This window comes from Centropristis striata, chromosome 8, assembly GCF_030273125.1.
Source record: "Centropristis striata isolate RG_2023a ecotype Rhode Island chromosome 8, C.striata_1.0, whole genome shotgun sequence".
NCBI lineage: Eukaryota > Metazoa > Chordata > Actinopteri > Perciformes > Serranidae > Centropristis > Centropristis striata.
The window spans coordinates 14,057,327-14,120,926 of NC_081524.1; the positions used below are offsets into that span (position 1 = coordinate 14,057,327).

The 63,600-nt window shown below is 37.4% G+C and overlaps 2 protein-coding genes and 1 long non-coding RNA gene across 4 annotated transcripts; 2 read left to right on the forward strand and 1 right to left on the reverse strand.

The window, feature by feature from the left end:
• Positions 1-4,813: 4,813 nt before the first annotated feature.
• On the forward strand, positions 4,814-10,877 carry LOC131975814 (DOMON domain-containing protein FRRS1L). The gene is made up of 5 exons (XM_059338589.1): positions 4,814-5,550; positions 6,263-6,347; positions 6,648-6,786; positions 9,004-9,250; positions 9,685-10,877. Exons 1-5 carry the CDS (start codon positions 5,346-5,348, stop codon positions 9,855-9,857), a joined length of 849 nt encoding a protein of 282 aa, XP_059194572.1. The 5' UTR covers positions 4,814-5,345; the 3' UTR covers positions 9,858-10,877.
• Positions 10,878-12,192: 1,315 nt separating this feature from the next.
• On the forward strand, positions 12,193-43,424 carry tmem245 (transmembrane protein 245). 2 transcript variants are annotated; one of them, XM_059338580.1, is made up of 18 exons: positions 12,193-12,894; positions 18,713-18,830; positions 19,342-19,437; positions 21,734-21,844; positions 22,136-22,339; positions 22,448-22,617; positions 25,493-25,516; positions 30,691-30,795; positions 33,512-33,594; positions 33,690-33,780; positions 33,857-33,955; positions 34,969-35,100; positions 35,838-35,960; positions 37,179-37,324; positions 38,633-38,733; positions 38,832-39,006; positions 39,315-39,509; positions 40,889-43,424. In XM_059338580.1, the coding sequence occupies exons 1-18, from the start codon at positions 12,295-12,297 to the stop codon at positions 40,935-40,937; spliced, it is 2,622 nt and encodes an 873-aa protein (XP_059194563.1). In that variant the 5' UTR covers positions 12,193-12,294; the 3' UTR covers positions 40,938-43,424. The 2 variants fall into 2 exon arrangements, with proteins under 2 accessions (XP_059194563.1, XP_059194564.1); XM_059338581.1 differs by lacking the exon at positions 25,493-25,516 and having other exon boundaries at positions 12,194-12,894.
• Positions 43,425-43,941: 517 nt separating this feature from the next.
• Positions 43,942-48,960, reverse strand: LOC131975820 (uncharacterized). Its single transcript, XR_009394758.1, has 3 exons — positions 47,770-48,960; positions 47,611-47,669; positions 43,942-44,484 (listed from the first exon to the last, which is right to left on the reverse strand). It is a non-coding gene; the product is annotated as an uncharacterized LOC131975820 (long non-coding RNA).
• Positions 48,961-63,600: the final 14,640 nt, after the last annotated feature.

Here is a 63,600-nt window from a genome sequence, read left to right on the forward strand (position 1 = left end):
CTCTCTTTCTCTCTCTCTCCTCCTGCTTCCATCGTGTCCCTCGCTCACTCTCTCTTTCCGTCACTTCATCTCTCTTTATGGCCTGATGTGCGGGGACAGATGTGTGTGGATAGGTGTGTGTGTGTGTGTGAGACATAGTGAGTGTTTGTGTTAATGAGTGGCCCTTTAAGGCTATTAAGATAAGATTGGTATGCCCAGAGTCCCTCATTACCCAGCAAGCATTGCCCCCTATACGGAATGGTAATTGGGAAGCGAGAGAGAGAGAGAGGGAGAGAGAGCGGGTCAGGTGGTGGAAGTGGAAATAATAGGAGGATAAACGAGGGATAATTAGGCGGATCGAGAACAAGAGGAGCGATTGATCAGGTTGATTTGTGTCTGCAGAGAGACGCTTTGAAGACAGGAAGGGTTAAAGGTCAACACGCTTGTATGTACACACACGTATGATACAAAAACCACCCATTTTACAAGCATGAGTGGATGCTCTTTAGACCTGCAAACTACACCCCTTAACCCATTGAAGCCTGGAAAGCGGATACGTCGTTTTGTAGTATTTGTATAAGCTCTCAAATACTTTTTGAATTTCATTTCTATCTGCTACAGAGGCTGAAAAATCTATTATTTAGTAGAAGCGTTGACACTTCTGTTGAATTTCCAGAAAAACTTCAGGTTTTAGGGGCTGATTTTAAAATCGCCCAGAGGTTTTACAGGCGTTTCAGGCGTCAATGGATTAAACACAGACATGCTACAACATACATGGAAACTATGGGTGTTGTGGATTTCAGTCAGCCTTTAAACTTTCTAACCGTCATTGTTGCCTGTTTACACTTTTGGTTGGTTTCAGATTGTGTAACAGCAGCATCACCTATAGGACTCAGACATGAACAGCAAAGTTTTGACCAAACACCGAAGAAAAGTGAACAATTAAAGTAAGATGTTTTAATATATAATGAATCAATTTTAGTAATTTAAGCAAAACCAGCAGTCCAAACGGGCTTTATATGTGAGTGAAGATACATTAAATATGACTATCTACTGCAGTTTGTAACAAGACAAAAATAAGTATTTTTCATTTATTTCCATGGATCTGCTTGTCACTGACTTCATTAGGATTTCTTTACATTTTTACAGGATTTTGATGCTGCTTTGAATTCCGTCGAGTTGTTGCTGTTAAATGTTCACTGTTCATTTCACAGAGTGTCAACTAACTAACCAACTAAATGGTCTGACTCATGAACCATTACGTATTGAGGAAATTTGAACATCATGATGACTGGGCTGAAGAAAGTGTAAAAATATTAATTTCACTGTCACCCTTGAGTCAGAAGCATTTGCAGTTCCTTGACGTTTAGTTCTACAAGCGATGATGTATCATTCTTCTCTAGATTACTTCTGTATTTCTCAACTATGGATTTAAGCACTACGCACATAATTAACCAGACTATCATCAGCTGTTATTCCTCTGCAAGTGCACTGAAGTGACTCAAGGTCTTAAAAATATGTAGGTAAAACTTTTATCATTTAAATTTCACCTTCACTGAAGGTAAAATTGAAAAGTTGATGAGACATCCATTTCTAACCCACGGCAGTTCAAGATATTACATTTGGCATCAGTTGGAAAATGGTTTTCTGGTGTGAAGTAAAAAAAAAAAGAAGAAGAAAAAAGATAGTAGTCTAAGAAATGACTCCTCAAGGCGACCTGAACATGAAGTTCCAACGGTGGCTTTATATCACCATCAAGTGGCCGGACGGTGAACAACCACTGAAAAAGACCGAGGATAGGGTAACAGTTCAGGGGTGTGAATTAAGATGGTTGGTTGGTTATTTTAATGTTTTATTAATGCATCTGTAGACATATAAAATGCTACAAATATAAAGACAAAGAGTGATTGTATTGTATTATCTGTACCATCAACAGTGGCGGTTCTAGACCAGTTTTACTGTGGGGGTCAAGGAGGGGCCAGTGTTTAATCAGAGGGGCACATTAGCACATTAACAAATGGCAAAGATGATATTTAGGCATTCAAAATCTTTGAATGTCTTGAAAAAGACACAAAATGACCAAAAAAGACACAAAATGAGAAGACAGAATAACCAAAAAATAAAACCCACAGAAGACATAAAAATGACAAAAAAGACACAAAATGACCAAAAAAGACACAAAATAACTAGAACAGACACAAAAAAGATACATAAATGACACCAATGATGAAAAAGACACAAAATGACAAAAAAAAGACACAAAATAACTAAAAAAGACACAACAACAGACACAAAATGATCAAAAAAAGACACAAATGACCAAAAAAGACACAAGATGACTTACAAAGACACGTAAAGACATGAAAAGGGATCAAAAATGGACAAAATAACCCTTTAAGACTCCATAGAGTTAAACTATTATACAATGTAACATTCTGGGTTCCTTTTGTGTACAATGAGATGTTGTTTGAACAAAAAAAGGTTAGAATTGTTCCATTGTTCTTCGCTATAAATTGATCATTTTATTATTAATTTGACACAGGGGCCACAGCAGGGGCCAAAGGCTTCTTCACAGGGGCAGTGGCCCCTGGAGGCCCCTGTGTAGAACCAACACTGACCATCAATAAATTAAAGAAGAAATAAAGCTGGATAGGTGAGCAGATATAAACAGAAGGAGAAAGAAAAGACAGAGCGAACTGAGACATTTTTTGCTTCCTCTGGTAAAATACTTGTTTTGTTCAGTTGAAACAATGCATGTTCACCCTATTTTCACAATCATGTCTGTCTACAAATTGTGATTAAAAAAAAAAAAGAAATTCACCATTACTGCAGGTACACCTACTGGGTCACATGTACTGTAAAGCAGTCGGATTGGGAAATTGTGGCAAAATACACAACACATTAAATAAATAATGCATTCAGAAAATGCATACAAGACTGCACAATCTTCATACATTTTTAAATTGCCTGTAGATTCGGACATGCATAAAAATTAACATAATATTAGACAGGCATGAATGTGCAAGATTGTTTTTTTTGCATTAAAAAAATGCAGCAGGCTATTTGGCTAATAATAACAAAGCAGTTGGTATTTAAAAACATAAGTATTTTCAGACAAAACACATTTAAAGGGCCAGTTCACCTGAAAACCAAATATATATATATTTTTCTCTTATCTGTAGTGCTTTTTATCAGTCCAGATTTTTTTAGTGTGAGATGCAGAGTGTTGCAGATGTCGCCTGTAAAGAGGTCTGCCTTCTGTCAGATATAATGAAACTATATGGCATAAAAAAACACATTTGAAAAACTCAACAACATCCAGAAATGATGACCTGGTTTACTTAAGATAATCGACAGACTTTGTGAGCAGTTTCATATAAGAACTTTACTAGTTTCTACTACTAGATGTGCACATTTATGAAAAAAGATCTACTTGTGAGTAATTTGACTGATATTGCAATTGCAATATGATTCATGATACCGGAGGGAATGATACTTACATTATTATTCTAATTTTTATTGAAAAATATTGAAATGATCATGATGTGATTTTGTGAGGATCTGTACCAAACAACGTCTGAATTTGTAGGCTGGGACGTCTCTGCAGCACCACACTACTTCATTCATAATGATATTCTGACACGTGTGCCTTTCACAATTATTGCACCTCCTGCCTCCTAAATATTGCACTGGGCCATTTTGCAATTTTGATAAAATTTTGATTCATTTTATTTAAACACAGCTCTGCTTCTTATATGAAACTGTTCACAACAAGGTCTGTGGATTAGCTTGAGTCACTAGGTCATAATATCTGCAAAGATATATGTTGAGTTTTTCAAATGTATTTTGGAGCTTAGAACACAACAAGCAAGGTACCATCTAGTTGTATTATATTGAAGACAAGACACACATCTCTATGGCCGTTTATTCCAACACTCTTCAGCTCATACCAAAACAATCCACACTGATAATTAGCAGTACAGGTCAGAGGAAAAAATTAAATTCTTCATTTTCAGGTGAACTATCCCTATTTAGCTACTGTTTTATTATAATATATATATATATATATATATATATATATATATATATATATATATATATACAGCTTGAAAGGGTACAAAGGTAAGTGGTGAACTGCCAGAGGTAAATAAAAAAGGTAAGCTTAACCAAAACTGAAAAATAATGTACATTTCAGAATTATATAAGTAGGCCTTTTTCAGGGAACAAGAAATGGGTTAACAACTTAACTCTATGGAGTCTTGGGCTATTTTGTCCATTTTTGAATTCTTTTCATGTCTTTGTAAGTCATTTTGTGTTTTTGGTCATTTTGTGTCTTTTTTTGGTCATTTTGTGTCTTTTTTTAGTCCTTTAGTCCAACATAAAATGTGATTTTGAATCTTTTTTTTAACTTTCAAAACACTATCATGCTCAATAAAATGTTGCAAATGTTGCAAATGTGCATTCATTTCAGAGTACACTGAGACATTAAACTGCATAATTTTCAATTAAATTCTGGAAAAGTTGGTGTGTTCTAAAACTTTTGACCAGTAGTGTGTATATATATACATATATATATATATATATATATATATATATATATATATATATATATATATATATATATATAAAGGATTTTTCCAGAATATTTTATTCCTAGCAATGTGGCAGCCTTGAAACATAATTTAAACTTTCATATTAGGAGGTAAAATTCACAGAAAATGTAATTGCATAAATAACTGGATAAGAATATAAAACATCTTTATTCAGAGAATGTTTTGTAGTGCCTCATAAGTCTAATCATTTAGGGATTAAAAACGTTTTAGAGCATTACATGTGAGTCGATCCAAATCCAAATCCTCTGAAAGACTGTGTGTGAACTGTTTTGAATACCCTTTCCATCTCTTTGGAGCATTATCCCCAATTGATTGATCCTGATAACAGCACGTAGCGGCTCCTCATTGGATGCTACTGTGATTGACTGAGGAGGAGCAGAGAGGGAGGCCGGGCGAAACCATTCATCCGTCCAATACTCCGACTGAAAAAATGTGAAGATTAATGAGCACTACGAGGCATCTAGGTTCGGATTTCGAAGAGGATTATGGGCGTGTAGCTGAATTAGATGGTGCGATTACAAATCCTGGTAATTTAGGGTTGGATTAGCCTATTAATCACTCGGTCATCGGCGCTGAATCCCCCCACATCCCTGCGCATAAACAGCCAAACAGGCAGCAGGGATGCGGGGATGATTGTGTGACGCTGCGATGGGTACCTGCGGAGATACCGAGATTCAAACAATAATGAGGATCGGGTCTGATTTCAAGTCGCTTTAGTCGATCTAATCGCTTCCTTGTCGACGTTATTTGGCCATGATGTTCCTGCGGAGGCTCATGCAGCTGCTGGTGCTGCTGATCCAGAGCGGATGGTGGGGGGTCGCGCCGAGTCCCACCGATGAGGGAGCACTCCGGGCCGGCCACGGGGAGCACGGAGAGCCGGGACACCAGGAGCCTCACAAGGACTCCTACAGCACCTTCGCCTCCGAGTTCCTAGAGTCCAGATACCTGTCCGATGACGGTAAGGATCTCATGCATGGTGCTAAGGGTCCACAGCTAGCTAGTGGATTTTGTTTACATGTCATGCGCAATAGACAAACTTCTAACATGCAAGACTGAAGCATAAACCAGAGGACATTAAACAGCAATTGTGCGCAGAAACTGAGCATGTGCTGTTTGTTTTGTCCAGTGTCCAACCTGTCTGCACTGTGCAAGGCCTTTCAGCACCCAGGCCAGCTCCCTGGTGGTAGCTGCCCACCCCCTCCCTCCATCTCTCTCTCTCTCTCTCTCTCTCTCTCTCTCTCTCTCTCTCTCTCAATTCAATTCAATTCAATTGGCTTTATTGGCATGACGTAACAATGTATATATTGCCAAAGCAACCATCAGAAAAAAAAGATAACAAGATAAGGAAAGCAATATTTACAATAGATTATTATAATTCTGTTATTCATTTTAAAAGAAAAGAAAAACTAATAACAATAAAAGAAAGCAATATTTACAATCATTGAATTACAATCAACATATAATTTATATAATCTAACTGTCCCAGCAAAAGTGTCTCTCTCTCTCTCCATCTCTCTCTCACACACACACACACACACACACACACACACACACACATGCACGCACACACTGCAGATGGCCTCCCCCTAGTTGGCCCTTTGACTGTCTTGAAAACAAGCATCAGTTGTTTTTGTGTGGAGCCAACAGAGTGCTGATTTTGCATTTTGCAGGTTATCCATTCCCCACCGCCCCACCAGTGGATCCCTTTGCCAAGATCAAAGTCAGCGACTGTGGAGTGACCAAAGGCTGCATAAGGTTAGAGAAGGATTCATCTTTTGGCCAGCTCCCACTTTCTAAACAGAGCTCAGCTGCAGCTCTATTCCCCAAGGCTGCTGTATCCTAGATGCTGTGGCCTGACATCAGAGAGCTGGAGCTAAACATGGACTTCTCCACTGTGGAGTCTCTGTTCTCTGAAACCTAGATTAAATTCATTTAAAAAGTGACCTAGTTTGATCCTTATTATGATATTCTGAATATTGTGAAGCTCACCTTCCCGGCAGAGAGTTGCTTGTCAGTAGTGTCTCTTCAAAGTTAAAGTTTTTTCTCTGTGTACAGATATGGAAAGCCAGGCTGCGATGCAGAAACATGTGACTACTTCCTGAGTTATCGTCGCATCGGGACAGACGTGGAGTACGAGATGAGTGCAGACACAGACGGCTGGGTGGCCGTAGGTTTCTCCTCTGACAAGAAAATGGTGAGTAGCTGCACTGCAACAACACTTACTGTTGACACGACATTTGGGGCAGCATAACACACATTTGTGTTATTTATATCTTGCATCAGACCAAGTCATTGCAAATGTATAATGCATGATCTATAATATATATAACACAAGGACATGTTGCAAATGAAGCATCTTTATAAAGGCCTACGGGCAAAAGTCTATAAAAAAAATCATTAACTGCACAAAAATTCACATTAAAGGCTTTTATTCCAAATGCAATTGTCAATTGATAAGATAGTTTTCTTCTAAATTTTTGGCATGAATATAAATGTATCTCTGTGCTCTGTATAGACAGTGTTTTATTGATAAATACAAAATAAATGCATCAGATTAAGTCAAAGGCAGTTAAGGCAGTGGGTGACTGAAGATGAATATTATGTTAACTTTCTTTGACTCCTTTTCCCTCTGAAATATCAGATACTTTTAGGAACTCTGTGGGATCACTAACAATTACCCAAAATGTAGTAATCTGTGGAGCAAGCCCTGTGATGAAGGCTGGGAACTATACCAATATTTATCCTTTATTGTCTAATATAATAATATGGTGAGCTGGGTTCTTGTGTTCGGAACCGCCTTCTGTGTGGAGTTTGCATGTTCTTCCTGTGTCAGCGTGGGTTTTCTCTTCTTTCTCGTTTTTTTTTTTTACATTATTTGACATGAAACCACAATTGGAAGAACTCAAAACCACTTCTGTGTTATTCATGCTAAAATTGGTGTCTCCAGGACCCTATTTTGACATCACACACACACGTGTGTGTGTGTGTGTGTGTGATGTCAAAACACACACACACACACACACACACACACACACACACACACACACACACACACACACACACACAGACTGAAAAAAACACCAGCAACATGCTGCTGTAGCTGCTAAATAACCCTCCAGTCCCATTGTTATGGTTATTTGGCAGGAAACACTGAGGTGCACTGCACTTGCATGAACAATAATAGTACAGATGCATCTCATTGAATAATATCTTAGAAAAGTTTATTTATGTCAGTAATTAAATTCAAAAAGTTGAAATAACACATTATATAGATCCATTACACACAGGAGGAAACATTTAATGTCTTAATTTCTTCTAATTATAATGATTATGGCTTACATTTAATGAAGACCTAAAATTCAGTGTCTCAAAAAATGTTAATATTACAAAAGAACAATTTTAAAAAGTATGTTAAATATGGAAATGTTGGCCTTTGAAAAGCATGCCCATCTATATGCACTCAATACTTGGTTGGGACTATTTTACTCGAACTACTGGGAATGGACTTTTCCATGATATTCTAATTTATTGAGATGCTTCATCCGTCTGTCTCAACTTAGGCAGTCCGTGGGCTAGAGCAGCTATTCTCAACCTTGGGGTCGGGACCCCAATTGGGGTCGCGAGATGATTTCTGGGGGTCGCCAAATCATTTTGGAAGTCAGCTCTGTCTCCACTGTGTTAAAGTGTTCATGTGTTTTAGTCTTTTTGGTCATTTAATGTCTTTTTTTGGTAAATTTGTGTGTTTTTTAATCATTTTGTGTCTTTTTTTTTTTTTTTGGTAATTTTGTGGTCAATTTGTCCTTTTGGTAGTTTTGTTTCCTTTTTTTGGTAATTTGTGTCTTTTTTGGTAATTTTGTGTCTTTTTTGGTCATTTTGTGTCTTTTCTGGTCATTTTGTGTCTTTTTAGGTAATTTTTTGTCTTTTTTAAAATCATTTTGTGGTCAATTTGTGTCTTTATTTGGTCATTTAGTTTCTTTTTCTGGTCATTTTGTGTCTTTTATTGGTCATTTTGTCTTTTTTTAGGCCAATTTGTGTCTTTTTTTGTTCATTTTGTGTGATCTGAACTGTGCGTGTGAGATTGTGTTCAGTGAGCGGGGGTCGCAGACAACATGCATGTTAAATTGGGGGTCGCGACTCAAAAAGGTTGAGAACTACTGGGCTAGAGGTTAGGAATTGGGCTTGTAATTAGAGGGTTGCTGTTTCAAATCCCAAGACTGACAGGTCAAGGACCTAAATGCCCCTGAGCAAGGCACCTAACCCCCCCATACACACACCCAGTTATGTGCTACACTGGTGTGTAAAAAGGATCGGTTAAATGTAGAGGTTTAATTTTCCCGTTGTGGGACTGATATGGGAATGTTCATCTTAATTTCTCTATTTATATTTTTACTACTTATTTATATTTCCTCAGGGAGGAGACGATGTCATGGGCTGTGTCCATGACGATAACGGACGTGTACGGATTCATCACTTCTACAATGTCGGACAGTGGGCGAAGGAAATAAAGAGGAACCCTGCCAGAGATGAAGAGGGCATTTTTGAGAACAACCGGGTGACCTGCCGCTTCAAAAGGCCGTTATACGTCCCGAGAGAGGAGACACTGGTGGACTTACACCTGTCATGGTATTACCTGTTTGCATGGGGACCTGCCATACAAGGTGACTGATCAAGCTTTCTCATTTTGTGATCAATTTGTGTCTTTTTTGGTCATTTTGTGTCTATTTTGATCATTTTGTGGTCAATTTGTGTCTTTTTTTGGTCATTTTGTTTCCTTTTCTTGGTCATTTTGTGTCTTTTTTTAGTCATTTTGTGTCTTTGGTAATTTTGTGTCTTTTCTGGTCATTTTGTGTCTCTTTTGGTCATTTTGTGTCTTTTTTGATCATTTTGTGGTCAATTTGTGTCTTTTTTGGTCATTTTGTTTCCTTTTTTTGGTCATTTTGTTTCTTTTTTGGGTGATCTGAAAAGTGCGTGTGAGATTCTGTTCAGTGAGTGGGGGTCGCGGACAACATGCATGTTAAATTGGGGGTCGTGACTCAAAAAGGTTGAGAACTACTGTTCTATGACACCTTACATTGCTTATCTTATCCAACAGGTTCCATCACGAGGCATGACATCGACAGTCCGCCTGTCAGCGACCGCATGATCAGCATCTACAAGTACGAGGACCTCTTCATGCCTTCTACAGCCTACCAGACCTTCAACTCTCCCCTCTGCTTACTGCTCATAGTAGCTCTCACCTTCTACTTACTGATGGGAACGCCATAATGAAGTGAGCACAAAAAAAAGAAGGAACAGAAGATGAAGCAGCAATAAAAAAAAATGTCTGATGCCACATTCAAGTGTGCACTTTGCACAAATAGACACTGTATTAGATATATTAACCACAATATAGATAATATATTCATTACTCTGAGCTCATACAGAGAATCTTGACTAATTATTAAACCTATGTTATAGAGTTGTCATGTACTGGTGTCAGTACAAAACAAGAGGTCTGATAAAAAAGTAGTGTTATAGTAGACATAGGCCATTTATTTTCAGTATTTATGATAGCTTCCAAGTATTTAAAGAATATGAGGACTACACTTGATCATAAATAAATCTCACAAGTCTTCGAAATTCTGCATGCACTGGGAAATCTGGACATGATTTCAGAAACTTGCTGTTCACTGGTGATGAGAAGACAGCGCCTCATGTTGAATTTGGCTAAAACACAAAAGGTTTTCTGAGGACGAAAGAAAGAAAACAAGCAGCTCACAGCCGTTTGCACACACTCTTCCTGTCCCTTTATCCTCCTGTGTTCAAATGGAGATCATGCAAAAGCAAGAAAAAGTTGTTTTATGTTGTTCATACTATCAAAAATACAGTTTGCAAGTTTTTAGGGAGTGCCTACAGTGTGCATTTGACATGCAAAACATTTTACTTTTTCTTACGTTTGGCACACAGAAACACTCGGCTCATCTCACTTTTCCTCAGTTTCCTTTTAAGATCTTTTCCTCTTTCTCAACCACAGTGGCTGTTGGGTTTGTTTATCAGCACTGTGCCACTGTGACTGTCTTTAACACAGAGACAGAGAAATTGCTTCATGAGTAACTGTTGCAAGCAATAACACACTGAACAAGAGCAAACTGTGGACTGAAGAACAGTTTGCTCTTAGATGGACTATTTTTCCCCAGGCTGTTATTGTAGCCGTTTGATCTGTATTAAAAATGGACAAATATGTTAAAATGAACTGAACCGTGGTTGTGTTTATTACGAATAAACCTATGAAAAACAACAACACAATGCACAGTAAAGACCTTGCTGTGCATGAACAAACAACTCTGTCACTCACAGATTAAGGCCATTGGAGATCATTTTTAATTATATGTAGGGCCTTAGTTTCCATTGTTTACTTTAGTAAGATCAGGTGTAAAATAATTCTTCCAGGATAAAGATCAGTGACCAACCCAACTTATATCTGACAAAACTGTATTTAAAAGAAGACGAAAAAGAAAATCTAAAACCTAAAAAACTAAATTTATATTTTGGCCTTGCCTCTTAATGGAAATGTTGTTGGTGTAGTTGAAAAAAAAGTCACATATAATTAAACAACCTTTTTATAATATGATTTGTTCTTATTTTATAATGGCAAACAGTACAGTAGGTGATTTAGTATTACTGTATTCAATTGTGTCCTTCTTTAATATGACCACTGTGGGGCACCAAAGGCCAAATTGAAAAATGCCACATATAGCTAATAGACTTAACAACAAAAAAAAAACAACAAAAAAACATTATTTGCTTATTTAGATCAGTCTTTCTCAAAGTGGGGTCTGTGGCACTCTCCTGGGGGCATCAGTGAAAAGCTTTTGGATTTATTCACATAATTATTATGATATTACTGGGTTTTTTTTAAAATCTCTCTTTAAAAAAGGGTTTATAGTTCAATGAGTAATGTTTATTTGATAGTAAATTAAATTTATAATAGTATAGGATAACATTCCTATGTTTACAAATCCGGTCTTCGAATCTGCAAATATGTTTAATACATGTCTACTACATTTCTAACACATTTATCTTGTTCTATCACATAATTAGGAATCGAAATGTGACTAGTCCTTGGCTGAAAAAAGTGAACATCTAATTAGGATAATAATAATAATAATAATAATAATAATAATAATAATAATAATAATAATAATAAAAATACTACTACTACTACTACTACTACTACTAATAGCCTAATAATAATAATAATAATAATAATAAAAAATAATAAAAATACTACTACTACTACTACTACTAATAGCCTAATAATAATAATAATAATAATAATAATAAAAATAATAATAAAAATACTACTACTACTACTACTACTACTACTACTACTAATAGCCTAATAATAATAATAATAATGATAATATTAATAATAATAATAATAATAATAATAATAATAATAATAATAATAAAAATACTACTACTACTACTAATAGCGTAATAATAACAATAATAATAATAATAATAATAATAATAATAATAAATAAATAAATAAAAACAAAACATTTTATGAAAGGATAATGTAAAAATAAAATAAACGTTTTCTACCCTCTATTACTACACTTCCCATGGTGCCCGCTGGCATTTCCTCAGTGCTGCGTCACATGTTTTCCTCCCTCACGCGGTGGATCCCTCGGGTGTGCTTCCGCGGCCAATCGGGAACATGGCAGACGAGGAGGACTCGGCACCGGAGCCTGCCGCTGCCTCTGCCCAGGAGAGCCCTCTCACTGGGCGGCCTCATTCCGTCTTCTTCTCCGAGAGCGTCCAGCCGGCTGTCGGGATGGTGAGCCAGCTGCTAACGCAGCCTTCGTCCCTGAAGTTTGATAAAAACATCAAACAGGCCTTCTACAACACGGGGGCGATGATCTTTGTGGCTATCTGCTGCGGAGCCGCTGTCCTGGTCTACTTCATCCTGGAGGCCTTCCTCCGCCCGCTGCTCTGGGCAGTGCTCTGCGGGACCTTCCTACACCCCTTCAAGCACTCTCTGGCCCGGCTCGGTCGCTCCTGGCTCAGCGGCCTGCAGGAGACCGGGACGCCCATCGTGGTGGGGACCCTGCTGATCCCGGTGTGGTGTGTGAACTACGGGGTGGAGGCGATGGGCAAGCTGGTCCTGGAGAAGCTCACGGTGCTGCTGGTGATCGGGGCCGGGGCGCCCATGGTCTACTTCCTCTACCTGTCCTGGAGCGTCATCGGCATGCAGGTGATCCTCGGGCACGTCTGTGGGATCATCGGGGCCGTGCTGGACTGTTTCCACACTGTGTGGGTGAGTGAATGGACAGTGACATCCCCTCTGACAAAGGCCCTCTGTCTGTGTCACTGGGTACTTTCAGGTGGGCGAGGTCAGCTCTGACCCCCCTCAGCAGGCTGCAGACAGCTCAGTGCAGCTGGACCATATATGGTTCATGTACATTACTGGTCAAAAGTTTTAGAACACACCAACTTTTCCAGAATTTAATTGAAAATGATGCAGTTTAATGTCTCAGTGTACTCTGAAATTAATGCACATTTGCAACATTTAAAATTCTTTTATTGAGCATGATAGTGTTTTGAAAGTAAAAAAAAAGATTCAAAATCACATTTTATGTTGGACTAAAGGACTAAAAAAAGACACAAAAAGACACTAAAAGACACAAAATGACTAAAAAAAGACACAACATGACCAAAAAAGACACAAAATGACTTACAAAGACATGAAAAATAATTAAAAAATGGACAAAATAGCCCAAGACTCCATAGAGTTAAGTTGTTAACCCATTTCTTGTTCCCTGAAAAAGGCCTACTTGTATAATTCTGAAATGTACATTATTTTTCAGTTTTGGTTAAGCTTACCTTTTTTTATTTACCTCTGGCAGTTCACCACTTACCTTTGTACCCTTTCAAGCTGTTCATTTGACTTGAACTGCTTGAATTTCAAGAAAAAACTGGAAAAATTGGGGTGTTCTAAAACTTTTGACCGGTAGTGTATATCTATACCACAACAATAACAAGAAAATGTTTTCCAGCATTTATATATTACTGTCTGGTACGCTTATGTAAAATCACATACAATTCTCAAATTGATGTTGTGCGAAAAACTTGTTCCACTGTCTGTAAAATTCAGACAAATAAACAAAAAGTTAAATTAAAGCTCAAACAGCTAATTGATAAGATAATAGAAAAAGTAGATTCATCATTCATTCAGGTCTGTTTTTAGGGTACAACATGTACTTTTTTCAGCCAATACTCATAGCTGCTTCTTCTCATGGGTGCTACTGATAAGAGGTAACTTCACATTTTTGTATTTTAAACAGAAGTTTGTAATGTGTAGTTGCACACCTTTAGAAGATTTAGTAAGCATGGGTGGATGATTTAATATTCCATAACTCTGACCTAGCCAAATCTCACTGGCATCACTGTTGTCAGTGCAACACGAACAGTTCTGACTCCTCAAATGTTGATTTATATTATGAGTAAAATGCATATAAACTTCACAAACATACGTTGGCTTTTGTAAAGCATTTTGCAGAAAAAAATCAAATTAAATGATTTGACATAATCTGCCAAATCCTGACATGTCAATATATCAAATGCTCAATAAAAAAAAAGAAAAACTTTTATCAACCTTAGAGTGTATTGTGGCCTAGTTTGTGGATAAAATCACGAGAAAAGGCATAAAGCAGACTGTTAGGCTTAATAAATCAAATTGAATGGAGATGGGGGACAATTATGCTCAGTAAGTGAAAGCCATCCGCCTCTATCTTTCTCTCTCTATTTCTTTAATTCCATTATGAGAATAATACATTGTTATATCATTTTCATCATCAGCTAATAATTTATTGGCTATGACTTATTTCTTCCAGAAAAATACACAATATATACCTTTTTATGATAATTTATCAGCCCAATATATGTAATTCACCCCCCTTTTTTGAGTGAAAATGCTAAAAATATAGCTTCTCTGATGTAAATATCAGCTGCTTTTCTGGGTCTTCTGTGATAGAAAATAATTTTAGAAATTATTCTTTGCATTTTTCACTATTTTCTGACATTTTATAGACCAAATGATTCATTGAGAAAATAAAGTGTGTGGAGTAAATGATAAAAATAATTAATATGTCACTTATCTTCGTTGTTTAATTTAAATAAGCTCAGAATCATTAATGTGGACGAGTTGCATTGCCAAATAATGACACAATATGATATTAGCATCCTATTATAATCCCATAAATGTTAATCAGTAGTTGATAAACGACAATACTGAATTGAAAGCACTGCAGAATGACTAATCGCTGCAAACTGTTTGATTGTATTTCCTTGAATGTGTCCCATGATCCGTTATTCCATTAACCGATTTTTCTTGGAATATATGCCTAAACTTGTATCTTAACTAATCAAATTTCCTGCAGTTTCAGTGTCTGATCGATCAATATCTTATTATTCCAAAACAGCTGCAGGGTCCTGAGCCCCGCTACGCTTCAACTCGATCCAAATGATATTAACAGACAGCCTTTTCTTTCTCTCATTGCAGAGGTAGACTGACACAGGGCCCTTGTCCCAAAAATAGGACGGAGAACTCTGTATTAAATTACATCTAATGATGTCTTTGTGTGGAGGTGAAGCAGTGAAGACCTTTTGTCACCAGCTGATTACAGACTGGAGCATCAGATTTCTTGGTTTTCCCACCAAACAGCAGCAGATTGTCTGATGGTTTACAGAAGCTGTTAGAAAAATTGCATGAGGAAACCTTGAAAATTGATAATCTGTCACCAACAGAAAAAAACCTCACCAATTATTTCTGCGCAGTCTTTGATGGGGAAATGAAGAGCTGGAGGCGTCCAAGTTTCTCAGTTTAACATAGTTTTATTACAATACGTCAAAAAATGTGCACTTTACAGAGATTCTCCGGGTTCAAAAACTCATGTCCCTTAACCCATTGACGCCTGAAACTGTCTGTAAAACCTCTGGGTGATTTTAAAATCAGCCCCTAAAACCTGAAGTTTTTCTGGAAATTCAACAGAAGTGTCAACGCTTCTACTAAATAATAGATTTTTCAGCCTCTGTAGCAGATAGAAATGAAATTCAAAAAGTATTTGAGAGCTTATACAAATACTACAAAACCACGTATCCGCTTTCCAGGCTTCAATGGGTTAATACAAACAGACGTGTTTCAGTTTGTGAAGTCTGAACCACGTCTCTCTCCCTGGAACCCATTAAAATAACCTTACAATTGTTTACAAAACATGCTGGTCGATTTCCTCCAGGAAGTCCCGCCTTCTTGATTGCTGATTCGCCAGTTTTAATTAATACAAAACGGCACGTCAATGCCACCTGGTTGCTTGCATCCTGACCTGGCTTCTTCTCCAGAACATTCAACAAAAACCTCCTGCCTTGTTTTGTCTTCCAAAGATATTATGTCTACAGAGCCAAAGGATTTTCACTGTCTCACATAGATTCTAAAAGTCTAAAAATATGAAACAGACAATGAAATATATGTTATAACATTAACACACAAACATAATCATTGTATCAAAATCATATTGCCTGATAAATATAAATGCATAGAGATATTTACCAAGGCTGACCTGATAGTCACGCACAGAGACAGACACCAGGGAGTCAAACAGAGAAGCAGAAATCAAGCATAAAATCATTTACCAATATAGAAAATAATCAATTATTTTAACAAAGCCCAGAAGCAACAGTTTGAGCACTTCAAGCTCTTAAAATGAAGCTTATGAAAAAAGAAAGATCACTAACATATTGAGACAGAAGCGGACACTCTTTTGGTATCTTTAGTGGTATTTATATTTGGGTTATTGACCATGTGGTCTTGTGGTCAAACAGCTTCAGCGGTGTTCAAAACCCTCATCAACCAGTGTGGTTGACATAAATATCCTGATATTATAAAAACATTCTTATGTCTAGATATTGCTAGTAATCACAATATGGCAAACGTTATATACAACATAATGAAATTGATTTTAGCTACAAAAAGCTGTGTTCTATTGTTACACATTATATTAACCCATTGAAGCCTGGAAAGCGGATGTTTTTGTAGTATTTGTATAAGTTCTCAAATACTTTTTGAATTTCATTTCTATCTGCTACAGAGGCTGAAAAATCTATTATTTAGTAGAAGCGTTGACACTTCTGTTGAATTTCCAGAAAAACTTCAGGTTTTAGGGGCTGATTTTAAAATCGCCCAGAGGTTTTACAGGCGTTTTAGGCCTCAATGGGTTAAACAAAACTCTTCAAATTTAGGCTGCAACTAGCTGTTATTTGACTAAAGATTAATCACTCAATAGTTTGGGCTGTAAAATTGTGAAAAATATGCGTCACGGTTTCCAAAACAATTAGCTATTCAGTTTATAATTATATGAAACAAAGAAAAATGTTTTCCCGTTAGAAAAGCCAGAACAAATAATGCTTTGCTTTTTGCTATCAATATTTAATGAGTTATTTATTATAATGAAAAGTTGCTGACTAAACTGTAGAGCTGCAACAATCAGCTGACTAATCGATTAGTGGATTGAAGAGATAATCACAGTCTATTTTGGTCATTGATAAGGCTCATCCTTACAGTTTTTAAAGCAGAAATGGCAGACTATGCAGTTTTCAGACTCTCAAATGGGAGATTTCCTGCATTTGGTTTTACAGACCAAAAAATAATTTGATTGATTAAAAAAAGAATAAGTAATTGTGTAATTAAGTGATAAATATTATAATTTTTTTTTATAAAAAATATTTATAAAATAAAGAGTAGATATTTACAACACCAGTTGCTGTTTACGTTGATTTCTGACAGTTAGAGTTGATTTCAGAGTCTTATAGTTCCTAATCAATTTCTGCCTGGAATCATTAATTTGGACAGCAAAATGTTTGGCAAAACAATAACACAAAATGATTGTCATAAAACATCACCGGAAGAAAACTGCTGAGCACTAATATTGCATTTTTACTGAAGCCTTCCATGAGTAAAATCATAAAAACTGACAAATTAAACCAGTATTGTTTGGGGAACAGAAGTCTAGACATTTATTTATTTATTTTTTACCTTGTATGCCATAACGTCCTGTCTATTTATTTATTCATTTATTTTATTTTTTGGCCCACCACCACCCCCCCACTTTTGGAGGACAACTTTATTTTTATTTACATAACAAAAAAAGGTCAAACAACTTGAACAGAAAATAAGGTAAATAATTTAAAAAATAAAAATAAAGAGTAGATATTTACAACACCAGTTGTTGTTTATGTTGATTTCTGACAGAGTTGATTTCAGAGTCTTATAGTTCCTGATCAATTTCTGCCTGGAATCATTAATTTGGACAGCAAAATGTTTGGCAAAACAATAACACAAAATGATTGTCATAAAACATCACCGTAAGAAAGCTGCTGAGCACTAATATTGCATTTTTACTGAAGCCTTCCATGAGTAAAATCATAAAAACTGACGAATTAACCCATTAAGGCCTAAAGCGCCTGGAAAACCTCTGGGCGATTTTCAAACGACCCCCTAAAACCTGAAGTTTTTCTGGAAATTCAACACCTACTAAATAATAGATTTTTCAGCCTCTGTAGCAGTTAAAAATGAAATTCAAAAAGTATTTGAGAGCTTATACCCGTGGCTTTCATACGAAGTTGAGTTTATTTGTCCAAACCTTCAATAAAGTTTTTAAAAAAATCAACAAACTCAGCAAATGTTACATTTGACTGAATAAAAAATCCTATGCATAATACTAATACATGCCCATTAGCAAGATGCTAACATGATATGACCATTGGAAGAAATAGACATAGTTCTCATTAGCCTACTGTAATAAAAAAAAAATATATATCACAATAATAATAATGATAATAAATAATAATAATACATTTTATATATTGCACTTTTCAGGGTACTCAACGACGCATAAAGTAATATAACAACAGCGCTCCCGGTTTTTAAGGTAGAAATGCGGTAATGTTTTCCCGGCGTCAATGTGTTAAACCAGTATTGTTTGGGGAACAGAAGTCTACACATTTATTTATTCATATTTTACCTTGTATGCCATAACGTCCTGTCTATTCATTCTAACTTTGCCTCTGTTGTTTCCTCTCAGGTTTGCACTGTGGTGTTTGGCTACTTGTTGGCGGTTTGTTTTAAGTGGAGTCCTCACACTCAGCACTACCTGAGGGCTCTGGCACTTCCTGTCTGGGGCATCCTGCTCTTCTACACCGGTGAGTGTGGAGAGGAGGTGAAGCCTGGAGTCTGTTCAAACATGTTAGTCGTCTTTCCAGACTTTTAACCAAATTCCCTCTTTGCCTCTGGGGAGATTTCTCAAATGTTGCCTACTTAGCGGGGAACAGGTGGCCTGAAGCAGGCTGCAGGAGATAAGGCTCAGCAAACCGTGTTTCCAAAGTTGAGGGGGTTGTTTTATAGATAGAGCACATGCAGAGTTAGATAGTAAGATGATGAAGTCCCCAGTATTTTTAGCACAAGTAAGGCGTGCCGAAAAGAGGTGCTGACCTTCAGGCGTGAAATGTTAAAAGTGACTCAGTGCTATTAAGAGGAAGTTCTGCTCAACAGTAGAGCGAGGAGGGTTTCCACCTGACAAATTAATCTGTATCTGTAATTATTTCAAGCCATTTAACCATTAATGTCGACAAAATATTGTGCAGTTTCAAATGTTTCCTCCACAATAGTGAGAAAATACAGATTTACCAATCTGATTTCTGTGTCTGCTTTTAGTGTCTCTGACCGGCTCGTGGAGAGTGCCCATATTTGTGGTTATGGTTATACTCATCATCATGGGCTCCCAAGAGAAACCACCTGTTCCTGGCAAAGGTGAAGGTTTATGGACACACACACACACACACACACACACACACACACACACACACACACACACACACACACACACACACACACACACACATTCTTGTACTTCTATCTTTGTGAGGACCCTCATTGGAACAGTGAATTCCCTTGCAAGGTTATAATAGTTTTGGATTTTTCATTAGTTTTAGTTTTAATTTTGTTGTGAATTTTTGTTTTCAAATTCAGTTAGTTTTAGTTAGTTTTTAGAGTGAGTTTGCTAGTTTTAGTTTAGTATTTATTTTTTTGAAATGCTTTAGTTTTAGTTTAGTTTCTATTAGTTGTAGTGTTTTGTAATGGGGTATTTGTTGGGTGGGAGATTAAAAGAGGTCACAGTAAATTTTGCCTTTATTTCCTTTGTCTGATCCATCTTCATTATGTATGAAAAAAGTTGACATTTTCACTGTAATTTTAGTTAGTTTTGTAACCACACAATACAGTTTCAGTTAATTATCATTATCATGTAACCTTTAACCCTTAAAACAAAGTCTCAAATCTAAAAAAAAGCCTTTAAAGAAGTAAGGACCGGCCCAAATGTCCTCACTTTGCAAAAATGTCCTCACTCTCTTGGTTAAAAACGTGTTCCGGTCCTCACTATGTAGGAAGTACAAGAACACACACACACACACACACACACACACACACACACACACACACACACACACACACACACACATTCACCACAGTTAGAGGCCTCAGCTTCTGGAAAATATGGTATAAAAAATGGTAGTGGTAAATGCTTCTTCAGTGAATCAAACAATAAAGAAATGACATTAATTTGTGAGCTTAAGAGGTGCTGACAGTCGGTGGATATTGTTACCTTTGGGCAGAGCCACTCACTGTTTCCACCTGTTTCCAGTCTGTAGTTGCTGCTGGCTGTAGCTTCATATTCACTGTACAGATACCAGAGTGGGATTGATCTTCTCAACTAACACTCAGCAATAAAGAGAACAAGTTTCTAAAATGTCAAACTATTTTGCTTAAGAAGTTAAAGAGGTTAATAGGCTTATAAATAACTTTCAAAAACTGCTTTAGTAAAGAATATTGTTGACCAATGATTGCCCTTTTACCAGAGAAAAAGTACATCCCCCTTTTTTTCTACTTTTTGGTCCTTGAGCTCAACCAGCACTTAGATAAGTTAGTGAATATCTATCGGTTTCAATTCAGGTGGACAGTTTGTCTCTTAAAGGGCACCAATTATGCTTTTCCTCATTTTCTGTCACATATACACTACCGGTCAAAAGTTTTAGAACACACCAACTTTTCCAGTTTTTTTTATTGAAATTCAAGCAGTTCACGTCAAATGAACAGCTTGAAAGGGTCCAAAGGTAAGTGGTGAACTGCCAGAGGTAAATAAAAAAAGGTAAGCTTAACCAAAACTGAAAAATAATGTACATTTCAGAATTATACAAGTAGGCCTTTTTCAGGGAACAAGAAATGGGTTAACAACTTAACTCTATGGAGTCTTGGGCTATTTTTAATTCTTTTCATGTCTTAATAATTAATAAGTAAATTAAAATAAGTAATTTTGTGTCTTTTTTTAGTCATTTTGTGTCTTTTGGTGTCTTTTTTTGGTCATTTTGTGTCTTTTTTTAGTCCTTTAGTCCAACATAAAATGTGATTTTGAATCTTTTTTTTATTTTTCCAAAACACTATCATGCTCAATAAAGAATTTTAAATATTGCAAATGTGCATTAATTTCAGAGTACACTGAGACATTTAGTGGACAAAGTTTTAAATAATGTGGTAAACTATAAAAGTAATGCTTGTGAGGTTTCCGACCTCTCTGAACTCTTCATATCCAGCAGTTTTTCCTCCTCTCAGCTTGTGCTGACATATGCGTGATTATATATGATCCTCTGCTCCAGGCACCTTACTGCAGTGCTTACATTACACAGGCTGCTGCATGTACTGTACTTACAGGCTAATGTCAGCAAAACCTGCAATCTGTTCTTGTTAATTTCAACACATTTTCAATTTGGAACATGTTCTATTGTGCAAGTTTTGATTCTGAGGCTGTTATTGGTGATTTTCCACAGTAAAAGTGCTGCTATACTCTGTTACAGTGAGACACCAGTGGCACAGATGCAATAAATCATGAATTTGTGCAAACATGTTCTAATAGAAACCCAAAATACTAGTCTGAAGCTGAAAAGGAGCACAATATTTCCCCTTTAATCACTGGGCAGTTTGGACCATTAGACCATGTGTTGCTTTTTGCTCCGCTGTTTTGTTTATGAATATTATTTTCTCTTCATCTCCCCAGGTGAGCTGTCGGGGCAGGTGTTATCATTCGCTGCTAACACTATTTACATGGCAATCTCCTGTAGCAACCTTCAGATGAAAACTGAGCCCAGTGAAAACTCTACCTCTACAGGTAAAAGTGCTCACTTTCAACTCTTGCTATAGATACATTATGTATGCTGAGGAGTCTTACTGGGTGAGAAGAAATAAGAAGAAGGTTAGGCAGTCGATAACCACCATGGTTAAACAAGCACACACGCCCTGAAGCATAATGTTTTACAAGTGTTTACATCTGTCTGCAGTTTAAAACACTTTGGCTCCAGCGTTTAGTCATGGTGGTTTGCACTCGTACCACAAACCATCATGATTGCTTTGTTTTTTCTTCCTCTTCCTCTTATATGCTTCCTCCTACATGTCCTCTAAGATGGTGTGCAGGCTATGGGCCCCCTCCCCTCCACGCCCGGCTTCCCCCGGGGCTCTCGTTCATTACCAGCTGGCCTCTTCCAGAAAGAGAAAAGCTCCCAGAGAGCCAGCGATATTTACTTTATTCTCCTGGTCTGGGCCATTGTTCTGGTTCAGGTCTGGCTCAACCTCTGGCTCCTGCAGCTACTGCCTATCCCTGTGGCTGGTAACACACACACACACACACACACACACACATGCACATGCACACTCCCTCTGACACACGTCTCCTCAGATCTGCTGTTCTCAGACTAATGTTGCATTGATGCTTTAGTGTGGGTGCTGAAGAAGCTGGTGGTGCACTTTGGCCTGAAGGGCTTTGCAGAGCGGACTGTGATGTCATGGTGGGCGGTGCTGGAGAAGCTAGGACGTGAGCGTGAGGACGCCCTGCTGCCCGGACCAATCAAAGGCTTGGCTCAGTTCCTGCTGCGTATCGACACTAAGGTAACGTCTCTGACTGGTCCCCGGGGGCCTCCGGTGCAGGCGCTGGCCTAATTTCCTCTTTCTTTGATTTCACACATCCTCATCCAGGCACACACACATTTTCTGTTACACTGGTATGTATGTATAGTGATCACATAGTACACTACTGGTCAAAAGTTTTAGAACACACCAACTTTTCCAGAATTTAATTGAAAATGATGCAGTTTAATGTCTCAGTGTACTCTGAAATGAATGCACATTTGCAACATTTAAAATTCTTTATTGAGCATGATAGTGTTTTGAAAGTAAAAAAAAGATTCAAAATCACATTTTATGTTGGACTAAAGGACTAAAAAAGGCACAAAATGACCAAAAAAAGACACAAAATGACAAAAAAAGACATAAAATGACCAAAAAAGACACCAAAAGACACAAAATGACTAAAAAAAGATACAAAATGACCAAAAAAGACACAAAATGACTAAAAAAAAGACACAAAAGACAAAAAAAGACACCAAAAGACTCAATATGACTAAAAAAAGACATAAAATGACCAAAAAAACACACAAAATGACCAAAAAAAGACATAAAAATAATTCAAAAATGGACAAAATAGCCCAAGACTCCATAGAGTTAAGTTGTTAACCCATTTCTTGTTCCCTGAAAAAGGCCTACTTGTATAATTCTGAAATGTACATTATTTTTCAGTTTTGGTTAACCTTACCTTTTTTTATTTACCTCTGGCAGTTCACCACTTACCTTTGTACCCTTTCAAGCTGTTCATTTGACTTGAACTGCTTGAATTTCAATAAAAAACTGGAAAAATTGGGGTGTTCTAAAACTTTTGACCGGTAGTGTATATTCATCACTGTGCACTTTAAAGGCCCTCAGTGGCCGGTAAGGACTGGTTGGCCAGTTAACGTTGAAGGTCAGGCTTGCTAGGTATCTGCAGCTTAAGTATTGTAGGATTTTCAATTCACTACCACAGGTCATGTAACATCGTTTTGAGGTGCAGCAGGAAGCTGTTTTTAACAAAAGAAAACTACCTGCTCAGCACCCAACAGCAGTCAGTCAAAGTAACTAACCAGCTGGAAAATATAGTAGTAATAATAATAATTTTGATAATTTTAAAAAACTTTTATATTATAGTACCTTTCAAAACTTTAAATGCATCATAGGAGAACCAAATCAATACCACAAGTATTAAAAACAGCAGACACAAGCAGCAAAAAAAAGTACAATAATGAAGTCCTAAAGATATATGTGTATATAGTATATATAAAAATGGTATATTACTAGTAATAAAAACAGGTTGAATGATAGAAATTTTATCTATTTTTTTATAACTTTATCTTTTTAAGATATAAAAAGCCATAAAAAAAGAAAAACTATATAAAAGAAAAGTCAAATAATTGATTTTAGAAAAAGGTGGAAAAATAAAAAGCAGAATCACAAAAAAAAGTTTTGTGCTGTTTCTCAAAACCATCAACATCAACTTATTTGTGATTGGAGTAAGCTGGAATAGTGGAACATTAGCATTTTAAGACCCAGATATCTCCAAAAATATAGCTAAAAAAAAAAGAGTCAGTGTTGGACTTTACATATACAGTCATGGAAAAAATGATTAGACCACCCTTGTTTTCTTCAATTTCTTGTTTATTTTAATGCCTGGTACAACTAACGGTACATTTGTTCGGACAAATACAATGATAACAACAAAAATAGCTCATAAGAGTTTAATTTAAGAGCTGATATCTAGACATTTAACATGGTTTTCTTGATTATGATTTTGGTTATTATTAAGAAAACCATAGAAGATGTCTAGATATCAGCTCTTAAATTAATCTCTTATGAGCTATTTTTGTTGTTATCATTATATTTGTCCAAACAAATGTACCTTCAGTTGTACCAGGCATTAAAATGGACAACAAATTAAAGAAAAAGGGTGGTCTAATATTTTTTCCATGACTGTACAAGACTCCAAATAAATGATCATGTTTCTCCATGTCTGCTGGTGTAGTGGCAAGCATAAATCTTAATTCTAAAGCCACTCAATTTATTAGCAGTAGGCAGGTACAGCTGGCTCGACTCGTATGTTACTGTTCCTTAATTACTCACAAACCACCACCATCTTTGAAGAATCCAGGTATTCCATTAATACACGTCAATCCAAGCTTCTCTTGGTTTTCCACAAACATCAGGAAGTAACTGAAACATCTAAAAAACACGGTAACATCTGAAATGACGGTCAAAAAACTTTTTTTCTCTGTACCTATTAGCAATCTGCTAATCCACGCTTTTACCTTTTTACCAAGTCCTTCAGAACAACAATGCGCATGTGCAGCGCCTACTTCAGGTGCTGTGGTAAATTTCAACTATCCAATAAAAGGCAATAATGTCATAACAAAAACCAAAACCAATATAAACAAGCTGTAATCTACAGTAAAAATCTAAACTGTCTTAAACGTAATACTGGCTCCTACAGCTGGATTTATAAGTAGAAAGTTGTTTTTTAACATGTTTGCCATAAAAAATGACATTGTTATTAACAACCCTATAGGCGACAATGGACCCCTTTCACACTATAAGATGTCTTTCTCCTGATGTGTTTGGGACATACTTATGTTGTGTGTTTATAATTACAATGATTTGCATCCCACTGTATTAGCCAGTCCACACCAAGGTTATTATAGTTAATGAAAACTAACGAAAAATCCAAAACTATTATAACCTTGGTCCTCACTGTAGTAAATCCTGCCCGCCACGCTCCACTTCCTGTTTCCTCCCTGCACGTACCCAGAGAGGTCGTGGTCTTGTTGCACGGGTACGTGTGATGACTGCTGCACAGGTCTTTCCAATAATAATCTTCCCAATGTCTCTTTGTCTCCTCCCCAAGCTCTGGCATTGGCTTAACAAGCAGGTAATGATTTGGAGGAGCAGAGTGCTGAGAGACTGGCAGAAAGAGTGTGAGAGAGATAAAGATAAACCCCTGTCTATATGTGTGGGTGTGTGTGTGAAGGTGTGAGCACACGCTTGGACTGGCGCTTCCCCATCCACTGTCATCACCTGTCATCCCGTCTACACGTCTGTCCTCTCGCTGCTTTCCTGCTTCTTGCTTTTACTTTGACAGGAAGCTACGGTCGGGGAGGCGGGACTCTGGGGTCCCTCCGCCTCGTCCGTACCTTCCCTGCTGTGACCTCACTGGCAGGTTTGTCTTGAGAGTGTATGAGCTGCATGGAGAGATGGTTGATCAGACAGAGCAGAGCTGAGTGGGAGGAGAGGGCAGTGTTTCTGAATATATGTTGGCTGATAAACCTGGTGTTAACTCAGTTTTTTATAGAGATGTAGGAGAAACGCTGCCTGTGGAACCTGTGGAGAGATGTGTTTACGCTTCAGGAGCTTTTATAGGTGGGAGTGGGACTGGGGATGGACAAAACAATGGAAACACCTCACAGTTTGTCTATATGAGGTACTAAATAAAGACCAACTTGAGAGCTTTACTTTGTGGTGCTGTTATGAGGCCTGAACTGTGTTTAGTCACATATTAGGCGCTCTAGTTTTTAGGTGCAATGGTTTTAGAAACTTTTCCTGAAGCAAGCCTGGCAGTATTCTATATTTTTCTTATTAGGAACAAACCCCACAAAAAAAAAAAAAAAACAACATAAATTCATCTGACTAACCATCCTTGTGCCCAAAGTACAGTAAGTATCATTTAAAGATGGACTAACATGTTGTTGGTTTTGCTCTTTTCATGAGATTTATTAATAATACAAGAGTACCAGTGGCGGTTCTAGACCAGTTTTACTGTGGGGGCCAAGCAGGGGCCAGTGTTTAATCAGAGGGGCACATTAAAAAACGGCAAAGATGATATTTAAGCATTCAAAACCTTTATTTTAGCTTATTGAAAAATCTCATTGAAGTATATTTGGAAGACACAAATACATTGTTTGAAACAATGAGACAGACTCACCAACAATAACAGTTATTTTTGTACGACAATGACATTTCTCATTTTTGTGCTTTTATTTTGAAAGTGCAGTACAGTGAGAATTATCTTTATATATATATATATATATATATATATATATATATATATATATATAATACACACACACACACACACACACACAAGCTTTTATTGCACAATTAAACTATTATACAATGTTCACATTCTGGATTCCTTTTGTGTACAATGAGATATTGTTTAAACAAAAAATAGGTAAGAATTGTTCCAACGTTCATCGTTTGTTTTTATAAATTGATAATTTTATTATTAATTTGACACAGGGGCCACAGCAGGGGCCAAGGGCTTCTTCACAGGGACAGTGGCCCCTGTAGGCCCCTGTGTAGAACCGCCACTGAAGAGTATAGAAAAATGCCAGCTTTATTCATTAAAAGTTCAATTAAGTTATGATCTTGAATCCTGGTGTGGTCCTGGCAGGTTTATTCTAGCCTTGATAGAATAGAATAACTGCTACAACAAAGGAATTCTTGTACTTTTACAGGATAGATGCCCACTGGGTTCCTTGCTTAAAACATACTGTTGTAGGTGCAGAAAAGTAGTGATTGGTGGCTCATCAGATCCGTTTTTGTCTAAGTTTTTTCCAGGAGACTTGGGTTGGTTTTTGTTCATCAGCTTCAGAAACATAATGCAAGTTCATGAAGCATAGATTGTCCAGCTTTGGTTGAGACTGTGTCACAGAAGCATTGATGAGATGTTTTACTTCGTAGTTTGTAATGTTCATTCTGTACTTTTATTCTGAGGGTCCCTATCTGCATTAAAAGATGCAGTGCTACTGTAACTACTGTACTGACTGAGTGGCCTTTTCAATATTTTATTTGTGGCCTTGTGTTTCCTTAAAGGTACAATGTGGAGTTTGTAGAACAGCCTTGTTATTAATGACACCAGTGGCTGTTAGGTAAACTGCAGATAACATCCTGTTGGCTGCAACACGAACACCAGATCCAGTTAGCTGGCTAACCTTAGCTTAGCTTAAGTTACACCTTTGCATTTTACCGTGACACCATTTGTTGGATAAAATCAACACCGTTTCATAATACATAAGTTAATATGTACAACACCAACACAACCCGAACATTTTTGCATATAATCTGCACTCTGCACATTTCTCCACTTAAATTTGCGCTAAATTGTATATAGTATATTATTATTGTATATTTGTATATTGTTAAATGTCTTTTCTAAGATTGTTTATTTTTTATCTTTATCCTAAAAATTGTGTGACTGGGGATTTCCACCGGACGCGTTACAGCAGCAGCACGTCTCCACAGCGTTTTTGCTGCGTCTGTCAATTCACACCGGGCGCGTTACAGCAGCAGCACCTCAGTTTAGCGAGCCGGCCTTATACACGCGAGATAACGAGATCACGCGATAATCCTGACCATACGGGAGACCGCAAGATCCCGTGATAAACTTTAAACTCTATTTATACAGTCTATGGATAAACTGTGTGTATAAAGTAAACAACAACAACAAAAAACAACTTACTTTGCTTCTCTGAGGTGAAAGATATGTTGATCTGACCATCTATCCTTATAAAAACAATATGTTATGTCATAAATGACTGTATGATGTTCCACTTCAACAGTCAGTCTCTTGTCTTCCGTGTCGCCGATCCTCTGAGACCCTTTGATTGATTGATTGCCGATCTGGTGCCCCGGTCATAACATAATGTTGATGTGAAGTAGTTTTAGGCTGCATGAACTGCGTATTGTGTTTTATTTTGAAAGGGGCGGAAGTGTTTTACGCTGATTCTGAGTCGGACTTCCTGTCTGGTGATCTGCTCTGTTGAGATTCACGCGATTTGGCAGCGTCTCGCGGAGAAATAGAAGTCCTACCTAATGCTCGCGTAGAGACGCTGACGCGACGCTGCAGTAACGTTACGCTACGCGCCCGGTGGAAATGCCGTCATTGATTAGAGTGTTACCTATTTGCAACGTCATACGCGACGCTGACGTTACGCTGCAGTAACGCGCCCGGTGGAAATCAGGCTTGAAACTTTGCGGCTGTAACAAAGAAATTTCCCCACTGTGGGATTAATAAAATCAAATCTGAAATCTGAAATTATGGATCACATTAGCTGGTGAAGTAATGTGGCAAGTTTGCCAACTAAAGTATCTTTTTAAGGTAGTATTTTGGAAGTAGCCAAGCAAGTGTTGCACTTTAGGGCTGTGCACAAATGTCACATTTTCCATGAAAAACAAAGAAACTGTCCTTCACATAGAAATCAGTCAGTTAAGTAACAGTTACAATCTGTTCACAGATTAGAAATACAAAGCAAATAATGCATGTAAATGACTTCACATTGTATCTTTAAGTGCTGGTGATTTTTGCTGGTGAACACATTGTACTAACTTGCCTGTTTAACTGGCATATTCAGTTACTTTGAAGTGAAGAATAAGGCCTTCCTGATGTGGTGTTTCCATTTTTTTGTTACCTTTTTTTTGCACTGTACTAAATTTAATCGACATCAGTCAGCCTGCCAAGTATTTTCTGCAAAGTAAGGCTACATTCTTATAGATGATAAGATAAAAGTTTATCATTCCCATACTGTAGAATAATAAAGTTTTTATTCTGTATCAAAGTATGTAGCTGAAATGCAGTGGGACCTTTACTGCCATATCATTTCACCATCAATATGAGGACAAGGCCTCAAAGGAGAGAGATCTTCACTAACAGCAGCTCTTCATTGACTCCAGTAACGTGATAATAACACATGGCTTGTGTGATATTAACACACACATACACCTGGAGACTAAATCTGTTATAAGCTAGGTGTTATTGCAGTTTTGGAGCATTGAGAAACCTGAGTTAAGAATTTCACCACCTTTCAACAGAATGAACTGATGGATGGGCTTGTAACTGTTGTTTTCAAATAAAAGATACTGACAAGAAAAGTCCTGCATTCAAAATAAACACACAGTTTTCACTTGCATGAGTTCATGTTAACCTCCTGTGACCCTGCGTCCTCATATGTGGACATTACATTTTAGGTTTGCTGGACCTTTATACTTCATTCTGCTTAACTATGACATGTTGTCCTCAGCAGTACACACTCTAGAAAAAGCACAATACATCAATCAGTGTAAAAATCAGATGGCAGCATCTTGCTAAAGTCAATCAACAGTTTATCCCTAGACAAAAGTGGACCAGGTACAAAATCTGTTCAGATTTCATTTCTTTTTTTTTTTTTCATTTTATTAATTCTTCTTTTCGAACCGAAAAAAATAAAAAATAAACAACATAAACAACAACAGCGTAGGTTAGATGCATATACATATTCATACACATAGTCACATAGACACCATTAAACAGATGTACATAAACATATAAACATTTACACACATACAGTATATAAAGCTCTATACATATACATGCATCTGCCCCCTTTAAGTAATAAGATAGAAATAAGAACCAGTTAACTTAATATTCACTATGCATTTCCTTATATCATTTTGGTTCGGAAAAAAAAGGGAGTAGGCTGAAGTATAAAATACTTATCTAGGCCTCTCCCCTGATACTCAACACTTCAAAATAAGAAATTGTATCTTTATATATAGCCACTTAATGTCAAATAAATATGTATTATTATTATTATTATTATTATTATTATTATCATAATATCATTATTATTATCATTATTTATTCTATTCTATGGTTAAAACTTTAACGTTTATTTTGTGCTTAATAGTGTTTGTAGTTTGATATTCTGTACAAATTTGACTATTTTTTGCAATAGCAACAAGCTATGACACTGCAAATCAGGAAGTACTCATTTGAGAACGAATAGACTTTTACTATCGTTCTACTAACAATACATACCAAACAAAAGCTTGGGTCTCAGGAGGTTAAAGTGCTTGCATGTGGATATCCGGACTCACTCAGTCCACTACCTTGCTGTTCTCACGGCCCAGCTTTAGATCCAGAGTGACTCCTCTTCACATGGGAAGGACACAGGTTTCTCCATGTGTCTGATCACTGTATGTTTTCAACATATTCTGGATTGTACTGACTTTGTATCTCCTCCCTGTTTCCCCCTTTTTTTCTTCTGTTTCTGTGTCCTCTCTGTGCAGATGATCGTGTGGTTGGAGCGATCTCTGGATAAAATCATCAGCACCTTCATCATCTTCCTCCTGGTCACAGGGACCCTGCTCATGGCTCTGCTGCTCACTGCTATGGTACGGTTTGTTCCTGTTTGTCACATGTGTCACATAATTAACTGATTTTGCTGTGATTTTTTAAATATATTTTTTTAAGGTTATTTTGTGGGACATTTTCGGCTTTATTTGATATAGTCTAAACGGAATTGTCCAAAAAGTGAAAGTGAGGAGCATTTATGGGTACAAGTCAGGAACCGGCCTACTTTACTTATTTCAAGGGTGCTGCATCCAAAAAAATGGTTCCCAAGCAAAATTTTGAGTTTTTGACCTTCTCTTTTGCATTTCAATATGGCGGCCAAATTGCCCATCTTGCTCAGTTGTTGGACCATTTCCCCAAGTTTTTTTGTGAGTAGGCAATCAAAGATGAGTAAATTAAGGTTCTAGATCTATAGTCTAGAGTCAGAGCAAGGATATAGTGGAGGCTCAGTGTCTTTTTTATGTATATTTATATATATGCAAAATACCAACTTTTAAGGTGAAATTAAGCATTATTTGTATCATTTTTTAAAGCCGACATAAATATTCAATCAATATCACTTTTAAATGTTCCATTTTGGTACTTTTTTTATTTACCTCTGGCAGTTCACCACTTACCTTTGTACCCTTTCAAGCTGTTCATTTGACTTGAACTGCTTGAATTTCAATAAAAAACTGGAAAAATTGGGGTGTTCTAAAACTTTTGACCGGTAGTGTACTCATGCAGGTATGTAGGAAGAACAGCGAGGATGGTTTTATACTGTTGCAGGGACTCAGCCTTAATAGTATGCGCTCTGCCGATGAGTCACCGGGGCCCATTAGCTGTGATTAAATTACAATAAACAATCAAAAACACGCCAAAATAACTACATCATGATGCCGAATTCTGAAGTCAGCCTTTGTCAGGTTTTTCTTCAGAACAACATACAAAATTACTTTAAAAATACTTGTTCTTTGAATACAGTTCAAATCTTTCAGGGCTGCTATGGTGGAGAATCTCAACGCTTTTAGGCTTCAGCAACACAACAACATGCAGATTTCTTGTTTGAGTCAAAAAATGTCAGTGTGTTCAGTAAAAGTACTAATACCACACTGTGAAATTACTTTACTACTAGTAAAAGTCCTGCATTCAAAACCTACTTCAGTAAAAGTACAAAAGTATCCGCATCAAAATGTACTTAAAGTATCAAAAGTGAAAGAACTCATTATGCAGAATGGCCCCACTCAGATTGCTTTATATATTCCAAATATATTGGATTATTATTATTGAGGCTTTTATGTAAGCAACATTTTAATTTGCTAGTTTTAACTACTTAATATAGTGTTATGATGTTTAGTTAAAAAAACTGTCTAATCACTTCCACCACTGAGCATTCTTTAAGTTGCCTGGAGCAAATTACACAAGTCTTAAATCCACTCGCGTCTTCGCATGGACTTTGTATGAAATTGCACCATACAAAAAAATTTGATCATGTTTGGTGTGAACACACCCTTAGAGTGTTCTTTGAGTCAAGCCCCAAAGATACCAGATCCTACAAATCCCATAATGCATCTGGATAGCGTCTTACATTAGGATGGATGACCAAAGCAACGTCCCCCAGTAATTATATAAACGGATTGAAGAAGCCTGTCCTTCTCCGGCTGTCTCTCTTTTCTCAGTTCAGTTTAAGGCTACGTTTACACGAGGACGGTCTGAACAGAAGACCCAAAAGTGGCGTCGCGTCTTCACTTTTTATTCCTCGTTTAGACGAGAGTTTTCGGGAGGAAATCTGCTGCATACGGTGACGCAAAAGTGTGTGAATTGGATTGTATGCAGCCAGACGGCATCACTTAAAGCCATGAGAGCATCTTTGGGCATGCAGAAGTTTTAACGGCACACATTTTCATCAGCTACTCCTTCCACAAAGTTCTCCACCATCACTAGGTCTCCCAGGTCTCGTTCACAGCCGTCTGGCTCCTCCCACCAATCGCTGCATCCAGAATGTGATGGAGGTAATTCCAGATCCTTCTCTGTTCACTAATACTATCTGTACATATCCTGTACATTTGGTGGGAAGACTCCTGTAAGTTTATTAGAGCTGCCAGAGCAGCTTGAAGGTCCCACCATGGAAATAATCCCACGTTTGTTTATTTCCTGTACTGGAGCATGTATGTGAGGTAAACACATACGTGACGTGAGCAGATCAGATCAGAGTTTTGTGTCTTGTCAGTGTAGACGACGCGCTACGGAGGAGAGGATTTAACTTTTCCACTTTGGAGGGTGGTTTCAGATTTTTGCGTTTTTAAGCCCCCAAAACGCCGTCACCGTCTAAACGAAAGGCACTTCCGATAAAATATTTTGTCGTTTTTACCCGCGAGCGTCCTCGTGTAAACGGGGCCCAATTCTGCTCTGTATTGGCAAAGGATGAAACAGTCTCAAGGGAAACATTTGCATATACCGTATGCAAATGTTTCCCCTAAGACAGTTCCATCTCCTGCAACGAGTGCAAATGAGAACTCATTGGTGCACCCTGATTAATAAAACAAACACAGCAGTAAATATTACACACAGCATGTGGTGCAATTTAAAATTTTCAAAACAACAACAGACCATGAAACATGACAAACATGTTATGTATTTATTTTTTAAGAGGACAATATATTTGCAGCTCAAGGTGTTTGAGTCGGTGTTACAGAAAGACAAAGCTCTGCATGTGCATTATTGTACTACATTCTATTTCTCAATGAGTTTTGTCTCAAGTAACTTTTATCTTTCTAGGTTCATCATGAAAGTGTTCACATCATCGACGTAACCAGTAACCTCATCAACGAGACTGTGTCGAACCATCCAGAATGGGCCAAGTACGAGAGTTTCTCTTTTCATTCGTATCTTTCTCTCTTTTGTTTTTAGAGTTTATCATTTTTCACCTTTTTTTTCTTCAATGGTCCCTCTGTAGTTGGCTTCCAGAGGCTCGTGTGGTGCAGAAGGCTCTGAACTCAGCTGCTACTAACGTTTATCAACACGGTAGAGAATGGATAACACAAAAAGTAAGGACGATAACTGTCTATATTTTTTTCATTTATTTCTCTGAAGCAAAAACTGAGTCTTCCTTCTTTTGTGCAGCTCCATAAGATGTTAGGAGACAAGGTGAACCACACAGCTGTGATTGAGAAACAGGTTTTGGAGCTCTGGGACAGGCTGTACCACTCCTGGTTTGTGAAGGTCAGTCCATTGCATTTTGCTTCTCCATGTTGGGGAGACATATGCCCTCTTAACCCATTGACGCCGGGAAAGCATTACCGCATTTCTACCATTGAAACCGGGAGGGCTGTTGCGTCACTCTACCATTAAGGCCGGGACAGCGGATATGTCATTTTGTAGTATTTGTATTTTTTTCCACCTATTTTCGGTCTCTTGGCCAATGAATTGCATCAGAATCATGATCAGAATACATGCGGGAGTGTCGCAATGCAACATGGGACTTTTCCAGAACTTTAAATCATGGAGGAAGACGACTATAGTGGAGGAGCTCAGCAGTAAGTAACGGAAGATGAAAACAGCACAGATGATTTTATTGCTGATTCGACTTTGAACCCTCGGAACCAATCGACCGGCATTTATGGATGAGGAATATGTTTTTAGACGACATATTTTCACCGAAGAACAGACAGATTTGTGGCCATCTGGAGATAATAATATTATTATTGATATATTAATATTAATAATAATAATAATTGATTGTGATGATGATATAAGAAATCATGACTGTTTATGTCTTATATTACTATATATATATTAAATGTATTATTATTATTATTATGATATTATTTTTTTATTACAGCAGGCTAATGAGAACTATGTCTTGTTCTTCCAATGGTCATATCATGTTTGCATCTTGCTAATGGACATGTATTAGTATTATGCATAGGATTTTTATTCAGTCAAATGTAACATTTGCTGAGTTTGTTGATTTTTTAAAAAACTTTATTGAAGGTTTGGACAAATAAACTCAACTTCGTATGAAAGCCACGGGTATAAGCTCACAAAAACTTTTTGAATTTCATTTCTATCTGCTACAGAAGCTGAAAAATCTTCTGTTGAATTTCCAGAAAAACTTCAGGTTTTAGGGGGTTCTTTCAAAATCGCCCAGAGGTTTTACAGGCATTTTTTTTCCAGGCGCTTTAGGCCTTAATGGGTTAAAATACCATACGCTAACTCTTCCATGCATTTTCTAGAACACGACCCACACTGGACGCCTCCGCGGTCAGAAGATGATGGTTCAGAGAGGGAACAGCTGGCTCGGTGAAATCCTGGACTGGAAGGACATCGCCTCCTTTCTGCAGGAAAATATTGAGACTCTGCTGTCTGTAAGTATTAGTGTGTTTAAAGATGATTTGGATATACACTACTGGTCAAAAGTTTTAGAACACACCAACTTTTCCAGAATTTAATTGAAAATAATGCAGTTTAATGTCTCAGTGTACTCTGAAATTAGTGCACATTTGCAACATTTAAAATTCTTTATTGAGCATGATAGTGTTTTGAAAGTAAAAAAAGATTTAAAATCACATTTTATGTTGGACTAAAGGACTAAAAGAAGACACAAAATGACCAAAAAAAGACACAGAATGACTTGCAAAGACATGAAAAGAATTCAAAAATGGACAAAATAGCCCAAGACTCCATAGAGTTAAGTTGTTAACCCATTTCTTGTTCCCTGAAAAAGGCCTACTTGTATAATTCTGAAATGTACATTATTTTTCAGTTTTGGTTAAGCTTACCTTTTTTTATTTACCTCTGGCAGTTCACCACTTACCTTTGTACCCTTTCAAGCTGTTCATTTGACTTGAACTGCTTGAATTTCAATAAAAAAATGGAAAAATTGGTGTGTTCTAAAACTTTTGACCGGTAGTGTATTTTCTCTCAGTCCATCATCTTTTGCGACACACTTCAGAAGTTGGACTAAAGCCTGGGGAGGGCTGCATCCTTTGTTTGTACTTTGCATCAGGTCATAAATCGCTGACATATTTATAACTCTGTGTCTAAAAGGGGAGTGCTGTTTTCCTGTGGGTGATGTGTTTACTGTCAGCTTGTTGTTTTGTAGATCCTGGAGTCTCTGTGGGTGGTAATGAGCAGAAATGTCGGCCTTCTCATCTCCACCACCACCACTCTCCTCACCGTGTTGTTCCACAGCGGCACGGCTCTGCTCAACTTTGTTCTCAGTCTGGTATGAAACCATTTAACACAAAATAACATTGGTTTGGTTCATTACACAACTATTTATGAGTCTTTTCATTTCCTTCAAAACCAGCAATAATTTCAACTGAGGTTAAACCACTTTGCACTCAGAAAAAAATGGTATTTACAAGTTCACATTTGTGGCATTTTTATTCTCTTGAAATGAAGAAAAACAAGGACAAACATTTCAAATGATTTAATATATTTATAAAATATACAGCATATCCATCTTTGATGTTATTTCCATTAATATCCCTGGTGTTGTTGCATAACATATGTTATCTGAGTCTAGATAGTGCAGTTAAACATTTTATTTATCCCTTAGTTATCACTTGGAGATCTAGAAGTTAGAAAGCCTCTGCAGGCTTGTTGGAAAGGAAACATTTGCAACAGATCGTGAAGTTTGATACATCTATAAAGGCCATGAGTATTCTCAGTGGGAGAAGATCAGATATTCAGTGAAAGGTAACTCTGATAAATTCTATAACAAGTGGCTTCCCTTTTTAAATTTCTTTCACTCTCTTCACTCTATACCTACTGATTGATGGACCCCCACCTCCTCTCTTTGTTTCTCTTCTTATTCTTATACTTATTTATTTATTTGTTGTTGTTTTTTTTTTTGTTTTTTTTGTTTTTTCTTCTTCTTTGGGCTTCCCTTGTATTTTGTCTACACCCTGTAGCTAAAAAACTTATTTACTTATTACATACAAGAATCCTCAGTTACTTATTTATTTATTATTATTATTATTATTTATTTATTTTCACCTTATTTTTTTACTTTTTTAAAATTATTATTATTTTTTGATTTACACATTGTTTGTTAGTCACCCAATCATGTTCCTATTGGGCCATAAATATAAAATAAGAAAACATCCTAGGAGGCAGACCGTATGTCTTGCTCTTCATTCTTCATGATGCACAGTATTTCTATTGTATCGATATGTTTATATTTTCAATTGTGATGCGGATTTGATGTGATACTCCATGTAATTATAACATTGGTTCCTGTTCTAATGTGCCTTACCTCCTAATAAAAATATTAAGAAAAAAAAAAAGTATTCTCAGTGCCACATACTTCAGTGGTTAGGGAGAGGGTCCACATGTGCAAGAAGACAATGTTCCCTAATGTGAATAATCTGAATTAGTAGTTTAGTTTACCCCCAGCAAATTTGCAAATTTGTTTGTGCTGTTTCTTATTTATATGCAGGTGATTTTCCTGACCACTCTCTTCTACCTGCTGAGCTCCAGCGGTGAATACTATAAACCTGTCAAATGGGTGATCAACCTGACCCCCCTCTCCCAGCCCGGACCTTCCTCAAATATCATCGGCCAGTCTGTCGAGGAGGCCATCAGGTAGTCGCACACACAGGTTTCCTGGTTAATGGTACAGGTTGGCGTGCAATACAACAAAAGTTTTTAGAAACACTGTCTATTCTTTTCAACCTGTTTTCATCAAATGCCTTAAAGAGAACAGTTATTTATCGTGCTATCAGTTATTGGAATAATTGCCCACTGAATATACGTGAACTGAATAGTAAAGTATCTTTTAATTATTACTTGAGAATGCACTATTTAAATTTGTGAGTAGTGAATTAACATATTTACTGTATGAAAGTGAGAATTAATGTAATAGATATGAATGTAATGACTTATTCGGAATGATTTCTGATGATGTATATAATAATGTCTACAATGTTTAATTGTTAAGTGATTTTTGTTTTGTCTTGTGGACCCCAGGAAGACTAGCTCCTCCCACTTTTGGTGACAGCTAATGGGGATCTTTTTAACAATAACAATAAACACAAAAACCATTAAACCATTGAAGCCTGGAAAGCAGATACGTCGTTTTGTAGTATTTGTATAAGCTCTCAAATACTTTTTGAATTTCATTTCTATCTGCTACAGAGGCTGAAAAATCTATTATTTAGTACAGGGGTGGGCAACCTGAGGCTCCAGAGCCACATGAGGCTCTTCAGGTCATCTGCAGTGGCTCCCTGTGTCTGTGATAAAATAATGATACAAAATGAATACTGATTTCTTTACATTTTTATTTTTATTTATCAGTCGGCCATTGGAATTTGTATTCTTCAATTGTAAAAATGTGCAGCTAATATGTAGCATGGCATTAAAAAGTCAACTAAAATCTGCATCATAGCTTATGAAACTTGTGAAAGTCTAGTCTTAACCTCTAAATTTTGTCAACTTCGAGTCTAGTTTTGAGTTTTTCTAGTTAGACGAGCTTTCGATTCCAAATTTCCTGAGATATTTTTTCGGTGTCCAGCCTCTTATTTGCACTTTGGCCTTCGCTGCATTCTTCATATTAATAAATGCTCATTATGGCATATTAGTCATGTTATTAGGCTCATTTAGACTTAATTAGGCAGTTTTATCTTTAATGTTAGGCTCAAAATAAGTTTTGCGGCTCCATTCCGACATTTTTTCTCTTTTTTGGCCAACAATGGCTCTTTTTTAGTAAAAGTTGCCGACCCCTGATTTAGTAGAAGCGTTGACACTTCTGTTGAATTTCCAGAAAAACTTCAGGTGTTAGGGGCTTATTTTAAAATCGCCCAGAGGTTTTACAGGCGTTTTAGGCGTCAATGGGTTAAAGCAGTCTAAACATGAATCTAGAGAGGATTATTTTTTACCGTGTTTGTTTTGCAGAGGAGTGTTTGACGCCTCTCTGAAAATGGCGGGCTTCTACGGCCTCTACACTTGGCTCACTCACACCATCTTTGGCATCAGCATCGTCTTCATTCCTTCTGGTGAGTCAGCGTGTTTGCAGCAGATTGTGCCGTCACTATATCTGCACCTCAGTGTTTTCTCACTCTGTGAATCCCTCTCTCTCTCTCTTGGCTTGAAGCTCTGGCTGCCATCCTGGGTGCGGTGCCGTTCCTGGGGACGTACTGGGCGGCGGTGCCGGCGGTGTGCGACCTGTGGCTGGTGCAGGGCGAAGGCGTCAAGGCCCTGCTGCTGCTCATCTGCCACCTGCTCCCAACATATTTTGTAGATACAGCTATCTACTCTGACATATCAGGGTATGTTCGTACGTGTGACACCAGCTTGTGTTTGTGTTATTTGAGCGTCTAGTAAGCAAAGGGTGGTTACTTTGAGGAATCTAAAATACAAGACATGTTTTCAGTTATTTCACACTTTTTTTGTTAAGTACATAATTCCATATGTGTTCATTCATAGTTTTGATGAATCTACAATGTCAATAGTCATGAAAATAAAGAAAACGCATTGAATGAGAAGGTGTGTCCAAACTTTTGGCCTGTACTGTATATATGAGGTCAAAAAATGTTCAAGGCATTTCTTTGTGTTCATCTGTTTTCTTGTGTCTCAGGGGTGGACACCCGTACCTGACCGGTCTGGCGGTGGCAGGTGGAGCGTACTATCTGGGTCTGGAGGGCGCCATCATCGGGCCCATCCTGCTCTGCATCCTGGTTGTTGCAGCCAACATCTACAGCGCCATGCTGATGAGCCCCAGCTCTGCGGCGCCGACACCGGTGCAGTCCAGCTGGCCGCTCCATCCAATCAGGTAGATATGGTGACATTATTTATATGCATGCTCCTAAAACCACTTGATACAATTTATCATTCTGTTATTAGATTTATAACTGGCGATGGGTTCATGACCCATCACTGCATCTCTATCACAATGTAGGTTGGACTTCCCTGGCTCTAAGAAGGGAGCAACACTGTATATTGTTTATTTATAAGGCACTACTGAAAAAACTACCATTCTACTTATCGAGCCTAGTGAGCTTCAGATCTTTTAACTTTCCAACTCGTTCATATAACCCACTGGCTCTTAGATATAATAATATAATATCATATAACCCTCTGGCTCTAAATATCCCTGCTGTTAAAACAGAGGTTGGGAAATTCACTTTTGTTTATTTCGCTCCTTTTAAATGGAATAATTTACTGTCACAGCTTCAGTTGGATACACTGATTCCTTTTAATCATTTTAAAGACATTCTTATTAATCTTATGATTTCTGAATGTGTATGTGCTCATTGAATTGATTGTGCTTCTGTTGAGTATATATTATTATGGATATGTAGTGTAATGTGTTAAATTGTATTTGTCAAGTCAAGTCAGATTTATTTATATAGTGCATTTACAGACGGCTGAGCCGCACCAAAGTGCTTCACATAAAAGTGCAAGAAAGTGCAATAAAATACAGAATTGACAAAATTGACAAAGGTAACAAAGAAAACAAAAAACAAAACAAAATTTAATTTAAAATAAATTAAAAGAAGATGGGATATTTTTTTTAAAGCACTGTGGGATTACTAGGGGACACTATTCCCTAGCACTTGCCAGAGGAAAAAAAAACTTGGTAACACTTTCTATGAAGACTACATCTATAGTGCATTATGAGCGTATTCATAGTGAATTATAATGCTCATTATAATCAATCATAATGCATTATGACTGCATTCATAAACACATATAAAGCTTCATGATGCACTATATCAACAGTTATAAATATAGCTTATAATGACTTATAAATCCAAGTGTCTTATGAGTGCTCTTGACTGGTTATAAACTACAGGCTGACTGATGAGGCTTATAATACATTACAACTACTCATACCCCTCAATACACACACCTCAACAATCAATTGTTATAAGGACTCATAGGATGACATAAGTATAAATAAATGATCAATGTATGCTTTAAGTAAAGTGAGGTTCATATAGACGCATCTATAATGCAGTATAGCTAATCATGATGTTTCATGAAGGATTTGTGCTGTAATCAGGGCGCCATTGGAAATGAGAGCTTGCTCTCAATTGGCCCTCCCTGAATAAATAAAGGTGAAATGAAATACGGGATCTGAAACACACTCAAAGAGCTGAGCTCTCTTCAGAGAAATGACACCATGCCTTTATTGCTTGTTTCTCTCAGGACCTTCGCAGACTCGACCCCCTCTGTCCCGAAGAAGACCAGTGAGTGAGAGCGAGAGGGCGTGTCCCTGTGGACCATCACCCTCAGGGGGCGGCGCTCCCCTCCCTGAAGCTCCTCCCTACGCCGCGCGGCTCCGCCTCGACTGAGAAGAGATGCCGGCGTAGCAGCTGGTCACCCATGATGCCGTTTGTTTACTGGAGCTGTTTCTGTGAACACCATGGCAACAATTCAAGACCCTAAAATTACAGATGCAAGCGTTTAACCAGATCCCTAACGTGGACCAATGACATCACATTGGGCATTACGAATATGAATGACGGAGACGTTGATGCTAATCACATCATCTCTCACAACGCCAGTGCCTAAATTGATTTAGTAAATTACCGTGCGGTTTGTGGTGAATCGTAACGTGACCTGTTTTATCTACAAAGCCCCTAGTTTCCACCCTGCACACCCTGACTGTGCTTTAAGCTACAGGATGTGGTTGTGTGGTATTTGTGCTCCCTACCTCTCTCCTCATGGAGGCTCAAGCTGAGCTCACACCTGGCACAAGAGAAGGAGTTGTTGACTGTTCTTTAGTTTAACTTCATGTTTCATTCACGTTTCAGTGATAGAAGCTGTGAGTTTGCAACAGTGGATCTCCTCTTTGAAAAAGATTCATACTCCAGGGCCTGTTTCATACAGCAGGCTTTGTTTAGTTTGACTAATTTTCAGTTAATTCGGTTCCATAAAAGCAAATAACCTAACGCGCCAGGGTCACACACTTCCAGAAACGACCTGGGAGGTGACTGGATGAACCGCCTGTCTATCACAGGCTGCTGGAGCCAGTTTGGAGAAGAGCTAAAACATCTTTTCCAGTGAGGAAAAAACCTTCAGTGCTATTCTTTGCACAATGAATAAACACTCTCTGGTAGCTGCCGATAGATCCTCACAGGATGTTGATACACAGAGGCGTCATCTGAAGCCTGACATGATGCATTTATTTGATAACCGATCCTGTGATTCCTGCATAATCTTGCAAGCTGCTGTGCAAGGTTATAAAGCATATTCAACATACACTACTGGTCAAAAGTTTTAGAACACTCCAACTTTTCCAGAATTTTAATGAAATGATGCAGTTTAATGTCTCAGTGTACTCTGAAATTAATGCATATAACAAATAAACAACTGAAGTTAAAAAATAAATCATAGAATCAATTTAGAAAGGAAAATGTATTCTAAACTGTTGACTCATGGAAGTAGCACCTTAACAGAAAGTTCTTCCCAACTCTGTTGCAGAAGTTCCCTTAAATGTGGAGCAACTTGTAGGTTGTAAGTGATCAAGAAAAGTTGGGACACCTGTAGGAATTGGTAGCAACTTAGCAACTTTCAAGGCTTGATCAACCTCCGTTGCTGCAGAACTGCTTTAAGTTGTTAACCCATTTCTTGTTCCCTGAAAAAGGCCTTTTTCTATAATTCTGAAATGTACATTATTTTTCAGTTTTGGTTAAACTTACCTTTTTTTATTTACCTCTGGCAGTTCACCACTTACCTTTGTACCATTTCAAGCTGTTCATTTGACTTGAACTGCTTGAATTTCAATAAAAAACTGGAAATATTGTGGTGTTCTAAAACTTTTGACCAGTAGTGTAGTTTAAGCTCAGTTACGATGGCAACTTGTGCTGAAAAGCTAGTTGATTTTGCTTAACGGAGCCAAGTCAGATTCAAAGAGTCAGACTCACTGAAACAAGCCTTGTGTATTTGGAAAACGTCCTTTCTGAAACAGGCCCCGGCAGGCTGTGTGACCACTGTTTCACTTTTTCAGTTGAAGTTGTGTTCGGTTGAGTCACACCAACTGTTTCATCTTATTTTTTTGATGGTAACTACTTTAGTGGATCAGATGAGACTTCCTGCCTTCAGGGAGTCTGGTCTGAATCAGAGACCAGAGGAATACTGAGGACGTCTGTTTTTACAATATTAATTTATTTCAAGCTTAACTTTTTTTGTTGTTGTTTTTTTACACACTGTGAGTGCATGTACACACAAAACAAGCTTTTCATTTTTAACACACTTAGCTGATCTGTCCGTATGGATGCATGTTTACACTCAGGATAACTGGATATTGACCAGTTCGACTGAGGACTTTTGTGAGCACTTTCCAGTTTGGTGACTGTTCTCGCCATCACATGGTGTCGTCATAGTTCTGACCTCACACACCTACGATCTGTTAAATGTCTTGATAGTTTCTACTCATCTCATCCACTCCTGCACTTGTCCACTCCGTACTTAAACTACAGTCAGAGCTCTTTTCTGAAAACGATGAAGTAGCTTTAATGAACGAGCTGTACAGATGTTTAGTGTATGTATGTAATGTGAGACGTTGCTACATGGCTACTGTGTTAGCTGTCTGAGAGCTGTGACGTGTTCTGGGTCGGAACAGTTGATCTACTTCACTGTTTATCTAATTCACTGTAGTTTTCATTTGGTACAGTTGCTTGCACTTCTGTTTTTATTACCGGATATGCACTGACACAATAAACATTATGATTTAAACTGCTGTTGCTTTGTGGGGTGCCTTTAATCTAGTTTGCTTTTTGACTGAATTACTTCCATTGTCAATTAGGATTTTCTAATTTATTTTCTGAGTTCTAAAAATCTGTGAAACATTTTATCTGGCCAACCATTCAAAACCTACACAGGCTTTTAAAAATGTTTTGACTTTTTCACAAAAAAATTTGACATGCTATAGTATGACTTTTAAAAAAAAGATTTTTGGGACATTTTAGAATATGGTGGGTTTTTTTGTATTTCGAATGATTATTATTTTTTTATTATTCTCGTACCCAAAGGCATTTTTCACTGCCTGAACATACCCAAAAACTCATGAAACTTTATAAGTCACACATGGCGAAAAATTTTATAATCTATTGTCATCCTGAATTTTCACAGTGTGGTATTAGTACTTTTACTGAAGTAAAGGATCTGAATACTTCTTCCACCACTGTCCTTTTTACTTCTTTACTTTTTTTTTTACTTTTCAGGTCGAGATTTAACATAAAAGTTAGTGACTCACATTATAATATTGCCATAATTAACATACTTTTATTAAGCATTTTTTGAAATTTTTTGACAAACTTCACAGACAGTTTTTTTGACATTCTTAAACATACTATAACTACTACACACTTTATTAAATCTGGATACATACTTGATCATTTTTTAATCAATGTAGAACAGTTTAACTCAATGAAGAATTATAAAAACAGTCAAATATTTCCTTGTACAATTCTCTCTTTTGTCCTTTAGACAAAATAGGACACCACTAAAGATTACAATCGCATGAACGTTTACAATACATAAGTCTAACACAATTCAAGGAGCCGCAGATGCATTAATACTGTCATAGTGGCAAATAAGCAGGAGCCAGGATGGTGTCATCTGTCATTTCCTGCATGTCTTCCCCTTTTTCTCCCCACTATGTATGTCCCACAGTCAATAAAGCCAAAAAACACCTTAAAAAATTAAAAAAACAATTGGATAAGCACTGAGTCAGATGTATGCTGGTCCATGGGCGTCCTGCTGGGCCATCGATCTCGTTAGTCCATGTTGTTGTCCTGCTGGTTAAAGATAAAAAACTAAAAATATTATTAAAAATGTATGATGATGTATCAGTGGTAGTTCTGGTTCTGGTACCAATGTTTGGACAGCACAGCCAAAAGTAAAAAAATGTGTAAAAATGTCCCTTCAGTGAGCAGCCACGCCATCAGAAATGGCCTATCTGTGTGCAGTAGAGCAGTAGTTCTCAACCTTTTTGAGACGCGACCCCCAATTTAACATGCATGTTGTCCGCGACCCCCACTCACTGAACACAATCTCACACGCACAGTTCAGATCACCCAAAAAAATGACCAAAAAAGACACAAAATGACCACAAAATGATCAAAAAAAGACACAAAATGACTAAAAAATAAACAAAATGAACAAAAAAAAAAACAAAATTACCAAAAAAGTCACAAATTGACCACAAAATGATCAAAAAAAGACACAAAATGACATAAAAAGACACAAACTGACCAAAAAAAAGACACAAAATGACCAAAAAAACCCCACAATGACCAATAAAAGACATTAAGTGACCAAAAAGACTTAAACACATTAACACATGAACACTTTAACACAGTGGAGACAGAGCTGACTTCCAAAATGATTTGGCGACCCCCAGAAATCATCTCGCGACCCCAATTGGGGTCCCGACCCCAAGGTTGAGAACCGCTGCCGTAGAGGGTTAAGATGCACCTGTATGCAGGCTGCATGACAGAGCACTTGTTAAGATTTTGAGAACAGGGGGAGAAAATTACCAAAAAAGTCACAAATTGACCACAAAATGATCCAAAAAAGACACAAAATGACCAAAAAACACACAAAATAACCCAAAAAAAGACATTAAGTGACCAAAAAGACTAAAACACATTAACACATGAACACAGTGGAGACAGAGCTGACTTCCAAAATGATTTGGCGACCCCCAGAAATCATCTCGCGACCCCAATTGGGGTCCCGACCCCAAGGTTGAGTATAGCTGCAGTAGAGGAGTGAGCTGCACTGGGCAGCTTCCAGGTGGGATTATGTTCTTTGTGGAAATTAAGCAAAATTCCCTGGAGAAAATAAAAGTTAAAACTTCCTTCTGTGTTTGTGTGAGTGGAGTCAGACGAGTCGTCTGTTCTGTGAATCTTCACAGATTGTCGATGTGTCAGTGAGGCTCTGGACAGATGGACAGAATAAATATCAAATCCATGGAAAGCCACAGTACAGCTGCTGGTAAAGCCAGGCATTTTTTTTTTAACTCAAGTCTGCAGTCCACTATTAAACAGCCACACATAGCATAGAGACTAATAGTTCATAAATAGAGGATATCATTTTTGATTAACTAGAATTAAAGACAATATTTACAACTAAAACAGGTTTCTCTGATCTCTTAACACCAGAAAATGTAGGACACTTAATGTTGAACTGTAGAAACGATGCTACAGAGAGAACAACTACAGGTGCATCTCAATAAATTTGAATATTATAGAATTTAGAAGTTTTTTTATGTCAGAAATTCCAATCAAAAAGCGAAATAACACATTATATAGATCAAATACACAGAACGAAACATTTAATGTCTAAATGTATATAATTTCTTCTAATTATAATGATTATAGCTTAAATGTAATAAAGACCTGTTTTTTGTGTCTCAAAAAAATTAATATTACAAAAGACAATCTTAAAAAGTATGTTAAATATGGAAATGTTGGCCTCTGAAAAGTATGTCCATCTATATGACTCAATACTTGGTTGGAGCTATTTGACTTGAATTGCACTGGAAATGGACTTTTCCATGATATTCTAATGTATTAAGACCTGTATGTGGGCTGCATGACAGTGCACGTGTTAACCCTCTATGGTACGCATTATGATGCCAGTTAGGAAAAAAACATTTGGAGTGTTCTTTGTTTTAAAATAGACCAAATAAACAAAATCTGAAGAAATTTTATAAGTACTCTTTTCTTTATTTGGAAGTTTTTGGGGTTTGTTGCCAGTAGGCAACATTGTAACATAACGGTGCACAAGTGAAAAACGTTTTTAAAATTAATTTTAACACAATTTATTTAATAAACATGTGTAAAAAGATTCAGTAGCTTCAACAGGGTACAATAGATAACATTTTAAATTTAAAACAAACTTTTTTAGTCTAAGTCTACAGTCTAAATGTATGAAACTATCAGAAATGAAGGTTTACTCACCTATCAGTAGGAATATATTTTTTCCAGATGGAAAAGGGCCAGGAAATGATGTTTTGAGTGATTTTTTGTGGCGCAAAATGACAAAGCGGTTCCTTTGGAAAAGTCTGCAAAATAGGGTTTCAATATGGCCTCCTGGAGGTCATGTGACAAATTAAAGCATTGCTATTGGTTCCTTATACTCTTCCCTCTTTTTTGAAGTATTGCATCTCTCAAAAACATTCATTGTAGAAATTTGACAGGCCAAAAATGGGGCAACACCGTACCATAGAGCAGCTATTCTCAACCTTGGGGTCGGGACCCCAATTGGGGTCGCAAGATGATTTCTGGGGGTCAACAAATCATTTTGGAAGTCAGCTCTGTCTCCACTGTGTTAAAGTGTTCATGTGTTAATGTGTTTTAGTCTTTTTGGTCATTTTGTGTCTTTTTTTGTGTCATTTTTTGATCATTTTGTGGTCATTTTGTGTCTTTTTTGGTCATTTTGTTTCCTTTTTTGGTAATTTTGTGTCTTTTTTAGTCATTTTGTGTCTTTTTTTTGTCAATTTGTGTTATTTCTGGTCATTTTGTGTCATTTGGTCTTTTTTTTTTTTTTTTTTAATCATTTTGTGGTCAATTTGTGTCTTTTTTGTTCATTTTGTTTCCTTTTTTTGTTCATTTTGTTTCTTTTTTGGGTGATCTGAACTGTGTGTGTGAGATTGTTTTCAGTGAGTCGGGGTCGCGGACAACATGCATGTTAAATTGGGGGTCGCGACTCAAAAAGGTTGAGAACTACTGCCATAGAGGGTTAAGGTTTTGAGAACAGGGGGAGGATCTATGAAAAATACAAAGTATGTAAAATATCCTAAAGGGGTCCTGTGTAAAGGTCGTTATTTGCAATTTGTTTGATGATGGCCACTTTCTGGCCGGACTATGGTGTATTAAATATAATTTTAATAAAGAATACATTTAACATCATCTTACTTTAGGGCTGGTGCTGGATTTAAAGCATGCCTGTCCGTGGGAATTCACACATTAATGATCTGTAAGAAAGCAAAGATTTTATTGTTAAAAAGACCATTTTCTGCAGTGATTCAATTCACAGAAAAAGAAATGGAGCAGAAAATACTTCATTTTATAAACCTCAGTTGAAGCTCCACATGGATGCTGCTGCTGGTGGTCGTCGTCTCTCAGGTTCAAGCTTCAGCAGTTTAAAATGAGCACTGTGGCGGATAAAACCTGATGGTTCATGTTACAGCTTGTCAAACATTAGAGAAACTCAAACTTCTGAACAAGGAAGGATTAAATCTGTTCTGTCAAAGCAAAAAAAATCATTCAATCAAATAATGTTATCAATTATATGTTGGTTTCAACCTCATTATGCCTAGGTTGTTCTATTTATTTAATTGTGTTGTTATTGTCTCTGTGTGTAATGCTGCTGCTACACTGTAATTTCCCAGCTTGGGATAAATAAAGTCTGTCTATCTATCTATCTATCTATCTATCTATCTATCTATCTATCTATCTATCTATCAATCAATCAATCAATCAATCAATCAATCAATCAATCAATCAATCAATCAATCAATCAATCAATCAATCAATCAATCAATCAATCAATCAATCAATCAATCAATCAATCAATCAATCAATCAATCTATCTATCTATCTATCTATCTATCTATCTATCAATCTATCTATCTATCTATCTATCTATCTATCTATCTATCTATCTATCTATCTATCTATCTATCTATCTATCTATCTATCTATCTATCTATCTATCTATCTATCTATCTATCTATCTATCTATCTATCATTATTCTTACAAAATCCTGCATTTCTACTTAATATTGTCAACATTTGCTACAAATAATGGGCTAAAACACACACTATGACACAGTACCTGCTGTTTATTGTAATTATCTGTTATTACATGACCTACAATTAAAACCCCCAAAAATGCAATTAAGTCCCACTAAACCCAATATAGCTCTAAATTGTGTTAGTGCACCATCAATTAAATATGAAGCTAATTTCACAAACAACGATCAATAAAACAATAAAACGACTAAATAAGATGGACACATAGTTGGGTCATCTATAGCAGTTCCATGACCGTGGAGAGCGAAGGTTGGTTTCTCACTGGATTTGTCATCTATAAGGGTTAAATAAGAAATTGAGCCGGGGTGCCCCTCTCAAAAATGTGGGGAAAATTTTTGAGTGCCCTTAATCCAAAATGGCTAACGTCAGCCAAGCTGGAAATTATCTTTTTAATGGTTTGGACCACAGTACTGCATAATAGATGGTTTCTGAGACTATTTGGGTCAAGAAATTCATAAATGATGTAAATTTATTGATTTGACCTATTTTTGACCCAAATTCATGATGGCCGCCAATTTTTGGCTCTTTAAATGTCCATTTTTCAAAATCGTCATAGAGCCTTAATATTAGGCTCAAATGAAAGCTCTGCTCATACTGAGTTCAGTTATGGATAGTAAAATTACAAGTAGGCTACACAGAAGTCATCAAAGGTCAAAAAGAGGTTGATGAGAAACTAATTTTTGCTGATGTCCTATAGTCTAGCCATAATCCCCATAGGCCCAATAGTAAACCCAGAAATGTTGAGTACCCTAAAGTTTTATTGCAGAAATGTCATCTATAGGCCTAATGGATGGAATTTAACTTGGTTGCTAAAAGTTGCACTTTGGGCAATTTGCATAATTAGCATAATAAGCCAATAAAGTCAAGACACCACAGGTGAATAGGGTAAAATAAATAAATAATAGATATCACCATGAAACTTTCTCAGTTGATTACTTATGTTAAGATGAGAAAAAAAATGTATTGCATGTTTTTCTGTATTTTAATGTTTAATGTTTAATGTAGCATTCCTTAGCAATGACAGTTAGCTCTTAAAGTTATGTACTTACTTGATTCCTATGGTCTATGTCTAGTACCATCAGGTTGAATGCACTTATTGTAAGTCGCTTTGGACAAAAGCGTCTGCTAAATGACATGTAATGTAATGTAATGTTTACATATGCAAATGTTCAAATATGCTCTCATTTGCATACAGACAAAATCAGATCGTTTGATAAAGTCATGCTCAAAATATTTTTTCCAAGAGTAAACATGTATACTTTGGGGTCTGAGTTGAGTCTGAGTTGGACTCAGACTCAAGAACTATATACAAGAACTGCAAACAGCATGCGCACACACACACACACACATGCTGTAAAATAACTATATATAGTATGCATCAGCTGTAGCTGCAGCACATTGAAGGCCTGCAGCAAAGGAAACTACAGCTGCCATGCTGCAAGTCTCAGTTGCACTGACTACTGCAGGTGTGAAGGGGTGAGTTCTGCTTCTGCAACCAATTCACAATACATACAAATAAAGAGCAAGAAGATGATGAGACTGAAGGGAATGAGGACAGAAATGATGAAGATGGTGAAGGCTATTGAGTGGGAATCTGTGGTTGTTGTTAAATATATGTGTGTGTGCGTTTGCATACTATATAGTTATTTTACAGCGTGTGTGTGTGTGTGTGTGTGTGTGTGTGTATGTGTGCGTGCATGTGTGTGTGTGCGTGCATGCTGTTTGCAGTTCTTGTATATAGTTATTGTGTGTGTCTGTGTGCATGCTGTGTAAAGTTCTGTCTTTTGTTGTATATAGTTCTTGTGGGTTTGTGTGTGTGCGCATGCTGTTATATAGTTATTTTGCATATTGTATATAGTTCTTGTATATAGTTCTTGTGTGTGTGTGTGTGTGTGCTGTTATATAGTTATTTTGCATGGGGCACTTCATCTCTTAAGGTTGGTTTTCACCAACTCATACTCAACTCAGACCCCCAAGTATACATGTTTACTCTTTATCAAACGATCTGATTTTGTCTGCATGCAAATGAGCGCATATTTGATGAGATATGGCCTCATTTGCATATGTAAACATTAAAATACAAAAAACATGCAATACATTTTTTTCTCATCTTAACATAAGTAATCAACTGAGAAAGTTTCATGGTGATATCTATTTTTTAATTTTTTTACCCTATTCACCTGTGGTGTCTTGACTTTATTGGCTTATTATGCAAATTGCCCAAAGTGCAACTTTAAGCAACCAAGTTAAATTCCATCCATTAGGCCTATAGATAACATTTCTGCAATAAAACTTTAGGGTACTCAACATTTCTGGGTTTACTATTGGGCCTATCATGGGATTATGGCTAGACTATAGGACAGCAAAAATGAGTTTCTCATCAACCTCTTTTTGACCTTTGATGACTTCTGTGTAGCCTACTTGTAATTTTACTATCCATAACTGAACTCAGTATGACCAGAGCTTTCATTTGAGCCTAATATTAAGGCTCTATGACGATTTTGAAAAATGGACATTTAAAGAGCCAAAAATTGGCGGCCATCTTGAATTTGGGTCAAAAATAGGTCAAATCAATAAATTTACATCACTAATGAATTTCTTGACCCAAATAGTCTCAGAAACCATGTATTATGCAGTACTGTGGTCCAAACCATTAAAAAGATAATTTCCAGCTTGGCTGACGTTAGCCATTTTGGATTAAGGGCTCTCAAAAATTTTCCCCACATTTTTGAGAGGGGCACCCCGGCTCAATTTCTTATTTAACCCTTATAGATGACAAATCCAGTGAGAAACCAACCTTCGCTCTCCACGGTCATGGAACTGCTATAGATGACCCAACTATGACATCAACACCTGACATCATCATCACATGACATCATCACCTGACAACACACATGACATCATCACCACCTGACATCATCACCACCTGACATCAGCATCACATGACATCATCACCTGACATCATCACATGACATCATTATCACATGACATCATCACTTGACATCATCACATGACATCATCACATGACACCATTCTCACATAACACCATTATCACATGACATCACACATGACATCATCACCTGACATCATCACCTGTGACGACCCCTCCCACTCTGCCTACTTGTTATTTCTGCATTTGTTGCAGGTACTTGGAGTGGTTAGGAGGGTAGAGTGGGAGGGTTGTGATTGTACCTGCCCATGTGGGATGGGCTCTCTACAAGGCATAAAGGAGGGCCTTCTGCAGAGCTTCACTCTCTCTCAGCAGGCTCCAGGCCCAACACTGTGGCTTCCTTTGTTTGGTTTGTCGCACCATACATCACAAACCTCACCATATTTCCCATGCATCCACACACTGCTGACATCATTGACTCTTTTCTTATCTACACACACCACTCATTTATAAAAAAGTTAATTAAATTTTGTTAAAGAAAATTAGTTTTTTCATGCTCAATCTGTGTGTGACCTCCCTCCTTGTTGCCACCTTAGAGCCAATTGTTAACACACCTGACATCATCATCACATGACATCACCACCTGACATCATCACATGCCATCATCACATGGCATCATCATCACATGACATCATCACCTGGCATCTCACATGGCATCATTACCTGACATCATGACATTATCATCACATGACATCATCATCACCTGATATCATCATCACATGACATCATCACCTGACATCACCACCTGACATCATCATCACATGACATCATCACCTGACAACACACATGACATCATCACCACCTGACGTCAGCATCACATGACATCATCACCTGACATCATCACATGACATCATCATCACATGACATCATCACCTGGCATCACACATGGCATCATCACCTGACATCATGACATCATCATCACATGACATCATCATCACCTGATATCATCATCACATGACATCATCACCTGACAACACACATAACATCATCACCACCTGACATCAGCATCACATGACATCATCACCTGACAACACACATAACATCATCACCACCTGACATCAGCATCACATGACATCATAACCTGTGACGACCCCTCCCACTCTGCCTACTTGTTATTTCTGCATTTGTTGCAGGTACTTGGAGTGGTTAGGAGGGTAGAGTGGGAGGGTTGTGATTGTACCTGCCCATGTGGGATGGGCTCTCTACAAGGCATAAAGGAGGGCCTTCTGCAGAGCTTCACTCTCTCTCAGCAGGCTCCAGGCCCAACACTGTGGCTTCCTTTGTTTGGTTTGTCGCACCATACATCACAAACCTCACCATATTTCCCATGCATCCACACACTGCTGACATCATTGACTCTTTTCTTATCTACACACACCACTCATTTATAAAAAAGTTAATTAAATTTTGTTAAAGAAAATTAGTTTTTTCATGCTCAATCTGTGTGTGACCTCCCTCCTTGTTGCCACCTTAGAGCCAATTGTTAACACACCTGACATCATCATCACATGACATCACCACCTGACATCATCACATGCCATCATCACATGGCATCATCATCACATGACATCATCACCTGGCATCTCACATGGCATCATTACCTGACATCATGACATTATCATCACATGACATCATCATCACCTGATATCATCATCACATGACATCATCACCTGACATCACCACCTGACATCATCATCACATGACATCATCACCTGACAACACACATGACATCATCACCACCTGACATCAGCATCACATGACATCATCACCTGGCATCACACATGGCATCATCACCTGACATCATGACATCATCATCACATGACATCATCATCACCTGATATCATCATCACATGACATCATCACCTGACATCATCATCACATGACATCATCACCTGACAACACACATAACATCATCACCACCTGACATCAGCATCACATGACATCATAACCTGTGACGACCCCTCCCACTCTGCCTACTTGTTATTTCTGCATTTGTTGCAGGTACTGGGAGTGGTTAGGAGGGTTGAGTGGGAGGGTTGTGATTGTAACTGCCCATGTGGGATGGGCTCTCCAGACGGCATAAAGGAGGGCCTTCTGCAGAGCTTCACTCTCTCTCAGCAGGCTCCAGGCCCAACACTGTGGCTTACTTTGTTTGGTTTGTCACACCATACATCACAAACCTCACCATATTTCCCATGCATCCACACACTGCTGACATGACTGACTCCTTTCTAATCGACATACACCACTCATTTGTAAAAAAGTTAATAAAGTTATGTTAAATAAAATTAGTTTTTCATGCTCAATCTGTGTGTGACCTCCCTCCTTTTTACCACCTTAGAGCCAGGTGGTAACAATCCTGACACCACATCACATGACATCACCACCTGACATCATCACATGACATCATCACCTGACATCATCACATGACATCATCATCACATGACATCATCACCTGACATTATATCACATGACATCATCATCACCTGATATCACATGACATCATCATCACATGACATCATCACCTGACATCACACATGACATCATCACCTGACATCATCACATGACATCATCACCTGGCTTCACACATGGCATCACCACCTTACATGGTGACATCATCATCACATGACATCATCATCACCTGATATCATCATCACATGACATCATCCCCTGACATCACCACCTGACATCATCATCACATGACATCATCACCTGAAAACACAGATGACATCATCACCACCTGACATCAGCATCACATGACATCATCACTTGACATCATCACATGACATCATTATCACATGACATCACACATGACATCATCACCTGTGACGACCCCTCCCACTCTGCCTACTTGTTATTTCTGCATTTGTTGCAGGTACTGGGAGTGGTTAGGAGGGTAGAGTGCGAGAGTTGTGATTGTACCTGCCCATGTGGGATGGGCTCTCTACAAGGCATAAAGGAGGGCCTTCTGCAGAGCTTCACTCTCTCTCAGCAGGCTCCAGGCCCAACACTGTGGCTTCCTTTGTTTGGTTTGTCACACCATACATCACAAACCTCACCATATTTCCCATGCATCCACACACTGCTGACATCATTGACTCCTTTCTTATATATATACACCACTCATTTGTAAATAAGTTAATTAAATTATGTTCAATAAAATTAGTTTTTCATGCTCAATCTGTGTGTGACCTCCCTCCTTGTTACCACCTTAGAGCCAGGTGGTAAAAATCCTGACATCATCATCACAAGATATCACCACATGACATCATCACCTGACATCATCACATGACATCATCATCACATGACATCATCACCTTACATCATGACATCATCATCACCACAGGACATCATCACCTGACATCATCATCACATGACATCACCACTACATGACATCATCATCCCATGATATCATCACTTGACATCCCATGACATCATCATCACATGACATGATGATGTCATGTGATGACATCATGACATCATCATCACATGACATCATCATCACCTGATATCATCATCACATGACATCAGCACCTGACATCACCACCTGACATCATCATCATCACATGACATCATCACCTGACAACACACATGACATCACCACCTGACATCAGCATCACATGACATCATCACCTGACATCATCACATGACATCATTATCACATGACATCACCACCTGACATCATCATCACCACATGACATCATCAGCTGACAACACACATGACATCATCACCACCTGACATCAGCATCACATGACATCATCACATGACATCATCATCACATGACATCATCACCTGGCATCATGACATCATCATCACCTGACATCACCACCACATGACATCACCACCTGACATCATCATCCCATGACATCATCCCATGACATCATCATCACATGACATCATCACCTGACATCACACATGACATCATCACCACCTGACATCAGCATCACATGACATCATCACCTGACATCAGCATCACATGACATCATCACCTGACATCAGCATCACATGACATCATCACCTGACATCATCATCACATGACATCATCACCTGGCATCACACATGGCATCATCACCTGACATCATGACATCATCATCACATGACATCATCACCTGACAACACACATGACATCATCACCACCTGACATCAGCATCACATGACATCATCACGTGACATCATCACATGACATCATTATCACATGACATCACCACCTGACATCAGCATCACATGACAGCATCACCTGACAACACACATGACATCATCATCACATGACATCATCACCTGGCATCATGACATCATCATCACATGACATCATCATCACCTGACATCACCACCACATGACATCACTACCTGACATCATCATCCCATGACATCATCACATGACATCATCACCTTACATCATGACATCATCATCACCACAGGACAGCATCACATGACATCATCACCTGACATCATCATCACATGACATCACCACTACATGACATCATCATCCCATGACATCATCATCACATGACATGATGATGTCATGTGATGACATCATGACATCATCACCACCTGACATCAGCATCACATGACATCATCACCTGACATCATCACATGACATCATCATCACATGACATCATCACCTGGCATCATGACATCATCATCACATGACATCATCATCACCTGACATCATGACATCATCATCACCTGACATCACACATGACATCATCACCTGGCATCATGACATCATCATCACCTGACATCATCATCACATGACATCACCAGCTGACATCACACATGACATCATCACCATGGCATCATGACATCAGCATCACATGACATCATCACCACCTGACATCAGCATCACATGACATCATCACCTAACATCATCACCTGACATCATCATCACAGACATCATCACCTCGCATCACACATGGCATCATCACCTGACAACATGACATCATCATAACATGACACCATCACCTGACAACACACATGACATCATCATCACATGACATCATCACCTGACATCATCATCACATGACATCATCACCTGGCATCACACATGGCATCATCACCTGACATCATGACATCATCATCACATGACATAATCTTCACCTGATATCATCATCACATGACATCATCACCTGACATCACCACCTGACATCATCATCACATGACATCATCACCTGACAACACACATGACATCATCACCACCTGACATCATCACCTGACATCATGACATGACATCATCATCACGTGACATTATCACCTGACATCATGACATCATCATCACAGGACATCATCCCCTGACATCATCATCACATGACATCACCACCACATGGCATCATCACCTGACATCACCACCTGACATCATCATCCCATGACATCATCACTTGACATCACATGACATCATCATCACATGACATCATCACCTGACATCATGACATCATCATCACATGACATCATCATCACCTGACATTCTCATCACATGACATCACCACCACATGACATCATCATCTGACATCTCCACCTGACATCATCATCCCATGACATCATCACTTGACATCATCACATGAAATTATCACATGACACCATTATCATATGACACCATTATCACATGACATCACACATGACATCATCACCTGACATCATCACCTGTGACGACCCCTCCCACTCTGCCTACTTGTTATTTCTGCATTTGTTGCAGGTACTGGGAGTGGTTAGGAGGGTAGAGTGGGAGGGTTGTGATTGTACCTGCCCATGTGGGATGGGCTCTCCAGATGGCATAAAGGAAGGCCTTCTGCAGAGCTCCACTCTCTCTCAGCAGGCTCCAGGCCCAACACTGTGGCTTACTTTGTTTGTTTTTTTTCGCACCAAACAACACAATCCTCACCATATTTTCCACGCATCCACACAATGCTGACATGACTGACTCCTTTCTTATCTTCATACACCACTCATTTGTAAATAAGTTAATTAAATTATGTTAAATAAAATTAGTTTTTCATGCTCAATCTGTGTGTGACCTCCCTCCTTGTTGCCACCTTAGAGCCAGTTGGTAACACACCTGACATCATCATCACATGACATCATCACCTGACATCATCACATGACATCATCATCACATGACATCATCATCACATGACATCACCACCACATGACATCATCATGACATGACATCATCACCTGACATCATCATCACATGACATCATCACCTGACATCACCACCTGACATCATCATCCCATGACATCATCACTTGACATCACATGACATCATCATCACATGACATCATCACATGACATCACACATGACATCATCACCTGACATCATGACATCATCATCACCTGACATCATCATCACATGAAATCACCACCACATGACATCATCACCTGACATCACCACCTGACATCATCATCCCATGACATCACTTGACATCATCACATGACATCACACATGACATCAACACCTGGCATCATGACATCATCACCTGACATCATCATCAGATGGTATCACCATCACATGACATCATCACCTGACATCACCACCTGACATCATCATCCCATGACATCATCACTTGACATCATCACATGACATCATAACATGACACCATTATCACATGACACCATCATCACCTGTGACGACCCCTCCCACTCTGCCTTCTTGTTTACTTCTGCTTTTGTTGCAGGTACTTGGAGTGGTTAGGAGGGTAGAGTGGGAGGGTTGTGATTGTAATTGCCCATGTGGGATGGGCTCTCTAGAAGGCATAAAGGAGGGCCTTCTGCAGAGCTTCACTCTCTCTCAGCAGGCTCCAGGCCCAACACTGTGGCTTCCTTTGTTTGGTTTGTCGCACCATACATCACAAACCTCACCATATTTCCCATGCATCCACACACTGCTGACATCATTGACTCCTTTCTTATCTACACACACCACTCATTTGTAAATAAGTTATTTAAATTATGTTAAAGAAAATTAGTTTTTTCATGCTCAATCTGTGTGTGACCTCCCTCCTTGTTGCCACCTTAGAGCCAGTTGGTAACACACCTGACATCATCATCACATGACATCACCACCTGACATCATCACATGCCATCATCACCTGGCATCATCACATGACATCATCATCACATGACATCATCACCTGGCATTACACATGAGATCATCACCTGATATCATGACATCATCATCACATGACATCATTATCACCTGATATCATCATTACATGACATCATCACCTGACATCATCATAACATGACATCATCACCTGACAACACACATGGCATCATCACCACCTGACATCAGCATCACATGACATCATCACCTGACATCATCACATGACATCATCACCTAACATCATCACATGACATCATCATCACATGACATCACCTGGCATCACACATGGCATCATTACCTGACATCATGACATCATCATCACATGACATCATCATCACCTGATATCATCATCACATGACATCATCACCTGACATCACCACCTGACATAATCATCACATGACATCATTACCTGACATCATGACATCATCATCACAGGACATCATCACATGACATCATCATCACCTGACATCATCATCACATGACATCACCACCAAATGACATCACCTGACATCACCACCTGACATCATCATCCCATGACATCATCACCTGACATCATAACATCATCATCACATGACATCATCATCACATGACATCATCTTCTTTGCATTAGTCTTAGGCAGTGTGAACAAATGCCTAGAAGAATTGATGCTGATTTGAAGGCAAAGGGTGATCAAATTCACTCACTTTGCATTTAGTTTTTGATTTTAAAAAATTCATCAATTCTATTTTTAAAAGCATTCTTATTTGACAGCATTTTTTCCACACTAGCCTAAAACCCTTGCGCAGTACTGTACATATATGTTCATGTATATATATATATATATATATATATATATATAGAAGATAAACACAAGAGAGACCTTCTTCCAAGGATTACAAGTGTCTTGACATTGAAAATACATTTCAATAACAACAATGACATAAAATAAAATTAAAACATATTATGACTTACCTCCTTTTTTTTGGTCATTTTGACTTTTTTCATGATTTCAACTTTTTTAGTCATTCTGACTTTTTTTCATGATTTCAACTTTTTTTTGTCATTTTGACTTTTCATGATTGCAACTTTTTTGTCATTTTGACTTTTTTCATTTCAACTTTTTTTTCTCATTCTGACTGTATTCTCGTTATTTTGACTTTTTGTCCTCATATATATATATATATATATATATATATATATATACATACATACATACATATAGACAGTTCTGTGCAAAAGTCTTAGGCAGTGTGAACAAATGCCTAGAAGAATTGATGCTCATTTGAAGGCAAAGGGTGATCAAATTCACTCACTTTGCATTTAGTTTTTGATCTTAAAAAATTCATCAATTCTATTTTTAAAAGCATTCTTATTTGACAGCATTTTTTCCACACTAGCCTAAAACCCTTGCGCAGTACTGTACATATATGTTCATGTATATATATATATATGTATATATATATATATATATATATATATATATATATATATGTATATATATATATATATATATATATATATATAACAAGAAGCATATTATGACACCTCTCTCCAATGGACAAGGAAAAGCTCCAAAACAGTTTAGTACAATTGAAGTTTTCCTTGGGAAGATAAACACAAGAGAGACCTTCTTCCAAGGCTTACAAGTGTCTTGACAGTGGAAATTACATACATTTCAAAAACAACAATGACATAAAATAAAATAAAAACACATTATGACCTACCTGCTTTTTTTTTGTCATTTTGACTTTTTTCATGATTTCATTTTTTTTTGTCATTTTGACTTTTTTTTAATCATGATTTCAACTTTTTATCATGATTTCAACTTTTTGTCCTTTTTTTTACTTTTTTTTCATGATTTCAACTTTTTGTCATTTTGACTTTTTTTCATGATTTCAACTTTTTTTTTGTCATTTTGACTTTTCATGTTTTCAACTTTTTTGTCATTTTGACTTTTCATGTTTTCAACTTTTTTTTCTCATTCTGACTATATTCTCGTTATTTCTACTTTTTGTCCTCATATTTATATAAATATATACATACATATAGACAGTTCTTTGCAAAAGTATTAGGCAGTGTGAACAAATGCCTAGAAGAATTGATGCTCATTTGAAGGCAAAGGGTGATCAAATTCACTCACTTTGCATTTAGTTTTTGATTTTAAAAAATTCATCAATTCTATTTTTAAAAGCATTCCTATTTGACAGCATTTTTTTCCACACTAGCCTAAAACCCTTGCGCAGTACTGTACATATATGTTTATGTATATATATATATATATATATAACAAGAAGCATATTATGACACCTCTCTCCAATGGACAAGGAAAAGCTCCAAAACAGTTTAGTACAATTGAAGTTTTCCTTGGAAAGATAAACACAAGAGAGACCTTCTTCCAAGGCTTACAAGTATCCGACAGTGGAAATTACATACATTTCAAAAACCACAATGACATAAAATAAAATAAAAACACATTATGACTTACCTGCTTTTTTTTTTGTCATTTTGACTTTTTTTCATGATTTCAACTTTTTTGTCATTTTCACTTTTTTCATTTCACCTTTTTTTTCTCATTCTGACTATATTCTCGTTATTTTGACTTTTTGTCCTCATATATATATACATACATGTAGACAGTTCTGTGCAAAAGTCTTAGGCAGTGTGAACAAATGCCTAGAAGAATTGATGCTGATTTGAAGGCAAAGGGTGATCAAACTCACTCACTTTGCATTTAGTTTTTGATTTTAAAAAATTCATCAATTCTATTTTTAAAAGTATTCTTATTTGACAGCATTTTTTCCACACCTGCCTAAAACCCTTGCGCAGTACTATATATATATATATATATATATATATATATATATATATATACATATCTTACCTTGTTAACAATATCACAAAAACAAACTTCCTAAAAGTGACTGTCACTTTAGCAAGAAACAAAATCCTCTAATGAGGAATATGAACAGCAGAAGGTGGTCTCTGCAGTTCATGGTGAGCAGATAAATAAAGATCCCTCACTATGTTTAACTGTTAGTGAACTTCAGGAGAGGACATACACCATCACCCAACAAATTCAGAGACAGAAACCTTGCACTGCAACACAGTAACCAAAATATGACATGAGCACGTCGATCACTACCTCTTTCAGCGTTATCTTCAGGTCTCTGCACAGGGCTCTGGCAACATGCAGGAAAAAGGCTTCCACTTTCCCCTTGTGTCTCCTTGATCCACAGGTTTCACAAAGTAAATAAAAAACTACATTACATGTAAAAACTCTGAGTAGTATTTCCAATCCAAGCAGATCCACAGTGTGTCTGCCCAGTGGTCTGTCCAGTCTGTTGAGAGCTCACACTCTAACTAGACTCTAATAGACTTCAACTGTGTTTACAGACTGTCTGTGTGTTCTGTGTTCTAATTTATGTGCAGACATCAGAACACAGAACACATGGAACCCTGAGACACAAAAACACACACATCATCATTTCAAATCATAACATCATTTTCAAATCATAACATCATAGAGAGATATGTTTTGAAAGATTAATTTTATATGTCAAGGTGGATTTTCATTGTGAAAAATAAAATGTTTATAACAAGAAGCATATTATGACACCTCTCTCCAATGGACAAGAAAAAGTTCCAAAAAAGTTTAGTAAAATTGGATTTTTCCTTAAGATAAACACAAGAGAGACCTTCTTCCAAAGGTTTACAAGTGTCTTGACAGTAAAAATGACAAACATTTCGGAAACAACAATGAAATAAAACCATTAAAATTAAATTAGATTAAATTAAATTAAGGCAAAGGGTGGTCACATTAAATATTGATTTTGATTTTTCTTCCATCCACTCACTTTGCATTTTGTTTTTTGATAAAAATATCAATTCTGATTTGAAAGCATTCTTATTTTACAGCATTTTTTCCCACACTTGCCTAAAACGTTTGCACAGTACTGTACATTTCAACAAAAAACACAAAAATGAAACCAAAAAAAATATAAAACTAAATAAAGATGCCTCTCATGACAAAAACTCAACCCAAAGCCCTTTTAGTTTAGAGTTAAAATTGGAGTTTTCCTTTGGAAGAAACACACAGGAGAGACCTTCTATCAGAAACTATAACAGCAAAACTTAATAAAAAGCATATTATGGCATTTCTATCCAGTGGGCAAGAAAAAGCTCCAAAATGTGAGTTAAAGTTGTGAAGAAAAACACACAAGAGACCTTCTTTTCATGCATGCAGGTATTAACAGCAACAATGACACAAATAATCATAACCTTGTTCACAATATCACAGAAACAAACTTCCTAACAGTGACTGTCACTTTAGATTCCTCATTAGTGGACTTGGGGATTTTGTTTCTTGCTAAACAGCACAAGGTGGTCTCTGCAGTTAATATAAATAAATAAAGATCCCTCACTATATTAAACTCTTAGTGGGCTTCAGGAGAGGACATACACCATCACCCAATAAATTCAGAGACAGAAACCTTGCACTGCAACACAGTAACCAAAACATGACATAACTTAGTCTGAGCACGTCGATCACTACCTCTTTCAGCGTTATCTTCAGGACTCTGCACAGGGCTCAGGCAACATGCAGGAAAAAGGCTTCCACTTTCCCCTTGTGTCTCCTTGATCCACAGGTTTCACAAAGTAAATACAAAACTACATAACATGTAAAAACTCTGAGTAGTATTTCCAATCCAAGCAGATCCACAGTGTGTCTGCCCAGTGGTCTGTCCAGTCTGTGGAGAGCTCACACTCTAACTAGACTCTAATAGACTTCAACTGTGTTTAAACAGACTGTCTGTGTGTTCTGTGTTCTAATTTATGTGCAGACATCAGAACACAGAACACATGGAACCCTGAGACACAATAACACACACATCATCATTTCAAATCATAACATCATTTTCAAATCATAACATTATAGAAAAATATGTTTTGAAAGATATATATATATATATATATATATATATATATATATATATATATATATATATATTATATATTATATATATAATAGCATCTAAACTTAATTATATTACTTACTTAATTCA

Excerpts from the sequence above, each read along its gene's own strand:
- LOC131975814 (XM_059338589.1), top strand. The coding sequence starts at position 5,346 with ATGATGTTCCTGCGGAGGCTCATGCAGCTGCTGGTGCTGCTGATCCAG. Across the intron at positions 5,551-6,262 it reads CAGATACCTGTCCGATGACG|GTTATCCATTCCCCACCGCC; the intron begins GTAAGGATCTCA and ends TGCATTTTGCAG. Across the intron at positions 6,348-6,647 it reads GTGACCAAAGGCTGCATAAG|ATATGGAAAGCCAGGCTGCG; the intron begins GTTAGAGAAGGA and ends CTCTGTGTACAG.
- tmem245 (XM_059338580.1), top strand. The coding sequence starts at position 12,295 with ATGGCAGACGAGGAGGACTCGGCACCGGAGCCTGCCGCTGCCTCTGCC. Across the intron at positions 21,845-22,135 it reads TGAAAACTCTACCTCTACAG|ATGGTGTGCAGGCTATGGGC; the intron begins GTAAAAGTGCTC and ends ATGTCCTCTAAG. Across the intron at positions 33,781-33,856 it reads GAGAATGGATAACACAAAAA|CTCCATAAGATGTTAGGAGA; the intron begins GTAAGGACGATA and ends TCTTTTGTGCAG.